We start from the raw sequence: 72,089 nt of genomic DNA, 5'->3' as shown, positions 1-72,089 counted from the left end.
CTGACAAGATTTAACAAAGACACAACTCAATCTGGGGCATATAGCACAGCCCTTATTGGGTTGTTCTACTATAGACTGGCCAACCATCATTTGCCATTCTGGATCAAGATAAACAAAATAAGCAACATGGATTTTAACATCCATGAATGTCCTATCTATTGATTATTGTTTAGCAAGCTGGTAGTATTCTGTAATTGTTTCAGAACTCAGAGTAGAACCTACCAAAGAGACAGCTGAACCCTAAGTAACCTTTATACAGTTTGAAAGCTAGCTATAGGCAACCACCTCTATCACAGACGTGATATCTAACTCTTTATTCCACAGCTTCTCCCAAAACAAAGTCAACTTGTGTACACTCTGTGGCAATTATCATCTTAATCAGACAGGACATCTAATCTCATTTGTCAATGGCAGCCTCCTGCTCAACCACATTATATTTTGTACCATTACAAGAGGTTGACTTACCGTATTCACCAGGCTGACTTTGTTGACTGTGTCACACCCTGTTATTAGACTCTCTTGGTCTTTATTGGCATGTTGATCTATGTACAATAACATGCAGAAGCTGCTGTTCAGAGTCCTCGTTTATTCTACAAGAAACATTTTCTCTGTCATGTAACACATCACAACACCTACTTACTTTTCTTTTCCAGACCTACACTTGTGATTCTAACATTCCAGTAAAATGAATTGGATTTAATGTTACCAATTAAATCACATTTTCTCTACTCCACAGGACTTTCCACTTTGCCCTTTTTACCCTGGCATTTGGTGTCTGAGAGTTTGAACAATTTCTGGTCTTTGACTTTGTTGTCTTTACAGTTTGCTGATCAGGAACAAATTCATAGTGACTTTACATCACTTTTTCAGCCCTCTCTACATATGCTGTCTGTCTTCTAGCCAGCCTCCAGCTAGGACCTTACTGATCGTGTATATGATGCAAGCTGCACAGTTCATACAGGCCTACAATGTGTGCTTTCTTTTCTCAGCTGCAGGGAAAATAAAGAGAAGGCAGGTCACAGCAGCTTTTGTCCCAGTGGCTATTTATATTTTTTAGTTTAGAGGTATCCTTCCATAGAAGACCAAAATATCTTCTATAAATATCTTATGTATCTCTCTTGGTGTTCCCACTCTCTGACATGAAGAAGCCTTTGTGTATTTCTCACAACCAATCTTATCCATTAGCAAACAGTAAATCAGATTTCCCAGATGAATTTTTAACAAGTTTTAAAAAATCAAAATAATAAAAAAGTAATAAGTTCCTTTTATTTGTTCTAAACTGTTAGAGTGCCATGAAATCTCATTTTAAAACTTTTAAAATTTTCCTTTGCAATAGAAATAACTAGAAATCTGTTTTTTAGATAATGAAAACTGAGGCTCTTATTTGAGGAGTTGGAGAAATATTATTGTCATGAAAAAAATAGGCAGAGCAGAGGTGCTGGCAACATTAATTTTGCATGTGTCTCAGGATTTTTGTCAGTCACATACTCACTCACTGTAAAGAAAAGCTTTCTAACTGACCAGAATGTATCTTCAACTCAATATAGCAACTGGGGCTTCAGTCTTTCTGAAAGTAATTCTTCCTATTTATTTCCATGGGAACTACAACAAATAGAAATATAACAATAACACTATTTGATGGAGCAAATTCTCAGCTACAAAACACTGCTTTTCAATATAGTAACCACCATTAGCTATGCACTTCTGCCAGGTTTGCACTTTCACCAGCAATGACAAAGAGCCTGCATGCCATGCTCATTAAAATCTGCATAGCCATCCAGAATTCGGCTTGTCTTTCACATTGCTGCTGCCACTGCTGAAATGCACCACCCACTGTCTCACTGTGCTCACATTCACGTTTTGGTTTCCATAAATATTCAGCAAACATGGATGAATGTCAATGGGTGCAATTTTTTTCCACATAGAGGAATACCGTTCCACACCTTTACTTCATATGCACTTCCATGTCAGATGCCATTTTGTCAGACTGCCCCTCTGCTGCCATCTGTTGAATGGTAACAAAATATAATGGAAAATTGGTGGGAAGATTCAGTTTCTACAGCCATACCACCAACATCTGCCTCTGATGTCAAGCGCTAACAAAATGAAATGAGAGGCATTACTTTCAGAGCAGCACTCATACATTCAGCTAGCGGGGCTTGTATACAATCAGCATGTATTCCAAATGGCCAAATAAACATACAGCATCTGGATATTTTTAAGCTCTGAACTGCAATTGTTAATTTTTGCATCTGAATTTTAGGCATGGTTCGTGTCCATAAACTGGTTTAAGTCATAATCCTAGGTATAAACACTTCTATATCTTTGGGGTAGAGAAAGGCACATTTGAAATGTAAATTTAAGTACTGTAACTCCCCCTTGTGAAAATTTAGTCCCTGTTTCAAAAATCTTCTGTTTCAATTCCGAACACAGGTTTTTTCATGAATTATTAGCAAGTATTCTTAGTGGTATGTAGGTTCAGTGGCAAGACAAGGAGCTGTTCCACTTCTTGTGAGCTCCCATTTTCACAATGGCATAAATTTCTTGTCTATTCCTAGCTCATACCTTGTCTTCTCAGTTTTTGGAAGTTCTTTGATGTGACCGCACAAAATATGTTACTATTACTGAATGACCAATTCTGAATTTAACAAATTAACATGAGATTAGTTGAAGAAATGCAAGAGTTGAAGTACACAAAAGCCCTTAGAAGTACACAAAAGCAATTTTTTTGTTTTTTTCACTGACATTGCAGGAAAAAGAAATAAAACAGACAGAATATAGATCTTTTTATTTTATTTTATTTTATTATGCTAGATACCTGTAGCTATGACTGAGATGGCTGAGGGTGCTCAGCTGTTCTGAAGATGAGCCCCAAAGCTTCTGCCCTCAGCAAGCTTTTATTGCTTTAGCTCTGATTGATGGATTCAGGGACCTGGAGCTTAAAGATAAGTCTTTAATAGATCACTAAATTGTGACTGCCGAGCAAATTGTTGTGTATGGGCTTTACAAATTGTGCTACCTAGAAGACAGCACATTTCAGGAGTTAAATTTTACACTAGAGGGAAAACAAAGCAACACTACTTTCATTAGTGGCTTAATGGCTGATTTTGGTCAGAATACTTATATGCTGCTGTTTCCTTTCTCTGCTCTGTATTCACTTCAGTGTTTCTTTCTTCCATACACATACTGAAGTTGGTACAAGGGACATTTTGTTATTCTTCGTATGTTATTTTGAAAGTATTAGATTTTGTTTCTGACGTTATCAACACTAAAAAGAGTTCAGATGAATTATTCCATAGAAAGGACTGTTCGCATATGTCATATAAGGGAGATGTTATTCTTTTATGGTTATTTTCACCAATTTATTTATGGTACAGGCCAAGGTAGCTTGGACAGTGAAATTCTGGCCTTTTCTTCTGTCATGGTTCTTGTGACAAACATCTGTTGATCAATATTTAATTAATTAGTATTGCTTTCCTACACTGCATCTTTATATACAACATTCATTAGAACAAATACTGCAATATGTTCATCAGTCATTTATCTAGACATGAAACCTAATTTTATGTCAGCATTAGTGTCCAATACTGCCTTTGTAGAATGTTGAGTATGTATTGAATTATCTCTAGTAAGGCCTGCAAGTCATTTAGTCTAACAACTATGTATAATATTATTTCAGGTACTGCTTATCTGTGAATTGTTACTATTGCTATTAATAGCAAGCCGGGGAATAATACACAGAAAAACCTCACAGTCATTAGTTGCTATGTTAGCAGATCTGTTTTAAGGTTCAAAGAAAGATTTGTTATCTTTTGAGCAGGTTATTATTATTTAACTTAGATTCAGATAGATTTTTAAACTTTAAATTTAACATAGATTACTTCTTTTTTGTGCTTTTTTAATGAACTAATTTGAATATAAAAAGTTTATTCAGTTTCGTGTGATTTATTTTTGATGTAAAATTGAAGTAATAAGAAAAGAATACTCCCTCAGAGTTAAGAAACATATATTACTGTCCATTGAATCTGATGGGTAACAGATAACAGTGACAAAGTGACAAAAATACAAACAGAAAATGCACTTGTGGAAAGTTTTGGATGAGAAAAGGCTGATAAAAATAATAAAACATATAGAACAACTTTACCCCAAAAGCATCAGGAAATCAGAAGTCAGCTTTTAGTAAATAAAGCAAAACCTAGAAATTATATAGTCATTTCCATTCTGAGATGAAATAAAAATGGCACTTGCATGTAATGAAGCACATGGCAAATTTTGCTCCACAGGACATCCTACTACAGATTTTGACTTTAAAAATGGACATTAAGCTGACTTTGATTAGCTAGAGAAAGAGGAATGTTTTATTTCTGGACCTGATCATACATTGTTTTTGTGTTGGTATTCATAATGTGGGCTTACATGAATATAAAAAAGTATCTGCATTTAGTGAAACCAACATTGTTGAATAAAATTATGCATTTTCCAAGTGTACTACAATAGAGTTCTGAGTATCTTAGATGCATTTTGGTTTTATTTTGCTTGGGTAAACATTTCGTGATCAGCACGAAGGCCTCAAAGCAATGAAAAACGCAGAGTGAAATGGAAGTCTGAAATGAAAATCATTAGGTTGCCTAGGATTTCTCCAAGGGCACACAGAGATACTGAGGTTTGCAATATGTTATCCTCCAAATTATAATGTGTATAACAGAGGAGTAATAAGTCACTTATAGCCAGGAAAATTAGTCAAACATTACTGAATCAACATTGATGGATAAATATATCTGATAAGTGGTCATTTTAGGACCCTATATTATGTAATTTTTTTTAATTGTTAAATTGGCTGATCATGTTTCATCATTTCTATGTCAAAACCCCACAGTTATAAGTCGCTGTTTCAACTGTGGTAAGAACTTTTAAAAGAAACAGCTTAACTTTGCTGAGAACATGAAACAATACCAAACGTAGAAATCACCAACTCTTTCAAATAGCCTTTTCATATTTGCCATTTTTTTGAGGTAGAATAAAAGCATATTTTTGGTGCCAGGATTTCAGAAGACCATCTCATATTCAATAAAAACTCCTGAAGCATGAATGAAGAAAGAAACCCACCTCTTAGAACATCTTATGGAGATGAATATGTCAGTATTCTCTCACCAGTAGATACTTCAAAGCTAACCTAGTTATTCTAAGTCCTCCCCAGCTTCACATGTACTATACGTAGACAGATGGAAGAATAAAATTATATTAGACTCAACAGTGGAGAGTTTTAATGGGGAGTGCCAGAGAGGGTTTTTTTTTTTTTTAAATTGTTCCCTTTGTTTTTCCTCAAACTTTTTTTTAATGATTGCCATTGCTTTAATGTTGTTTGTATAGTCTCATTCCTGGAAAGGAGAGACAAAGTCTGTAAGCATCTAAAAAACAGGTTGTTTTTATGACTTCTTTATGACACATAAATATGAAACGTAGTATATACTGGGTGCACACCTGTTTTCAGGCAATGGAAAAGAAAGCCAAAAATCCTAATAATGCTTAACTAGGAAATTATACAGTAATACCAAATGCAAATTGCCTAAATCAAAGGCTAGAAGAGGAGATAACTTGAGTTCTCCTTCATATCCTCATCTGGAAGATAAGTAGGTTGCTCTTAAAATAATGCCTCCTATTTATTTCCATGGAGACTGCAACAGACACAAAGAGAACAATAACAATTTGATAGAGTTAATTCTGTTACAAAACATTATTTTTCAACATAGTCAGCACAATTAGCTCTGTATTTTCACCAGTGATGAACAAGAGCCTGATTCTGTGCTTATAAAACCCACTGTCACTCTTGCTATTGCTGAAATGCACCCCCACTGCCTCACTGTGCTTTGGTCTCCATGAGAATTCAGTAAGAATCGTTGACTGTCAGTGGATGCAATTTTTTCCACATAGAGAAATTCAGTGCTACATCTTTACTTCATACACACTTCTATGTCAATGTCAGATGTCGTTTTGCCAGGCTGCCCCTCTGCAGCCATCTGTTGCATGGCAATAAAATGTAATGGAATATGGGCAGGAAAGTTCAGCCTGTATTGTCATATCACCAACATTCACCTCTGATGTTGTGGGCCAACTTAACAAAATAGGAGGGAGTATTTTTGGAGCAGCCTTTGTAGATGGTGAGTTGGTTGACAGTTAATAGAATGAAGTTCCTTAGTAGATGCACATGGCATTTTCTTCCAAATTTTATCCTGACCTGGTCACATCGAAGAGGCAAGTTTTTAACCCAATGACTCCTGAGTTGGTGATTTATTATCACAAGAAAGCAGGAATCAACCAAAAGAAAATGTATGAGACTGGAATCCCTGACATGACTGAGACTTGCAAATATAGATTACAATAACATTTGCAATATTACAGGAATCTTTGAAGCATGTGCAGTAACAAGCCTACAGTTAAAGCCACCAGAATGTGTACTGTGACAAACTTTGCCATGTTAATTAAGACGTCACTGATAAAAGTGATAGCAGAGACATAATGAGACAAAACACATAGATTAAATTCCAGTGTTTAGTAGCACATCAGAACTTATGTGGATCTTTCATAACATTGTATAGCAAATTCAGACCTTCTGTTTCCTCAGAAGTACAAGTTCTTTATGAACTACAAAAAAGAGAATTTGCACCCATCTGGGATAAATCATACAGGCATGCCTTTGAGGATTTTAAAGCATATTGATTGCATCTTCATCAGTGGCATTTTTTTTTACCATTTTCTCATCCCCTGGGGAAGATTCTTGCTGCTTTGAGATGATAGGGAGCTCAGAGCACACTTGTTTCAAGTAGCCTGCAGATACCGATACCAGCCATATCCATTTCAATGATGCACTGATGGTTAATGTAGAGACTTGCAAGAATTTCAGTGAAGTTTGGGAACATTTTATTAAAAACTACCATAACAATATGTTGGGAAATATTAGAAGGCAAAAACTTCCTCGTATATTCAAATTCGTGTCTGGAAATAAGCTAGTAGTAGTAACTGATCCTGGCTTCTGTTCATTTCTACATGCTCCCAGAAGCAGATTTGTAGTGTGTGTGCAATTACAATCTTGTTTTTCACATGAACAGTATTATGGCTGAGTTTATATTCTGCATGAAATTATACTGTCCGTTTCACAGTATCTCCAGGTCTGGGCAAACCTCTGTGCTTTAAAAGGTGCTCAGTGCTGTAGAGCAATCTCCCAGCTACATACTGACACAGGAATGGTAGAATAATTGAGGCAGTGTCAACATGTTTTGGTTTGCATCATTTTGATGGACTGCAATAGAATGCCAGTAGCAAGGGGTCACCCATGTGGGGGCACACTTCTACTGCAGGGCAGTGGCTACCAAGTAGGAAGGGACATATTTATTCAGTATGAGTTTAGCATCAAGCCTGGTTACCTTGCCTCCTGAGTAGATGCTCAATGGCCCTGTCCATCCCTTTGTACTTAAGGGCCCACTTCAGAAAATGAAAATGCCTATATCTTTTTGTAGTATTGATGTAGTATTGATGTGATGCATAGGCTGAGCTGCATACAAATATCAGGCTAGGGAAGTAACTCAGACCATTGTATAGCATAAACTGGGAAAAGGAGAAGGATTGGGAAGGTTCATTGCTATCTGTCTTGAAATAGAAACTCAAATTGCTCTGAAAGTTGTTTCTGCCAAATGTATATGGCTGGCCAGAAATCAATATTTCTGGCCCAGCACTGCCCAGAAATCAATATTTCTTTGCAGCACTGGGCACCAGCTTCTGCCTTAGAAGCAGGCCAGCACTGTGATCTGCAGTAAGAGGAATGGTGTATTCAGGAAGAACGGAGCTGGCATGGAGTATTAAATGAGCAGCTGGATCCATTCAGTTGAGGGAATATTCTGTATCCTAGAAAAGACCTCTTTAATTGACTTCTGAGAGTTTGCATACAGGAGGAAGTGAGCAGTCCAAAATTTTTGTTTTTCCTTGCCTTTTACCAGTCAAGAAATCTGGTATCAAGAGAATCACTTAATAAAATAGAATTAAACAGAACAGGAGCAAACATTGTGTTTGTGTCACCTCTGTGGATAGAGGGATTCTTTAGATTTGAGAACTGAATAACTTTAAATGATGATTGACCATACAGTTTTGAAGATGTTAGCTTTGGCTTCTTCGGTTTGAGCCCCTCCATCCAAATGGCACAGTCTTTTCAGTAATGTAGATACACCCTAACAGGTCATTCGTATATGTGTTTGAGCTGCTTTTGAATTACTTTTGACAAGGTAAAACTGCATTATCTTTCATTCTGACTTTAGAAACATTTAGAATTGGAAGGGTTTATGTAACCGTGCTAAGTGGCCTACTGTTCTTTTTTCAGACAAAATAATTGCATAAATCTGTATGGGAGTGTGCACAAGTGAAAGTGACTGTGAGAACACATGTTGACCCAATATTATAATGGGTTTTGTAAATTTAATTATTTATAGACTGTGTGAATTAATAGTGAAGATAAAAATTGGTGTCATTGGAAAGTATTGAAAAGTATATGGAAATGAACTTGGAACTATATCTAAATACTGAGGTAGCTGACCTGATTTTTGGAGAGGAGGAGTACCTGGAAACATTGAATCCCAAGACCCTCACACGAGTTATAAATGCAGTCTTCTTTTCTGTGAAACTCATACAAAACTTGCTGCATTTAAGACTGGACTGCTATAATCTGTGTATAAAATATCACAAACACTTTTGAAATGCTACCAAAAATCCTTGCATAGTTGGCAATTTCAAATGCTAGATATTTGCTAGTCCACCACATTTTGAAGCTGAGGATCTTTGGATCAGCTCTCTTGTTTAAATGGTGACGATTTCATTTTGGGAGTTTGAAAATAAATGAAAGCTGTCTTTAGATAAGCTGAATAAGTGTTATCTTTGCACTGTTAAGCAGTTAACTGTTAAACCTGTTAAGCAGGTTTTCTGACTTTGCTATGCAATGGGCTTTAATCCCGTACTCTTTTATTAATAATCCATTATATATTTTTTTTAATTAAAAAAAATATTTTTAGCGCAATTAGAGTGGTAGGTCGTTTAGGGAATAAATCAGGTAACACCGATAAAGAAAGAAATCTAAATCTTTTTTTTCCCCCACTTCTTCCCTGTTATTTCATAAGAAAAGGCTGTAGTGCATCCTGGACAAATCTAAGCATGTATTATGGTCTTAGCTTTTGGAAATTCTTCTGTAATATCCAGGTACTGACTTCTAACAGAGGTGCCAGTGGGAACTATCCATATCTGTGCCTCCTAGATGGGCTGCTTGTCCTGGTAAGTCATACATTCATTATCAATAGACAGAAATGTTGAAATATTGTGGTAGAGCCACCATCCTTGGAGTTGTTCAAGAAACGTTTAGATGCTGTACTGAGGGACATAGTTTAGAGGGAAATATTGGTGGTAGGTGGATGGTTGGACTGAATGATCTTAGAGGTCTTTTCCAACCTCGGTGATTCTGTGATTCTATGATTTTATAAATTATCGTACTCTGTGGTAAATCCTCTCTGCTCTTCTTTTTAGGGCAAAATAATGAAACTATGACCTGTGAATGGAGTGAAGCTCACTTTTGTGCAGCTCTGCTTTCATCTGAATGAAATTCAACTGTTGGTTAGCCTTTAGAAAGAAAAGGTTTTCCACTGTCTGGTCTCTTCATTGGTATGCTGCTGATTTGTATAGGGTTTCGGTGGTGCTCAGAAGATCATCTCAATATCAGTGGGAATTTTTCACCAGTGTAACATTTTTTTTTTTGGTAGTGAACTATAAAATCATCAAGCTATGGCTGACTAGCTAGTTCCTGTTCTTTTTATTCTGCTTAAATTTTTTGATTTAAAAAAAGGGACTTTTACCCCTTTTCTCATACAATGATAATCTAACGGTAATTTACAGGTGATGGGTACATTAAAAATGTAAATGATTCTTCCACTATTATGAAACTAATTTTCTTTTGAAAGTGACAGATGTACTGGCTACTTAAAGCCTTCCAAAGACTGCAGATAGGTTCCAAGAATAAGGATCCTAATTAAAAGTCAGTGTAATGATGAAACTAATTCTCTACATTCATCCCATATTTCACAGAGGAAATTTAGCTCTCATTCGCTATCCAAAATTGTCGTATATTGCGGCTACTATTAATGATCTTCTGTTCTTTTGCAATAGAGAGTAGCTCTGTGAGACAGTAACTCTAAAGTGTTCTTTAATTTTATGTTTGAAAATGTAGCAAGACTGTTTATGTGATGAAAGATATGTAAATTCCTAGACATCCCAAATAACATGCATTCGTATATGTATATTTGTATTTCCTTTTGTGAATTTTCGATTTTTTTTCAATGCTCATGATCTAAAGGTGAAATGTGACTATAATGGTATCATGGAAGAGTTGCAAATACTTATAAGATTTATAAAGACTAGTACTGCCTCCCCTTACAGTTAGAAATGCTGTCAGGAGAGGAATTTGAACAGAGTCATTTCAATGCTAAACTTTCCATTTCACTAGTCAATTTCTTTATTTCTTTACTGTATAGTAGAAAATCTTTTCCTCTTTTGAAGTTCTGAGTTTTGAAACAACTAGGAAAAAGCAGAATTTGGTTTGTTCCAGCAAGAGATTAAGTTTACTGTTGTTGGTTTTTTAATTATTATTTTATTTTTAATGAAAAGAAGATTTCACACATCTCCAGTAGAGAAATGTTAGATGCAGAGAAGGGGACAGTATTGTCTTTGATAGGAAATACACTTGGTCTGAAGGCTACAGGGAAGTTTGGGGTATGGTATTTCAATTTATTCACTTGAACACTCTTAGTTTTCTTATTTGGTACTCTCTCTGGTGGTAAGTGAATCAGAATCCTTTATCTGCTCTCATTCAAAAGGTTTTTTTTTTTTGTTTTTTTCCCCACTTTCAGGCTTCTATGGTGAGATTGAATTCAAAATAAGATGGATTACAGAGGGAGTTTAGACCTAAAGATGGACAGGATCTGTCCATTCAGTCTTTTGAAAGGTCTGAATCAGAACAGTGGTTCCTAACAGACTGAAGCTTCAAGGAATGAATTTGGAATCAGACCCATGCCTTGGAAAATGTGGTCACTTCAGAGGGAATAGATAATAATCTTAAAAGTATATTTTTATCCTTTTCATTAATTGTATTTCTACATTCTGGACCAAATCACCAAATGAACCCAATGTTCATTTTGACATAATGTCTTTTCTTTTAGAGGCTTTCATATGCTTGTCTCTAATATTTATTTTTAGAAATGAACATCAATTCTCTGTTTCTCTCTTAAATCTGCTCTCCCAGAGCACCCCAGCGTTGCTCATGGCTCAGGTCTGGCAGCAGTGAGTCTCTTTTGGAGCAGTGGAAGTGGCTTTGATCTGACATGGGGCAATGCTGGGATCTGCTCACAGCGGACACCCCTGCAGTTCCCTACTACTTAAACTTTGGCACGTAAACCCAACACCGCCAGAAAAATTACTTTGCAAATTTTAATACATGCAAAAAAAAAAAGAAAAAGAGTGTATATCACAAATGTGGTAAGTAGAGCTGTGTTTTGTTTCCCATTTACGAATAGCAAATTGGATTTAATGGACTGTGGAAATACAGTGCAAAAAGATAAATCTAGAGCTTTAACTTGGAAATAAAAGGCTTGATTCAATGCTCACTTGACAGTGGTTTCATTCCATATTCTACCATGTGCTATTGTATGTTGTTATAAAATTTTGTTATTTGTAAAGCAGTTTTGCTTTCTTGTAGTATGAGTCCTCACCATAAAGAAATCATGGGCTGTCCATTGTAAATCTTTTGAAGAAATACATTCCTTGTGTTTGGAGAAATTACCAAGGATCTTATTCTCAGAAGTTCCATGTTATGGATCAAAAATCTGTATGCTGCACAGTACTCTGAATCCCCAGAAATTTTCTGCCTCTCATTTTTTTTTGTTGTAGCCCCTTTGAAGTTTTACAATAGTTTTTCTTCACAAAATCACTCTCAAGCACTATTGGCTTGAAATATTTTGTTCACACAAAGAACCATGCCCTCTGAATTCTCATAGCTGTTAGCTATTAAATTAGCTGAATATACTTTAACTACAATTTTCATAGTCAATTATTAATGAGCATTTTAATCCATGTACTGTATTGCTTTGCTAAATGAAACTGCTGTGAAGTTAATTACTTTAGAGTTGTACTTTTTTTAGGTGAAAATGAGAGAAATTGCTTTTGCAGCAAAATTTGCCTATAGAATTTGTTGTGTCATTACAGGATAATTCCAACAACACAATCTGTTGAGCAAGCAAGGCAGTTCACAGATTTTTCCTATTCTTAGGGTGACTGATTAAGCACTTATAGAACTGAATGCTAGTAGGGCAAAAACTTGTATTTTTGTTATTCAGGCTGCATTCGGTTGTACTGCTAGACTCCCATATTCCTTGAAATATCAAGCTTTTATCAGGTTTATGTTTTGACCCACTCAGCGTATTTAAAAATACGTGCTTCTCTCACATCCAGCCACTCTGGTTGAAGTGGCTTTCTACAGGCAATTTCAATGTCTCTTTCATTCTCTGCAGCACTCCAGGGATTACTGATGTTGGCAGCTGTTATTTTTTGGGAACCTTCAATCTGCTCATCATTCTTTCAAATGTCTTTTTGCTGAAAGCAATTCAAGAACAACATAAGACAAATTTCTACCATTACAATTGACATAGGTTTTAATTTCAGACGGAAAGAACACTGATTTATTGTTTGACTTTTGGTGGTGTTTTTATAAAGCTATGTTCTGCCTGCTTTTCTAGAAGAGTGAACACAGGCAAGACTATGGGAAAACATGACTGGTGGCTTTGGGGCTGGTTTAGAAACTACAAGTACCTGCTAGGAACCCCTCTGTCAGGACAGTTCAGCTCTGTATATGCAGGAGATGAGTTCAGCTGTGTCCGGATAGACTCAGAGAGAAGAAAAGTTTTCCCAGTCAATGAATTGCACTTGGTTTTTGGTAGACTACTCTCTTTTTCAATTCACTTAGCCTGAAAAACTCATCAAAATTGGAAGTTTACATACTAGGTGACCTCTCCAGTATCTTCCTAAGATGAAGGGAAGTGTGTTTCTGGCAGTGTGTCTAACCTTTCCTTTCTCCAAATTCATTCACTGTGTCCTTCACCCCTCCTTTCTTTGCAAATAAAAAAAAAGATGTCAATTTCCTGAATATCCTTTAGGTCCATCCCATCTCACCCTCTCACTCCAAGTGCCCCTGCTTCTCCCTGACTTTTAGGCATCATATCCTCTTGTTGTGGTATAGCTTTGTTGCTGCCTTCCCCTGAGAACAGGAAATCAAGCCTGAAGTATTCAAAAGCTGCGCTATATCAAGATATAATGGAAGATTTTGAATGCACTTAGTCAAAGTTCCCCTCAATCAAACAGCATGCATCCCCATTGGTTTGAAGTCATAAAGCATGAAGAATTAAATAAATCATATGCAAGCTCAATCAACTCTTCAGTGTAGACTTTGAATAGCCAACAGTCCATCTTCCAGTGATTTCAGACAATTTCTTGACTCATACTGGGACAGAATCACCGATAAATGTTTCCAATTGTATGCTTCATTACAATTTCTCAATGCATTTTTAAGTTCTGGGAGCTGGAATTTTCTCTGCACACTTGATTGCGGTGCTGGTAGATCCTACTTCTTGGTGGAAGGATTCTCAATATAATTAGAGACTATTCATGTCAGTGAGCAACAAAAATACTTTTCCAAATGTTGGAACTTTCAGAGCATTGCTTGTAATTTTTTAAAGCAATGTGTTGCATCTCACAAAAAACTCAGATGGAGTCTTACTGCTGAACCTATGTCCTGTTTCAGTAATCTTTCACTTATTATAGTAAACTTTTAAAGTTTTCTGACCAAATTCTTAAATGGCAAACAATGAGGAAGGAGAATTGGTGAAAATTCACTTTAAAATATTTGCTGATGACTTTGTACACCTCATTGCTATATTCTAACTGGAAAGTATGTGAGGCAGAAACTGTATTGATGCTTTAGGCAGAAAGGAATAGTATTTTTCAAATATTAATAAAAACTTTGCAAAACTTCCCCATTTAAAATATAGATTATTTTAACAATTAGTCCCTTATCCTGCCAGATATCTATTTTAGTGTTTACAAAAGAAAGATTCCATACCAGAATGAGGCATGAGCAACCTCACCTAAGACCTTTCCATTTATGTGGTAGATAATTGGGATGATAAAAGCAAGATCACCACCCTGAAAATTGACAAAAGGCTGTTTCAGCTTCTGCAGTTTCTCAGGCTGTTTTCAGGCATTTCTACTCTGCTGAAAGCTTCTGAGTGTGTGTCATATCTGTCAATGAAATGGGTCTTGCTGCACGGGAAAATCATTAAGGTAGAGGGTGAACTTAAAGTGACACAGTTATTCTGTGTCTGGATACACGTTGTGTATTTAAGATGTGCAATAGCTGAAGAGATGAATGTATGGTGGGGAGATGGTGCGGGCTCTTTCCAGATAGCAGTGACAGGCTCAACAAATGGAATATTAAAGAAAATATAATTAAGTTAAAAAAAAAAAAGGAAATGTAGATACTGGGAAACCATGCAGTATCAGACAGAACCCAGTTGAATTTTCCATTACATGCTGCACAGATGCAATACAAACAGAAGTTTTCAGCATTTGAACAGACATAAGATTTACCTGTGCCCTACAGTCCTCTTTTTATTCTATCTTCTTAAAGCAGCTATTTAAATATGCAATTTATTGTTTGTCTTTTCTTACTGACATCCAGAAAGAACCGTGTGCTCTGTATCTCTCTCACCTCCACCTCCACCTCCAGCTCCAACCCATCCAGAACAGAACATTGCATTTATTCTGGGAAACAGCAATGTCCCTGTGGTGAAATTTGAGCAGCTACCTGCAGCTTTCCCTTATAGACGTTGAATAACAGTTCTCAGACACCAGAAAATTATAACCCAAATTTCACTGTGCTTTAAACAAAGAAACATACCTGATAGCATAAGCAATAGCTGAGAACATGTATTAAACAGGCATTATTAGAAGCAGTACTTCTCACAAGGATTCTCAGTTCTCCACTGTTGTTGCATGTATGTCAGGACAGAACTGCAACATAATGCTACACACTTTGGTATATTAGCATGTACCCTCTAGTTCACTCTTTAATCTTTCAATAACACTTTTGTTGTGTTTACAGAGCTTTAGTATTATGAGTAGGCATATTGTGTGGAGTTTCTGGAGGCTAGAAAGGGCACCTTAATTTCATTCTGAATATTTTGTTGATGTTGGATACTTGGAAGTATGAGGAGCATCACCACCAGTTATTATCTTCCAGTGTGACAGGACTGTTCCATAGCTGGCTGTGCACCCTGGTACGTGCTGATTGAAGGAACTTCTACCTTACACTGAGGTGATGGGGATCAAGACTGGTGGCTTAGTGACAATATAGCATAAAAGGCTATGGTGAAATGAGAATGAAATCGGAATTAGTTTTATGGTACAATGGAGTCAGGAGAATCCAACCATTAATATTTCCAAAACAATCTGTCCGACAAGTAAGAAAAACAAAACAAAACAAAAAGTCATAGAATCACAGAATGTTTTAGGTTGGATATGATTTCCCATAGGCAGGAACACCTTCCACTAAATCAGGTAGCCCCAGTCCCCATTCAGCTTGGCCTTGAACTCCTCCAGGGATGGGGCATCCACAGCTCCTCTGGGCAGTCTGTGCCAGTGCCCCACTAGGCATTGATAAAGTGCCTCTGAGTAAAGAATCTCTAAGAAATTTCTAAATCTCTCCTCTTTTAGGTTAAAGTCATTACTCCATGTCTGATCACCACACATTCCTTGGTAGCCCCTCTCCAGTGAGGGATATGTACAGATGGAAGGATAATCTCTTGCACTTGCTCATGCCTACAAGTTCTGAGATTTATACATCAAAGCTTGTCTTCAACTATTTGTACCCATCTCCTCAATTAAACAGTTTGACTATGTTTTGTGCTTGCAGTGTAGCAGATCTGATATGTTGCACATTTCAAAGGGTATCCATGTTACCAGGGTTTACTGAAAACATATTGCCCTTGTTTCATTTAAGGTGCCAGGAACATGCTGCTCAAACATACTTCTCATGAAGCTCTGCCAGGACCATTAGTCTTCAACATATATCAGCTCCATTTGCTGCATATTTGGATCCTAGTCAGCAATTTGCTCTGCAAGGTGGCCTGCTGTTGAAGTGTTATCATCTAATCATCCCTATGAAGATACAGAATGGAATCATGAAGGGTTTTATGACAGATATGAGGATATTAATAAGTGTTGGACTTCAGCTTGTCAAGTTGTAGTCGTGCAGACCAATGAAATCCCTTAGTCTAGCTCTTGAGGAAAGTGAACATGGTACTGCATAGCAGATAGAACAGATCTTTTAGAGATGTGTGGAGTGTGCCAAGAACACCATCAGCCTGGCTCCGCTGCCTGCTCAACATGTTGGCTGACCATGGGAGAGAGTCATTCTCCAAATTCATGTATCTCAAGCATATGGACTGCTACAGAGAAGTCTTGACTTAGCAGTCCATGAAAAGCAATTAATTGCACTTTGGCAGGCTGTTCATGTTTACAGTACCACTTCTCTCCTTCTGTGAGATCAACTTGCAGCTTATTGGTAAAACCTCCTCCTTCACTTTGTTTTAGACTGTGTGAACAGTCATTTCAAGAAAGGAAAATTTATAGTAGGTACCAAGCAGTAATGGAGAGGTTCCTGATTTCCTCAAGCAAATACTGCAGAGAGGAGTTTTTGGTGGACATTTCAGATATATAGCACAGCAATGCATGCACACAGTGAATCAGACACAATTCAGAGATTTCAGGAGACTTTTATTTAAAACAGGAAAACAACTGCCTTTGCAGCTTATGTAAAAGTCTTGGGACTTCTCTGGAGGATTTATTTCCCTTCCACTCAGCCAATATGGCCCAGTCTAGCAGAATAAAATTCTAAATATGCTGACACACTTCCTATCAACCTTACATGGGGGCAGGAGATGCTGTGGCTTTGTTCTCTTCAGCTGTGTCCTCTTTGCCTTTCTTAAAATAGGAGTGCTGTCTTGTCAGTCTCTGTAAACCGGTTCAAACGAAATGTGGTACTGTGCATGTATCTTTATTATAGCAGTACATCTTCAGTAAATGAACCGTATCTTCATCAATAAATGACAGACATGATTCCTTCCTTATATTTAACAGAATAGATGGGTTCTTCTGTAGCCATAAGTAGCATGTAGAGAGAGATTGGTATACATGGGAAATAGCTCTTTTTCCAGTGAATGCATGCCACATAGAATAGGAATTTTTGCCTCTTTTTAAGAAAACTTCATTCAAACTTGTGTAAGACTTAGCATTTTAACTACTTATGTAGCTGAACGGATAGAGAGATGTAGAGAGATTGTCACTATAAAAACTGCGACATGAAATTATTTCTTAAAGCAACTGTTGCTGTTCTTGATTTCTTAAAACCCATAAAAAACACAGAAACAACAGGGGAAACCCAAATGCGGAATAAACCGAAGCTATAAATCTGCCTAAGTTACCTAAGTTATTCTGAAGCTAATTACGACTGTATGCAAAGCAAATGAAGTGAGAACAGAATTAATGAAGACTCGCTACCTCCCAGAAACTAATGAGGCATACTTTGTACCAATAACTCTTCAAATTGAAAAATTAAACCATGGTGCAGCAAAAAGAAAGAAAAAAATAAGATATAAAGGAATAAAGAAAGAAGGAAGAAGTTATTTTTAAAGAATAAAATAATTTTGTTAGGAATAGTGTAGAAAATCTGTAGGATACATGCTCCCTAGCTATGTAATTGCTTCCTGACTAGCTTTACTAAGGATCTAGTCTCCTTTCTCTGTTTCTTCTCTGCCTCATTTGGCACTTTTAGTGAAACTGGGCTAAAGAAAATAACAAAATTCAGTTAAACTTGATCTGTATTTTCCATTTGCCTTGGACATGTTCCATGGTGCTTAATTTTAAGGTTATGTGCCCGATACTGTGCAGTAAGAAGGGCAGCTGCATTGGCTGAGGTTAATTCTTTACCTCCAAGTATGACTAGCTAGGGTTATTTTTCAGCTAGTGTTCTGTGGACAACTCCACTGGCTTCCCATTAAGCCTTTATTTCTTCCTTCTTGTAATCTTCTATTTTTATTCTATGTGTCTGTTGTACTCTTTTGCTTTCATAAATCAAAATCCTCATCTTCAGCTTACTTCTTTTCCCTATTGTTGTGCATCTGCAACCGTATTTTTATTGAGTGAAATGGGGCATCTTTGTCTCTCACTAGGAGAAATAATAATAACAAAGTGTTTGGATCAATATCTCATCTATTCAGAAGAAATGTGTAAATCTATGCCTTAAAGGGGCTACATTCCATCTGTTTCATTGCAAAGCACATTTATCTACAAGATTTTATTTACACGGAGATAATTAATTTCAAAAGCAACGTAAGTATAACATAATCTTATTTGATATGCCACAATCTAAATTTGGAACATTTCCCTGAAATACATACTACTGTTAAAAGGCTTGTGAATCTACTGCAGTTACTGTTATTGTGTTGTAGCTTTTGTTAAATAAAACTGAAAACTAAATTGAAATTCCTTCCAAAAAAGGGGAAAAAAAGGAAGGTAACCAAAATTGAAAAGAAATATATGTGTAGAAGCAGCTAGAAGGTGAACAAAATATTCTTGACAAGATACTGTAGTGACCTTATTTTATATAAATGGCAGATTTTAAGAATTGGATTAGCAAAGCTCTTTGCAAGAGAAATCTATTTCACCACTTTCAAATTTTAACAAGTATAAGATGCTGATGAATCATTTCTTTTTATTACTATTCCAAGCAAACTGCTTTGTATCAAGAAAATTTCTGGAATATTTCTGGAATAAGCTTCTTACAGAAAATAGGGTTGTAAGAGAAGCTGCTATTCCCTCTCATGGGTCAGGTGAACCAAGTCTATTTGAACCTTTCCTGGCAGACTTATGTTTTATCTGTTCCTAAAAATACAAAAATAAACAACAAACCTGCCTCCCTCCTCCCAGAACTTCTGATACAGACATGTACCTATAGAAATAGTGTATAGATCCAGTGGTTGATCAGTTTTTCAGAAAGATCTCCTAGGGTTTAAACTACCAGTAGTGTTTTCAGGTAAAATAAAAATTGAACATTTGGTTTCAAATCTTCTTACAAAATAGTGATTAAATCTGAATCAGGTAGGAGGCACATCAGTTCCTTTCAATTTGTGCTATAATCAAAGTTACAAAGCACTTGAAATTCTAGGGGAAAAACTGGCCAGCGTTCCCTTGTTGTGCAGTTCCAAGAAATCAGTCTGTTTTAGACTGAGCATTTGAAATTTGATAGCTAATGTGAAATGAATCAGTCAGTACTTCAGATCCCTCTTGCTTGCAAATAATAACCATTCTTGGCTAGACTTCATTTGCTTGATGGTTGGTGTAAATCTCTACTTGGCAACCTGATAAGATAGAGCTTTCTTCAAGCCAGATCTCCTGAAATCATGTGAATTTAAGAGGATGATATTATTTATTTGTTCTTACTTTCTAATTGCCACATCTTCCAACAAAAGACAAAACAAAAGCAGCTGTAAAGTCTTCACTTGTGGGGTTGGTTTAAGTAAAAGTGTAGTAATTCTCTTCTCTAAGCTTTGCTCATTTTAACTTTACACTTTTAAAAACAATTTATGGTACTATGAAATTAAAGTCTGAGACTTCTGTGTGAAGTTAGAACTGATTGGATAAAATGTGTGAAAATAGCTATATTGTTTCCAGATGTTTATAAGAGCTGTACTGTTGTAATTGAATTATGTCTCTGCATGGTTCTTGATCACATTACTTCTGAATTCATTCATGGTGACATTAATTTCAGTATAATACGCCTGTTTATTTATTCTTTTATCCTTTTTGTCACACTTCTTGCTAGACTATCATGACATCTTAAAAAAGAGGTTAACTCAACTTTTGGTTGGGCTTTTTGAACTGCAGATTTGGTGGTTTTGGCTCCAACATGAGTTTTTCTGCTGAGATGAACAAGAGTGTGTTTCTGTTCTTCCATGTTTAAGCTGGTTCAAACTGTCAGGTTGAACAATTTCTATCTTGCTAACCTTAGCTCAGGGCAAACCTTTGGCCCCATCTATAGTGGTGAGAAAATCAGTTTTCTGCTAAGACAGGGTCACTGCAAGAAAAAAAAGTGTGGCTACGCACAAGTTACCTTAATTAAAGAAAAGCATCATTTTTCCTCCATAGTAGTGATGGTTCTAGTTGTCCCTTTTTTTATGGAACTGAAAACTCGTAGTGTAATTGCATATACCAATTTTCAAAATGAAACTGAAATATATAGCTTTTACAGATGTGTGCCTTCCCTTACATGAGAGCAAAACATTTAGTGTCAAAGCATCAAGGGAACCACTTTTAAATAATATCTAGAGTGCATCTGTTTTGCTTCCATCGTTACTGGCTGCACAGATAGCACAGACGTGTCTGTTTATACATACATGCATAATATGCACCTAAGCACATGCAGGATTATACATTGTTACACTTTCCTGAGCTTTTACTTTAGATAGTTAACAACTAGCATGAAAATATTTAATTGACTTACATACAGAGTCTAATAAAATAATAGATTCAATGAGCTTTTGCTTTTTTTTTCCCCAATTTGTTTTAAAATGCACCTTAAACAAACAAACAAACAAAACAAAACAAAACCAAAAAAACAAACAAACAGGAGATATTGGTATTTACCTGGTGTGTTAACATGGTTTACACTTCTAAAAAATGCTTTCCTTCTGATTTACTGTCTGATTCAGACAGCTGGCCCTTCTGTATTAAGAAGGAAAAAATCCTTTTAGAGGTGTTCATAAATCAGTTAGACCTACATTTATCCAACAAAAGTTATAAGTACAGACAGTGGAATTAACTCTGAAATGCAGCAAGATAGGTGCTTCCCCATTCATTCCAATTAAAGCTGGTAGGAAAAATTATACATTGAAAGCATATATCTCTCTGTACAGAGGGAGCCTAAACTGGTGGTTTAAACATGGTGTCTGATGTTTGGAAGGCTAATATCAGGTAAGATCAATTCAACCCTCGGGAAACATGGCCGGGATCAGCTGCAGTTAGTGTCTGGTTTCTAACTGATCATTATTTATGATGAGCCATAACAGAAGTAGCTCCCAATGATTCCCAAACCTTATAAAAAAACAGTTTACAGCATTTTCTTTAGCTTATTTTTGGACAGTCTTCTGCTTCAGAGAAGTATTGGCTCAGCAATGATTCAATGTACCTCTGGTAAGTAAGGACATTAAACATGGCAAGAGACACATTTCTAAGTTTATAGCTCTGGCAACCTTTTTTTTCCTCCACAGTAGCTATACAGACAAAGTTCACTCCACCATTTAATGAAGAATAGTTGGAAGAGTATCTACAAAAAGACAATGATGTCCCTTTTCCAAGATGTTCAGATAGTCAATTCTTTAAAATGATAGTTTTAGAAATCAGAAATTAATCCTGGATTTCTTCAGCCTGGAAACTTCAGTTAATGTTGTTGGAATGAAAGTGTCCACGCAAATGAAGAAAAAGGACAAAACACAAACATGCTAAAGGGTGCTCATATGTACTGCTGTCATTCCAATTTCAGATAAATCCTCCAATATATTTCTTGTAAAAAGGGTTGTCACACAGATGTCTCACCAAGCTTTATCTTACTTGTCTGTAAACTTGGAAGGAAATAATTTTTTCATGTTTTTGCTGTAGTCTTGTCTTCTCTGAGCTACACTTTTATACTTCGACCACCTTTTCAAAGGCTTCCCTGGAATGGTTTACCTTTCCAACTACATTTGAACAAGAATTTAGGACAGGTGTATAAGCCTTTCAGATATGCTGTACCTGAAATTCTTTCTTTAGGATTTCAAGTTTTTTGAAAGGTGCCTTATTTTGAATAGCTTTGTCTATTGTCTCGTTAAGTATACTGTCTTTCCTCTTTGTAGTATTTCTACGAGAATTTTGGCACATGGTGCATGTTTGTTTTGAATATCTAATAATTTGTCTGCCAGCATTTAGCAGTTCTGGCTTCCTTTTTTGATTTCTCGATAGCACTTATTCTTCATTTGTAATGTAATTCTTTTTGAAATTAAGCACTGCTAAAGTAAGTCTATTTCTTTTCATACTCTGAAAAAATAATTGATATTTATTAAGGTCTTCAAAAGTAAATTTCTAAAACAGGTCTTGCAAAGCTATCATTCTTGTTGCCTCAAAAACTGTCTTGTTTCATGTCCCAAAAGTGATTTTTACTCATTCTGGATAATGGGACATGGAATCTCATCGGCATATTTTTCTACTTCGCTTCTCATCACACCTAGCCTCTCAGTCACTATCACTGTCCTAGCTAAGCAATCTCAATCCTATACTTTTCTTGTCTGGGATTTAAATTTTCTGTCAGTAAAGATTTCATGTCATTTGTTAATCACCCACTCACTGATTTGATTGTGTTTTACAGATAAAAATACCCTGGGCAAAACATTTTGAAAATAAAATGGGCTGTGTAAAAGAAGTTAGTTAGAAGCTCAAAATACCATCATTTTCAGATGAAAGGTACTTCTGGTAAAAGCTAGATGCCTCTCAGAAGGGTGCTCTCAGAGTTTAATTGCTTACAGAAATTGCAGCTATATATACATACCAGTATCATATGTAAATATCTGTTTGTGTAAGATGCAACTCTGTGTAATGTCCTTAAGAAGCTATTTAGTGTAATCATAGCTGGGTTAGGGGTTCCTTCAAATCTTCTCCAGAAGAAAATAACCTAAATATTGCTAATGATATCTCTGTTGTTATGAAATACTAGGCAAAGCAAAGGAAAAAAAAGTATGTAGACTGCAGCAATAGTCAAGAAATGAATTCAATAATGTAAGAGACGTAATAAAGAGATGAGACTGATAAGAAATACCTTCTCTTTGCCTCAAGTCTTGTGAACAAGACTGCATTCTCTTCCTCTACTAACTGGAAGAATTTTCTTTCCCAATTTGTCTAAAAAAAATTCCCAGAAACAAAGAAATTAATATAGCAAATTACAGAAAAAAGGGGAAAGTAGAACTAGCAGAAGGGCAGGGCAATAAAAATTCAGTCAATCTGTGGGATAGTTGGAGAGCTTTACAACCAGAATATGCTTAAAATCTGAGGGAGATAAGAAGAAAACTGAAAGGCTGAAAATACCTTGAGTTTTCTCCAACAGATAACAGTAATATTGCCTGCTGTTCCCAGCAAGTGAAATTGAATTGCTTTCTTGCTTTTAAGTTTAGCAGTATTAGTGTATTACTCTCGATAAATTGAAGTTTGGCTGATAAATCCCAGAGTAAAAGCTACTTTCAATTCCCCATTTATTGGAAAGGAAAAAGCCTTTGTGTAAGACATTTCCATTAGAGTTCTGTGATTTGTCTACAGCTCTTAATGGAGGATATTAAACTCACCTTTAAGGTCTGTTGCTATTCTTGCTTTAACAAAACAGATAGATACAAAGAGAAATAGAGGAAGGGAAGCAGTCTGGAAAACATGCCTTTTTGTTGGCATTCGTGACTTGAAATGACTAATCTTTCAGCAATCCAGACTCAAGCAATTCACTGTCAAGGTGAACCTGTTACACCAAAATTCCTGCAGAAAGTGTCCGTAAGGGAAGCCTGTCAATCTTGGGGAAACCAGACAAGGCATGTATGAATAACATAGAGCAAAGTATTACCCTCTACTACAGGTGGGCTGAAATGGCCATTGCAATGTATCTGCTGTGTTTTTGCTAATTGATATTACAATAAATACTGTAATTCATAAGGAAGTTTTAGTCTTTCCTCTTCCAACATGTGGCCCTAGAAAGGGCATAGCTATGCACTACCTGTTTATAATGACACCAAGCCTTCACTAAAACCATCCATTACCATGAATAAGTTTAACTTATCCCATTGCAGTCAAAAACACCAGTGTTACTGATTCCTTTACTTATAGGGGTGAACAATGATCCCCTGAAGCAAAAAGGAGTTACTGTCTGACATTTCATACCATGACTCAGAGGATAGATAATATGTAACTGTAATTCAGTGCTGCACATTTTCTGTTGCCTATGCATTGTGAGGTGATGAAATTCACTCTTTATCAGTAGAGATATAAATTTTTTTTAAGTTAGAAAAGATGTAAAATCGATAATTTAAGATCTATCTTCTTAATAATGGCTTAATTTTAATGGCATTTAAAGATGAGAACATTTTGATTAAAATTATAAACTCACAAGGCAAACATACTTCCAGCCTGTTCTGTCAGTCAGGATTGCCCACACTCAATTAGCACAAAAAATATATCACTTTCTATAAGTATATTTAATATGTTTATCAGTAGAGATAAAATAAAATTATGCAATAAGCTCGGAGAGATAAACTAAAAATAATTAAACACCCATCTTTCTAAAACAGCATAAGCTGTTAGGAAATATAGAGATAGAGGAATTTATTGACATAATAAAGGTTATTCCTGATATAACATGCTTCTTCTACTCTGTTGTCAATCAAAATTCACCTTTCTCAGTAATCTTTAGAAGCTTCACAACTTTTGTTATTTGGTTTCTGTATCAATCAAAAAATCTCATGTTGGTACTTAGGGAAAAAAAAGACCTAATTTAAACAATCTTTGAGTCTTTTTTTTCCCCCACATTATCAGACTTCTTCTGTTGAGCTTCTTCTTTTCCAAAGCAAAGCTAAGTTACATCATATTTCTTAGAGAGACATCTTAATGGGACAAGTGGCTGTGGAAAGCAATCAAGTGCACTAGATTTTCATGAGTTTTAGAAGTGATGTTGCAGTCACATTTTTAAGTCACTGAAAAGAAGCATGTGAAAATAACAGACTGTTCAGTGTGCCTCTATTTTGCTGTTCCTCAGGTATTACCCAGCAGGAATAGCCATCACTGGGGTGCCTGTTCAAAGGAAATCCAGGCTCCATCTACACAAATTCCATTTAACTTAGACATCTAACATCTAACTGTGCATTATTGCTGGTAAAGGTTTCACCAGAACTCCAAGTGCGTACATGTCCCCCATAGCCTAGGTGGAATAGTCAGGGAGGTATCTGCACTGCACATTTAAATACAGCCACATGGAGAGTGGCAGAAATCTGTGAAACATCAGATCATTTCACAGCAGCACAGACAATCCTGAGCATTCCCTTAGTCTCCCGGAGACTGTCTTGCCATAAGTGCATAGTTTTCATTTTGAGATAACCACAATCTAGAAGTGCAGTAGTGAAATGTTTCTGTGAAATAGATTTTAACTAAATAAAAGTTATGATGACTTTTCTGCGCTTAATTTTTTTTTGTCTGCATACTAATATGCAAGGATATAAGAAATAAAAATTGGGATATTGATAAAATAAATCCAAAATGTTGAATTTATTTAATTGTCAAAAATCTGGCCCCACATTAGTAGTAGGAAAAGTGTTTTACCTTCTGAAAAGTACAGTTTCTAAGGAAAACTAACAGGTTCATAAAGTCTATCAGAATTGAAGAATCTTCAAGTTTTTTCTTAGTTTATTGGAACTTCAAAGGGGAGCATTACAACTGTATCAGTACAGCACAGTGCCTAGCCTAATTAGTCCCAGCATCTGCTTCTATAATATTAAGCTGAGAAGAGTAAAGGAATAATACTGAGCACGTGTACCCAGCTGTGCAGCGTGCAGTTCCTTGTATGGTTTTGGCATGGGGTCAACCAGCATTCTTTCAGATAAACCCTAAAACATATACAAGGTTCTGTATACATGAGTGTATGCAAACTGTTGAGTCACAGCCTGAACCACTGATTGAGCACCTGGGGAAAGGACCAGGTCAGCCCTGGGAGCACAGGTGAAGGCAATTCAGCTGTGTAACCAGAAGTGGTGAAGCCTGGCTGCACCACTCCTAGAACCCCATTTAAGAGCTGACTGCGGATGGGGAAGGTTCTCTCTTGGGAGATCTGTCTTCTGTGGGGTCTTTCCTGCAACCCTAGATCTTTGGATAGAGGTGAGCATTCCTGCTCTGTTTGCTTCTTTTCCCATTTTCTCCATGATGATGTTTCTAACAGTGAGGGAGTATTCTTAACAGGCATTTTGTCGTGTTACTGTGTTCTGATAAATAGGAGAGTCTAGCTGTACTGATGCTGTGTATTATTTAGCCCAAAAGCTAGATAATGGGAAAGAAAACAGTCCAGAACCATCATGGAAATAGATAGTGAGTCTCTGCTATGGCTGTGTTGCCTTTGAGGCCCAAACCAGTATCTCTTTCCCATGCACTGTGGTACTGCTTCTCTATTCCTTCAGGTTTGTTTTCTTTAGTTTATACTGTACTATCTAGCCCCACCGTGAGTTGTCTAAATTCTTTCTGGCTATTCATCTCTCTCTCTCTCTGTTTCAGTTTCTTATGCACAAACTGTGCACTATAGCCACTCTATGCTCCACTCTTACTTTTAACTATCAAGTTATTATCTCAGTTTTTTGAGTGGAACTTATCTGCTAAAAAAACTTAGTTAATTGTGTGCCAATTTGATACCTTTTAGAAGCTAGCAGCACACAGGATGAAATGGGATTCTTTAGTTCCTTAAGGAAAGCACTGAGAAATCACAGACAAGTAATTGTATCATTTTTTTCATAAATTTATCAAGCTGACAATTACTATAAGCTTGTATGTGTCCTCACTGCTCCAAGGGGAAGATTACTCCAGAACTTTACTTTGTGATTATCAAAGCATTCTGATGCAAAGTGAGAATTTCACTTGTCTGTTTGCTCATGTTCTACTAGTATTTGTTATTATGTTAGCTAGTATAGTTCCCTGTTTCCCATTTGGTTATTTACTGACTGCTGTAGTTTTAAAGTCAAACTCTGCAAGGCCTTACACTTTGTTGCTTAAAGACACTGAACTGTACATTTACTCAATCTTTGTGTGAACAAATTCCATTGGTTCTTGACTTATTATTTTCTAATTATATTTATTCACATTCATCATCAGTTTGCTCCACTATAGGCTTGTGCTGGGTTGCTCTTCAGCTTACTTTTCTGCTTCATGAGCTACATCCTTGGGCTGTGTGTAGACATGGAATGGAAGTGTCTGAAGGCTCAAGATGGATAGTGCAGGAGGCTGCATAGTACATAAGGTAAAAGGGATCATAATATTAGCAAAACATGATCTCTTATCATCTGATGTCTGGAACAACAGAAATGAGATTACTGCTGGTTTGAAACTGTAGAAAGGAGGGGATCTGGGATGCAAAAGCAGATATGAGACCTGGGATGCAAGATAAAAATTGCATTGATTATGCTTCAATTATTTTTCCAGTAGCTGTTTACAACTAGTGTAACATTCTTTTAGGTTTTAAGCATTTGTATTGCTTCATCTGATTTTCGTTTCTAAATTGTAGCTTAATTTCCAACAAACAGATTTCTGTTTCTCTACTAAATAATGCATGGCAGAACTAGCTGAACATTTGCCTTCATTCCCCAACAAATCTTAGAATGCCATCTGATCTTAGGGGGGAAAAAAAACCAGAAACTTTGCATTTAGGGTTCATGAAATGTTCCATTATTTTTTCATAAGAAAATTACCAAGACTTCTTATCGTCCTACTTTTGGAAATAGTGTACCATATGCAGAATAAGGCAGAACATTTCCCTTTTTCCTGTTTGTTACTCCACACACAATTCTAGAATATACATTTTTGTAATGTAGTTCTCTTCAGTAATGACACTTCCATATTATCCAGTGAAACCCCAGGATAATCTTTTTTCTTTAATAACAGATTTAATCAAGTTAAAAATATGATAGCAAATATAGAAGTTCCTCACAGTAAATTACCCCTCCACCCCCTGTTTTTAGCAGTTTATTAGAATGGAATAAAATGGAATAAACACAGCAGATCCCTGTAAATAAAGTTACCACAAATAGAAATATCTATAGAGTATAATGCAGTGTTTCACAGACATAAGAAAAAGGTACCAACTCTCTTGCTGTAGTAGTGGGGGTACTATGGTTACCCATATTGAAAATGCATAGCAGTTCATTCCCAGGCAGTTAGGTTAGGTCCTTGGGATGAGAAAAACAAACAAATTAGACAGGAGAGAAGAACCTGCACCAAAATTTATACACTGCATGTAATATGAACATTAGTGCATGTCATGTGCCTGGGAATTAGGCTTTGCTCATGCTGAGTACAAGAGCACAGAACGTACACATTTTATTGCTTTGCACAGACAGAGAAGGCTGCTTTCTGTACCTGATTTGCCATCCCTATATTTTGTCATGCAGTTCTGTCTACAGTCATGGATATCACCTGTGCTCCAAAACTGGAAACTAGGCAGAGTGACACAGTTAACTCCCATGCTGAGTATGACTACGTGTACTGTGCACGGCATCAGGAAATTAGAGAAAGAATAATTCTTTGTTTGGGATAAAAGAGCATAGAAGGAACAACTGAATTATCATGTAGCAGAAAAAAGTGCTAGTAAAATACATTCTGGTTAGTTATCATCTACCCAGCTGGCTGTCTAGTTGGTACTGCTAATAACTAAAAGATAGACCATGACAGATATTTTCCCTGTTGCATGTGTTCTGCCTTCCTAAATGGCTTTTTCATGGTCGGTTAAAAAAAAAAAAAGCATTTAGGGTATGCTAACAAGGATTGAGGTGCACAACTATCACAAGTTTTATTTGTTAGCCAAAACAACAGGGAAATATGCTGCTTTAGTCAAAAGAGATGTAGCTTTAATTAGAAATTGGTGCCACTCTAAGTCAAAGAAAATATAACTACACTTGGTGTTGCATAAGTATGCCTTTCTGCATTTTCTTGTTTGACACGTAGGCTTGTGATACTATGTGGATTCCTCTTTCTCCATCAAGGCTTGGTCTGGGCAGACTGTACTATTACATGACCTAGTATTCGGGAAATAAGTTGTCGGAAGAGAATTCCAGGGATAAAACTGAACTATTGATATTGGTATCAAAATTATCTATTTTAGCATATGGTTACAAAGCATATGGTTACAAAGCAAATAGGGATTTCAGTGATGCAGAAGGAAAAGATTTTTGAATATTTAGCAGATCTGCAACTTGAACATTCTTTGATTTGACAAAGAGGTGAAAATAAGTGACAGTTGGCCATAAATGTGTTAAGAAATATATGGTAATAACTACATGGTAACTTATACTGCTTTTCATCTGTAGATCTCAAAGTTTGCAAAAGAAGGTCATGACAATATCAAAGATAATTGCAGTTTATTCAAATGTCACTGAATGCAAGATTTGTCACCTTTATGTTCTACAAAGTGACTTGTGAAGTACTGTAGGGAATTGCCTTGTGAATGAAACAATTCAAAAGACAAAAAAAACCTCACAAAAATATTGCAAATTATTTAAAGTTGTTACTCACAGACTTTGTGTAGTTTTTTTATATGCCATAGAATTCTTGATTAATATTGTTACTTTCTAAGACATTAAACTCTTGAAATATAAATTAAAATAGTCTTTCCCCATATTGGACACACTTGGATCCAGCTGACTTCAATGACCCCAACTTGGGGCATGGCTGGGCCTTGTAGCCAAGATGGAAGTGCATTTGGGAAAAAATATATTTAAGAAAGGGTAAAAATGCTTCACAGACAGGGAAGAAGGGAAGAAAAAGTGAGATACAGTGCAAACAACAAGGTCACAGAAGAAGAGAGAAAATATTGTTTTAATATTTTTATTTGTTTCTAATACCCTAATCTTGTCAATAAATTTTGTCCAAATTCAGACTATTTTATTCACAATAGTAACTTGTAAACTCTCTTCATGTCTTTTCTTAAACTAGTGAGTTTAATGCTATTTTCTCCCCACTGTTCTGCTGATAATAAGTGGGTGAGCAGCTGGGTGGGCTAAGCTATTGTTAGTGCAGGGTAAGGAAAAGTTAATTTCACCTGAGATTATGTATTACATAATAGATGTAAAGCCTGACTTTACATAGTCTTCCCCTACAGTCAAAAAAAGGAAAGAAAATCAACCCTGCAGCTGCTCTTATTGCTCTGTTGAACAGACCAGATCAGGCTTACATGCACTTAAGAATGGAATGCAGGCAACATTCCACCTCCAGCTTTGTTTTAGTCTGCACAACTTGTCTTGTCCAAGAGGATTTGGCACATGCTCTGGTCTTGAGTCATTCTAGCTGGTGCATCTGCCCCAGATGAAGACTTAAATCCTGACAGATAAATTGTGTTGGAGCTGGAGACCATATGCTTCTAATCTCTGTGCTACAAGGGTGGACTTGGTGAACTGCATTAGGGTCCTGGGTCTGGGGAAATTTTTCCAAAGTCCAGAGCAGACTCTTTTAGAGTCTTAGCTCAGATTTTCTGGGGATTTGCTGAGCTGAGAGTGTTTCTGTCAAAGCAGTTCCAACAGCTTTAGTGAATGACATTCATACAAAAAGGGAGTAAAATGGTTTCACATCCTCTGAAGTATTAAAGTATCTTCCAGACATCCAGGCTGCTTGTCATTTTTTTTCCCTACAGTATGTACCTACAAGTGCCAAAAAAAATCTTTTTCAACAGAAGTCGGAACAGAAATAAAGTGCAGAATTGTAGGGCCTCAATGTAACAAAGTATTTGACAGTAATAAAGACTCAGGAATAAATAGAATTGTTAGCAATGGATTAATTTATTTAGCATGTAACTGAGCTTTCTATTCAGCAACTCTCAGCAATCTTTATCACTTACAAATGTGCTTGACAGTTAACTACTATTTTACTACAGTGAAAACCCAACTGGTTCAAGGACCAAGATATGTACTTTTCAATTATAGCTGTTATGCAAGTTATTTAATCTATCATCAGAGTAAGATAGTAAAAAATAAGATCTGTAAACATTCTGTATCAGAATAGCATACAAAAAATGGGGCATTTTTGTAAGGGACTAAAGATTAATTCAAACCTGCCGACTGAGGGATGCTGCCAGTTAGTATTTAACACAGGGATTTCTGGATTGTTTTCTCTTTTTTTTTTTTAATGCTTGTCAAGTAATTTCTTCCTATGCAAAGCATTCCCACACACACATGCCCTGATTCAGGAGGGCAAAACCAGTTTGTTTTTTGCCCTATGTACCTTTAATTTTTTTTAATACAAGCCTTTTAATACTAATTTTCTAAAAGCCAAACTCACCTTTTTTTTTTTTCCTCCCCTGCCATGCACACTGTAGAATAAAATAGAAAGTCAAAGTTGTCTCAGATGGGGCTGCACTTCACTTCTCTTGGTCAGCTCATGTAAGTCACTTTATTGTGTGAGGCAAGATATTCTCTGATTGAAAACTGACCTCCTTGTTCTGATTCTCTGTGAAATCTCAGTGTGATTTTGTTTGTTAATTTAGTTGGCATTAGCTGTTCTGCTGGGTGCTTCCCAAACATGAAAAAATATTCTGTAGTCTGTTCCATTCTTTGCCATCTCTCACACTAGAGCTGAAATAACTATACTGGGATTTGCAATGGGATATAGTACTCATAAAGACACTGCTTAATTTTGAATGAAGTTCTGTAATCAGTTCTTGCTATGAGGGGTCATGAAGGATACTCCAATCTTTAGTGAATGTATGGAGAACTTCTGAGTTTGCTTTATAGAGATTACATCAAAAGGCAACTGAAATTCAAACTCTATATTAGGGGAAGTGGTATTACCCTTAGTACTTGGTTTCTGAAATCTTCACTTCAGTATCGCAGTCTTTCATATTTACACAGCAGTTTGTCTGCTTTTTTGTATACAGCTGAAGTTGTAGGTCTTCAAACATTGGTGATTATTGCTTTTTTTTTAGGGTTTTTTTTTTACATCCTGTATTAAAAGACAAGGATTGAATTATAATGTATCTCAAACTTAAGGCAGCAAGTCCTAAGTTTGCGAGGTCAGAGGATTTCTGGAAAACAAGTCATGTTATTTTTCTGTATGTTCTTTGTTTCAGAATTCTTAGAATATCATACCTTTGATAGTATTTAGACTGAGATATATTGCATAAATATTTTTTATTATATTCAGTAGCACAAATCAGTCAGTAATGCTGAACTAGTATTGAAGTTATAAGTAAAGAAAATCTTAAGATATTGAACTATTTGATTTATAGTTTAGTAGTACAGAGCATCATACCTGTACAGCAGTTGCCACGGAAAAATATGAATATTGATATAAAAATTGAATTATTCATTAGTTTGTCTACTATATAATAGTGTTAATCGTATGATGGAACTTTTAGATTAAATACTTACTGTGCAAAATAGAGGAAAAACTAAGACCAGAAAAAATAATTTTTCATTGACTTTCTCTGCTGATTCTTAGACATTCATGCAATTTCTAACTTGGCCACTGAAGTGATAGAAACCTTTACATTGGACTCAGTTATTTTTTGGCTCATGGTAAGTCATTAGCCCATTGTGTGTACACAATTGGACAAAATGCAGATTTTTTTTTAATGCCAAACTTTTGCTTAGATTTAAGTGTACACTTCACTGCTTTCCTAACAAAGAAGGTCTTGCTATTAGTGATTTTTCTCTGACAAATCCTATGACCCTTTGGTACTATTTGTCTTTGACAGTTTTAATGTTTAGGAGTTGGTTGATTGGAAATCTCAGTTTTCAGTATTACAGAGAAAACTGCTATAACATCTAACTCTTTACATTCTAAGATGATTTCTATGTGTTCCTTACTAACACTATTCTCCTCTGGTCTGTTTTTCAGATTAATTTGCATTATTTGACTTTATATGTTGCCTGGTACTATTTGTATTTAATATTTACTAGCTTGATATAAATTTGCAGACAGCTGAAATCTGCTTTTGATTGTTTCCCTGTGGAAAATGCCTTCAGGGCTTTTTCCAATGTCTGTTTCATTAGTAGGTATTTCAAACCCTGTGGCACTTGCAAAGTGTGTTTTTCAGAGCTGTCATAATAAGCATTTGGTTCCTGGTACTCAGTTTCTTCCATTAATCTTTTGACTAAAAAGTATCTTTTTTCTAATTTTGCTTATCTCAAATTTCTAAATGTTAAGCCTCTGCTTTATGTTCTTTAATCAGTTTTCCTAGTCAGCTAGAACAGTCAGGCAATGTAAGACCGTTACTGTGTATGTGTCCAGCCCACAAAGCACAACTAGCCCTGACTGTCCCTGTGTACACTAGGGCTTATTACATACTGCTCTTGACCCAGAGCTCATGTCAGCTCTGAGGTCACCAGTAGGGTTGGTGTGCAGCTCCCCACAGCCTTGCCCTACCAAGCCAGGTACACATGCAAGCCCAAGACCTGGCCTGACTTGGCCTGTTCTCATCCCTATTGGAATGTCTGGGGCTGCCCCAGTGCCCCCAGCTGCCTTACTCCTTGTTGGGGCAGTGGGATGAGGCCTGGTGCTGTGACAGCCATGGGGAGACCCCTCTCCACACGTTGAGATCCATGTTGCACCCTGAGGAACTTCTGACTCTCTGCAAAGCAGCCTAAGTCTTTGCTGAGGCAATAACCAAATCTACAACACTGTCTCAGAATCTTACAGAAGGAGAGGTCTACAAGATTTTAAGATCTGAATTTTAAATCTAATTGTTAGCTCCCAACACCTTCAAAGGGTAAAATAAATGATGTGCTTGACCTATTTATAACTGTGTGTCAGTACGTCATCCTTGATCTTTAGTTATCTGTCTGGAACTGGTACCAGAACTCTCCCATTTCTTAGTTCCTTCCCAACTAATAAAAAGCAAACTATCAGCCATCCAGTGATGAGTGCTTTTTGTTGTGTGGCATAAAATATCATTTTGGGTTAAAGGGTTGCTGAACTGAACAGGGAGAACTGACTCAAGCTACAGTGCTGCAGAGGTTAGAAGCTGCTAGATGTCCATACCAACAAGAAGATTCAAAATACTAAGGATGATCAGAGAAAGGAAAAAAAAAACAAAAAACAAAAAACAATTACTAAAAATATTCAGCAGAAGATGTATTTGTCTTGCTCTCTGTTTTCATGCAGTGTTCCTGTAACAAGCAGGACTGAACAGGACAGAAGCCTTCTTGGGAGGTAAGGTTGCTCTTTCTTTTCACAGCTTCTCAAGCACAGAAGGTCACAAGCAATCAAAGAGGCATAGCAGGGAGGTAGGGATTTGCACTTAATACAGACACTGACAAATTACTAGAAAGGGATGGAAATATTTCAAATAGAGGGGATCAGAGAAGATTGTGCAGATTTTGCTGCGCTTTGAGAGATCTTGGAGTTAGTCAGGTGAAGTCAACTCTGCAAGTAGACGTTCGCAAGAAAAGGATGCATAACCAAAAGACAGCATGGTATAAAATTACAAAGTATTCAGAATTTAACTGATACAATTCCTTTGAGTATTTTTTTGACATAATGGTGAAGCATGATAGTTTATATTATTTAAAAAAAAAAATCTCAAAACAAAACTGGAACAACAGCAACAAAAAAAAAATGCTAAGTTGTCTTTTTTGAATATAAAAGCCATTCATGTCTTCCAGAATATCAAGAAGCAGGCCCTGCTGAGCTGCCTCAAACCTACAGGCAGAGAAAGGGACAGCTGAAGTTGCTCAGGGACATCCTGGAGTGTTGAGCTGAGGATAGCGTTCAACCTGACAAAAGCCAAGGCAGCTCTTTCAGGAGGACCCACAGACATTTGGTCTGCATATCAATGGAAGAATGTCAATGATTATCATCCTCTTAAAAGACGGGAAGAGAGCTGTGCAGGCACTGAAGCAAACAGAAGAAAAGTGGGCAATATGGTAACATTAAACTGAATTTTATAACAAGATCAAATGGCTGACTAACATAAGAATCACAGAATCGTAGAATTATAGGGTTGGAAGTGAACTCTAGAGATTGAGTCCAACCCCCTTGTAAAGCAGGTTCCCTACAGAAGGTTGCACAGACAGCATCTGGATCATCTGGATAGGTCTTGAATATCTCTAGTGAAGGAGGCTCCACAACCACTCTAAGAAATCTGTTCCAGTGGTCTGTCACTCTAACAGGAAAGATCTTCTTGCATTAGTATGGAACTTCATATGTTCCAGTTTCTACCTCTTGCTCCTTGTTCTATTGTTGCACAACATCGAAAAGAGTCCACCCCCATCAACTTGATTCCTGCACTTTAGGTGTTTACAAACAGTTACGAGATCCCCTCTTAGCCTTACCTTCTCCAAACTGAGGAATTCTATGTCTCTCAGCTTTTCCTTCTACAGGAGGTAGTCCAGGCTCCTAATCATCTTTGTGGACTCTTTCTAGAAGATTTTTGAACTGAGGAGCCCACAGCTGGACACAATATTCCAGATGTGTCCTCACCCAGGACATGAGTTTGAAAGCCATGTTATTAATTGCAATTACCTCCTTAAAAGTGTCTTGAAAAGATACTATCACAAATTGTTTCCTCTTGCTATTTTCCAGAGAGAACATAGAACCAAGCCATAAAGAGTAGTTGAGAATGCCTGTATTAAGCATTCACCAAACTGATTTTATAGTACATATTATTGATATAATCCATAAGTCTTCCTTCTTCGTAGTTAAGTGGACAAAGAGCACTTATCTTTTTGAAATGTTAGAAATGTTAAATTACATGTAATATGGTTTAAGAATAGCTAATCCCTGTTGAAATATTAACTGTTAAAATCTCATGTGGAATGATTCTTACTTTATGAATTCAGACTGAGTGATGTATAACTTATCTAGAGGAATGCAAATGAATACTGTCTATTAAACTGGAGAATCATAATATATAAACTGCAATAAAATGAATTAATGTAAAAATCATTCTATTGAGTAGCGCAAACATATTTATTCCTCATCTTAGAAAGAGATTGAAGTATCTAATGTGACAATTCTGCCCAGAAACTTCAGTTCCTTGCAGAATTACACTATCCCTGTGGTTGAAAGAGATCACTAGAGAATGTGTAGTCCAACACTCCCTGCTCAGATTTGGGTACAATAGAGTATATTCCAGTGGATCAGATCTAGCCAACATGAGTTCATGAAGGGCAGGTCCAAACTTGACCAACCAATATAAAATAATAACAAATAAAATTAAAACAAAGATAAAAAGAAAGACAATAGCACAACATCAAATTATCTTTTTTTGAATATAAAACCATTCTGGTCTTCTATGATATCACTGCAATAAACAGAACCTCTGTATTCTAGAAATATTTTTGAAGTGAAAAGAATTAGCATAATTGAGCAATCATGGAATCACAAGGTTGAAAAGGACCTACAAGATCATCTAGTCCAACCATCCTCCCATCACTGTTGTTACCACCAGCCACTACACCATATCTCGTAGCTCCTCATCCAGACACCTCTTGAACACTGCCATTGACAGTGACTCCACGACCTCTCTGGGCAGACCATTCCAGTGCCTGACCACTCTCTGAGAGAAAAAGTTTTTCCTTATGTCCAACCTAAACCTCCTCTGGTACAACTTGCGACCGTTTCCTCAGGTCCTGTTTGTTGCCTGGGAGAAGAGGCCAAACCCCTCCTTATCACCACCTCCCTTCAGGAAGTTGTAGAGTAATTTAATAATATTAATAATTAATTTATCTTTGGTATTATTTTGTCTGCAGAGGAAACATCTTGTTTATATTGGAAAAAATTGTTGCATTTTATATGCTAGATTATTTCAGTTTGCAGTATAAACTGAACTGCAGTGAACTGAGTATGTCTTTGTAGGCTATTGCAACTTAAAATTAGTTCTTAAAGACCTAATAACACTTATTGCTTTAATTAAACCTAATGAAATTAGGATATTTCAGTGAAATTTTATTTTAAGTATATTAGTTGTTTATCCACAGCTGACAAGGATAAATGAGTTCTGCTCACAGCGCTGTTTAACTGCATTGATCCACACTAAAAAGACTAATATAAGTTATACCAGTATATGCTGTGGGCTGAAATGTGGAAGTAAATATAAGATTAGAAGGTTAGCTAAGAACTTTAACAATTTCTATAGAGTTTTCTTTTGAAGTTGTGAGCAATGCAAATAAGTACTAAAATGATTCTTTGCTTACATCATAACAAAGATTATATTTTTCTCCAGTAAATGTGATTCTGTAACACACATCTTGAAATGTCAGTAGCCAGTTGAGATGGAGAGGTAACAAGCAAAAAGTATATATTAATTTTGCTTCCTTACGTCTGGCAGGAGCAAGGAGAAACATTAGGAATAATTGATAGTGATGGGATGAGAGAGATAAAAAGAGATGGACTGGGAAATATTTAATGACTCTTTGTGGTATTACATCTGTCACACTTTTTGTGCTACATTAAAGTTTCATTATTTTCATATTTCTTGTGTTCATATTTTCCCATCCCCTTCTTTCTGCTAAATTTACCAAGTAATGCAATGTAGATAATAAGAGCTATTGCTGCAAATGTCATTGAATCTGTTACTGGAACTGAACAAAGTACCTCAGCCGTGCATTCCTTTTCATAATACATTTTCAATTAGTGGCTCTAGAATTCTATACAATATAGAATTTTTTTTCCTTAATAATGATGTACAATGCAGTGCACTCTTAAAAGAAATGGGAAGCCTTTCACTATGCAACTATTAATAGCCTGAATCAATTTCATTTGTCCAAAGAAAATGATTGCATAAGTCTGTTTGCTGTAGTTTATTTCTCTAAGGGCTTGTCTTCTACAGACTTTTAAAACAAATGGATTAACATTGCTCAATTGAGAGATAACAGATTTATGTAACTGGTGGGATTTATTTTTCCCTTGTTTCAGGCTTCTATCTTATACTTCTGTTCTTTTACTATTTACAGCCTACACATGCAGCACAATGTTTTAATCTTTCCAAAGAACATAACCTCTCTTTTAAGACTCTTTAAAACTTACGTGTTCCTGGATTTGCAAGATACTCTTCTCCTCTGATTCTTCAGTCATTCCAGATAGTTCAGCACCAGTGCCAAAAGCCCATTTGTATCTCCACGTGCCTAAAATTGTGGAGAATTTTGGGCCTCTCACAAGAGACACGTTCCCACCAGTCAACATTATGAGTAATTCGCCTATGCACCATGGCTAGCTGGATCTTGCCCCAAACCACTCCAGTGACAGCAGTAGGCATCTCTTCTGTATGGTTTGAGGATACAGGTGTATTCAGGATATTGTAATCGGTGAGGCCTATGTGCTTGATGGGATAAGTTGTGTTAAGTTTCCTTTAAACACCTTTATCCATTTTACCGATGTCATTTACCTGGACTTGAGCAAGGCCTTTGACATGGTCCCCCACCACATCCTTATCTCCAAATTGGAGGGATGTGGATTTGATGGGTGGACCACTTGATGGATAAAAAACTGGTTGAAAGACTGCAGACAGAGGGTGGTCATCAATGGCTCTATGTCCAGGTGGAGGCTGGCAACGAGCGGCGTCCCCCAGGGGTCTGTCTTGGGGCCGGTGCTCTTTAACATCTTTATCAATGAAATCGATGATGGAATCGAGTGCACCCTCAGCAAGTTTGCTGACAACACCAAGCTGAGTGGTGCGGTTGACACAGTGGGAGGAAGGGATGCCATTCAGAGGGACCTCAACAGGCAAGAAAGGTGGGCCCAGGTGAATCTGATGAGGTTCAGCATGGTAAAGTGCAAAGTTTTGCACTTGGGCCGGAGGAATCCCAGACGTCCATACAGTCTGGAAGAAGCGGTCCTTGAGAGTACCCCTGCAGAGGAGGACCTGGAGGTCTTGATAGATGAAAAACTTAACATGAGCCAGCAGTGTGCGCTTGCCGCTCGGAAGGCAAATGGTATCCTGGGCTCCATCAGATGAGGGGTGGCCAGCAGGGACAGGGAGGTGATTGTCCCCCTCTACTCTGCTCTTGTGAGGCCCCATCTGGAGTACTGCGTCCAGGTCTGGAGCCCCCAGTACAAGAAAGACGGAGTTGTTGGAGAGGGTCCAGAGGAGGACCATGAAGATGATCAGGGGACTGGAACATCTCCCCTTCAAAGACAGGCTGAGGGAGCTGGGCTTGTTCAGCCTGGAGAAAAGAAGGCTGCAGGGTGACCTCATTGCATCCTTTCAGTACCTACAAGGAACCTACAAACAGGAGGGGAACCAACTCTTTGAAAGGGTAGATAACAGCAGGACAAGGGGAAATGGTTTTAAGTTGAGGGAGGGGAGATTTAGGTTGGATGTCAGGGGGAAATTCTTTACAGAGAGAGTGATGAGGTGCTGGAACAGGCTGCCCAGAGAGGTTGTGGATGCCCCGTCCCTGGAGGTGTTCTAAGACCAGACTGGATGGAGCCCTGGCAGCTTGGTCTAGTATTAAATGTGGATGTTGGTGGCCCTGCAAGTGACAGGGGGGTTGGAGTTTCATGATCCTTGAGGTCCCTTCTGACCCTGGCCATTCTGTGATTCTGTGATTCTGTGATCCTCTGCCTGGCCAAAGGAAGGACAGAGCATCCTCATTGTAAGGAGATGATTTTACAAAACTGACTAAGCTGTTGTTTATAAGGTGATCTTGAAGTGTGGAGTGGCTTAGAGCTTTCTTTGGTGATTTCTTCTTCCTTCAGTTGCTCCTTGATCTGTCATCTCTCTCCTTGGCTTGTGCTACTGGCTTGACAGTTGGACTTTCATGCCACTTTTCCATTTCTTCTATAGGATCTTGGAGTAATCTTCAAAATTTCCCTCACCCTTTGCGGTGAGTTTTCAACTCTTTTGAACTTGAACTTCAAGTGCTCCAGTGTTTCTGAAAACTGCAATCTCAAATGCAGTTTTTGCTCTTCCCATCAATGCATAACATGCATTTTCATAAATTCTCGGATGGGATTTTGTTGACCAGTGCAATTTCAAGTTTGGATGCTGGATGCATCATTCTTTTTCTAGTCCTGTAAAAATTATGGCTACCCACAGTCCTTATACTGATCTTCAAAAACCTCTGGCTTTTAAAACAGTATAACTGCTTTAGTAGAGTTGGATCTTATTTTTAATTCCGCAGCTTGAAACAAGACTGTGGTTATTGACCTTCAAGGATTACTAAAACTTATTCAGATTTTTGCCAGAAGATGTCATTGTGAAGAATTTATAGAACTTGGTCTGTGGGATACATTTGTACTCATTAGCATTTCTCAGTATGTTACGTTTCATTGTTATCTATGCTATCCACGTGCTTTCAGTTTTAATGATAGGCAGACGTTCATAAAACTCACATTAAAAAAATTATGCTTCATTTGAGACAGCACATGCCAAGATTTGTGGCATTTTGGTTCTGCTGGTAGCTTTCTCTTTCGAGATTATGCTTGTTTTCCTAAGATTTTAAAATTTCTGATGAAAACGTCTACAATTTCTAATAATATTTCTGTTAAATCTTCTAACCATGGCAGGATTTTTGAGACCCTAATGGGCTTCTATTTATTACTGGAGTTATTGGTTAGATTTTATCCTGTGAAAGGAAAATTGATTTATTGCATAAATAATACTGTATATATATTATATATTCATCAGGACTTGTAGTGAAACTGAAATGCATATTAAAGAAGTGCAATTAATAAATGGAACAGTGCACTTCACTGCCAACAGGATCTAAAATAACTCAGAATTCTTCTCTCAGCTTAGATAAGTAGAAGGCTGAATGAGATAATGGCATTGGAGGCAGAAATCCAGACTGGTACTCCCAGATAATGCTTTTTCCTCCTCTTCTTCTTCCCCCCTCCCCCCAGACAAAGCAAAAAGAAAAAAGGCTCTTTTCTTGTTGATAATTATGAAGTGTGACTCCTTCAGTGATCAGCTGCAGACAGCTTGCTATTATCTCAAATATTTAATCTGGAGATGCTCTGAAATGTGAAAATACATCCTACGTGTAAGTGCCTTTTTAACAGAGAAGAGAAAGCAGCACCCAGAACTCATGAAAACTGTACTAGTCATGTTCAGCCATAGAAGCCGTACAGTTACTGACACATATTCAGGTCATAGCTTTTTTTTACAATTGGAATAGCTCAGTTGGTAGGGACTTATAAAGATCATCAAGTCAACTGCCTGACCAATTTAGGACTAACCAAAAGTTAGTGTAATACTGAGAGCATTATCCAAAAGCCTATTGAATCAGAACAAAAAGGGGGAAAAACATTCTCTTATGCATAATAGCTAACATTTTAGATTTCAATATAAGTGAAGCACATTCAATTTTTAAAAATGTCCAAATTTGGACAATAATGTTTTGTAGTTTTCATAGCTAAAGAAGTGTTTCTGCATTGTTATTCACAGACATGTCTGTTGACATGTGCTTATTTTCTTTGGGAATTATGATTTTTAAATGGTGGGTTTTTTGAAAATAAGAGAACAAATCAGGTGTTGCCTTGTAATTTACAGTAGGCCTGGCTATAGAAACTCTTCTGTTCATAAGAGAGATGTGTAACAAACCTGTCTTTAGAAATCCATCTTTTCTCTCAGCATTTGATTATTCTACTATTTTGTTTTTCTGTTGACGCTTTCCATATGTGTTTACCTGTTCTGCGAGATAAACACTGAGGATAGTGGATGCAGAGAAAGACTTTTGTAGCAAAGGTGATTCTACAGACTGTATATAGAACTTTGTGCCTGCACAGCAGATGGAAGCACTGATTCCTTACAGTCACAAACTGGTATAATGTATAAAAGTTTTTCATATTAATTTTTATTTTTTACCCCTGAAGATTAACCTGCTTTATTTTTCTTATACTTGTCTCCATGGTTCATCTCAGGTCAGACTGAAAATTCAAAACGTCTACACAAACCGAAGAGCTCCCCCAATTTTCAGAGACTGTAATTTCATTTCTGTCAGAAATCATTTTTAGTTAGCCTATTTTTAACTACTACAGATGGAAATAAAATGGATGTGAAGAAGAGACATTCATTAGCAAGTAAGTATTCAAGGATTAGAATAGTCTGTCTGATTCACAAAGCAGAAATGGCACTTAGTATCGAAGTTTCCTTCCAGACGAAATCACCAAAGGCTGCAGTGAAGTCTAAGCCTGCTGGTTGCAAAATTGGAAATTGGTTTCCTGGGGCTCTCTGTAAACTCTTCATTACTTTACTCAATCATGGTTCATTAGCAAGTTAACAGACAGAAGACCAGCACACATTGAGATATGTTCAGAGCCAGCTCTTCCATCTCCTTGAACATCACTTAAAACTTGAATGTCACAGCAAATTAGATATTGTGTCAAACTGCATCTTCTAGTCAGCTGTGGTACGGACAGCACACAGATCATAGCCACTTAACCTCTTGATATTGTCAGGTGCTTTTTATCATGCATTTCAAGGAGTACCACATGGGTTTTGATTCAAAGTGACTCTGATGGAACAAACAAAAGATTTCAAAAGGCACATGTGAAAGAAAGAAGTTAAAAACCAAGTTAATGTTTTCATGTAAAATGGATTTAATGTCTCTTATTAACTGAAACCTAATTTGCTAGAAGAAAACATGTATGGATGACATAATTGCGGTTAAATGGAAAGCTAAAAAAAGTTGTTAGGTTTCTGGAAACGTTCACATTTTAACTACAATATAATTTTGAATTACAGCTGAGTGCCAATTAACTAGAACCCTACCTGAGTGCCTGAGTCTGTTTCCTATTAACTACAGTTGTGTTTTTCTGTTGTGTTTCTCTATAGTTTAACCTGAATTTCTAGAAAAATATTTACTTTAATTAGTTGATGTCACTGAAATTAACTCTATAAAAACTATTGGGGAATTAAAATGCTTCTGTGCGGCTGTTACTTGAATAATCTTTTCATGTTATAATTTTTATGAGCTGTCATGAAATTGGGAAAAGAAATGCAAAATGGGTACAAATTGAAGCAAACTGCTGGAAATTACCTACTGAGTTTATAGTTTCTTTAATACAATCATTTATAGTTTGCAGGGTTAGTGGGAACAGCTAGCAACACTTGATTTTGTCCCATTGCAGCAGGTGCAGATAATTTCAATAGCCTGCATTCAAGCTTTCTAATGATGATGCCCTGACTCATGATTCGAATCATTTGCTAACTAGAGGTGCCAGATCCTAATTCCCTATAGTAAAGAGAAGGCAGTCCTTGCAATGCCCCAAATAGGAAGAACAGTAGCTATAAGCATCTTATGGGAGTGCTGTGACTACTTGACGTTGACTCAACAGGAAGACTTAACAGCATGGTTACTCATTGCTCTTCTGAATGTCAGTGTTTTTGCATCTCATTTGCTGCATTAGGTCATGTCAATACGGTTACGAAGGTGATTGAGTTGATTTTTTATTTGTTTCTTAGCTAGGAGTTATGACAAATGCTTAACACACTCCAGACAAGGACCAATTACTTCTTGTGTCTCTTTGTGAGTGAGTTCAGCTTTCCTTTTCTGGACCTACCCAATGGAGCATTGTTTTTGCTTTCAGGTAGTACAGTTCAGTGGACCACTGGGCTTGTGTTTGGGAGTTCTGTTGGCTCTGTCTGTTTAATAATAGATGGTCTACTTCTAGGAGAATGAGCTTCAGGTTAGAGTCTGAATGGGTGCTATGATACACTGTAAAATTGTGATCTTTCAGTTATTTGTATAGAGCCCTGGCCAGGACATGCTATAGTTCCTTTTGAAACTTGGAGCTCGGATCCTCCTTTTCCAAGAATTAGAGCAGGGAACAGTTGTGTGTTTCCGTATTTCCATTTCTCTCTGGGGTGCATGAAGGGATGCTTGAAAGTTGTTTTGTTCAGCTGATCCTTGACTCCTTGTAGTGAGCTGGGGATTGGCCTCTTGTCTCGTGTAACTAGTGATAGAACTGGAGAGAATGGCTTCAAGCTGCTCCAGGGGAGATTTAGGCTAGACGTTAGGAAATAGTACTTTTCTGAAAGAGTGGTCAGCCACTGGAATGGGCTGCCTGGGGAGGTGGTGGAGTCACTGACCCTGGAGGTGTTCAAGGAACGTGTGGATTTTGTGTTGAGGGACATGGTTTAGTGAGTACTATTGGTGATGTGTGGATGGTTGGACTGGATGATCTTGAAGGTCTTTTCCAACCTTGGTGATTCTGTGATTCTTTCTTGCCTTTTCTTTGGCAGATCCTATTACTATCACACTTAGTGAACATATCATGGTTCTATTGCCAATGGCAATATGCCACTATTTTATATGCCACTTCCAGATGACTATTACTTATCATCACAGATTTGTTAAAATATGGCAAACTGCAGTTCAGAAAATATGTTACATACCTGTTGCCTAAGGGAAAAACAAAACGTTCTCATGCCATCATCTGTGTGATTTTCACATAGTGAATTTGTTGGTGTACACACATGCTCGTCTCTTTATGGGGTTCTGACATCTGTTTGAAGGATTATTATCAATTTACTCTGAAGACAATTGACAAGCTGAGGGTTGGTTATAAATATTAAGAATTTTGTTTTAAATATTATGAAAACAATCACTCTCTAATGTATTGTCAAGGTTTCAATTCCTCACAAATCTGACACAACGAAGTTTCAAATATTGTAATACATGTAAGTTAAAGATAAGTTAAAATAAAGCATGTGAGAGAGAATCATTAATACAGCATTGCATGGGAATCAGGTGCACTTGAATATCCATCCTCTCCCATTGCCAGGTCTGATAGCTATTAATATACTTTCATGAATATACACCTTAACAACACATGTTATCAGATAACCCATATAAACTCAGAATGAGAGATAAGTGGGTGAGGGCCATATCAGATAATGGAGAGTCAGGTTGTAGGGAGGTTCCTGGCAAAGATGCAGTAGCCAAGAAAGATGTTATAGGGACAAATGGTAGAGAGGGATGGAATACGCATCTTAGGGCTGAATTTAAAAGTTTATTTACACTATATAATCTATAATATATAATGTATGTGCTATGTGCTGGGAAATCTCCTCTTACATAAGTTCATTGATTAATTTTCAGTTCAGGTCTGTATTTTGATTAGTACTTTATTACCTAATGTAATTTCTGAGCAATATTTTGGAAAGTGCTTGATTTAAGATTTATGAATATGCATGAATAAAAAAGAATTTACATATGGAGTTCTGAAAATCATAGCTTTGTTCCTTCTCCACTGAAATTTGATTTTCTGACTATTGCATTGCTTTTGCTAGTCTTGTGTTACAGTAGAATGAAAGAGGTATTTTTTCTTTACTGTAAGGAATTAACCTTAATTAGATGAAAACTCATATGGCAAGATATCTACACTGAGTTCATTTTAGTATTGGATTAAGCTTAGAAATCCCATATAGGTCTCTCCTAAATTACTGTGTAAGCATTTATTAGGTTTCTGACAAAAAATTAATTTCAAACTATATATATAGATATTAGACAGGAATCCAACAACTTCTCAGTTCTCAGGAGTATGGACTACAGTAACCTGAGAAGACTATGTGTCTCATCGTTAAGATGATGCTACATCAGTCTTATTAAGAGGTTTTATCTTGGATTGGATTTATTCTAGCAGCCTTGACTGGATGTCCTTATCATGAATGTGGTTTTTAATTGCCCAAAGCAAGAATAGCAGCTTGGACTATTATGTTTTCCACCTTCAGGAGGCAATTAAGTACATTTGTTGTGCACCTAGAGCACAGGCTTCCAAAGCAAATGTTATCTGTGAGCATCAAGTGAACCTATTAATGCATTAAGTGTGGGTAGTGAGTGGTAAGTGAATGCTTCAATTCAGATCCTACTATTGCTTACAGCCTTTACAGTACAGTAAGCTCTGATTGACATGGATTGCTCTCTTATTTTCTGTATCATTTTCAATGTTTTGAAAAATTCTGTCATAAAAACTAGCCAGAAATTTTCCTGAATCTGCGGTTTTCTACCTGAGCATCTCCTAGGATTAACAGTACTAGGAGATTGTAGAATCATTGCTTGTGGAAAACAAGATAATAACTAGAAGTTTCAGCCAGCATGTCCATTATTAGTGTGAAACCAAGGAAAAATTACAGTTGACATAAATTCTTGGATAAGCATTAAGCTGAGGATAAATTTGCATAAGATGTTAGAGATCCTGTAGCTCTTAAAATAATATCCCTTATGCTCTGACCCCTTGCCCTTGTGGCCAATGTTCTCCAATTTAGCTAACACAAACACAAATTAATCCATGTTACTAAAAGTGTTGTTGGATGTAGAGGAGATATCAGCTGATGAGTGATTACTGTCACTGCACTTTGGGTATGTGGTGTAATTTATTCCTCTGGGAAGCACTCCTGCAATAAAACATAAAAAATATGAAAGCCTGCTTGAATAGGTGTTGTCCTGGCACAGAGCAATGATTCTCCAGACTGGTTGCTTTCCCCATTGTAGCAGTAGCCTCAGCTTGATAACAGCCAAATTGTTTACTGAATCTGAAAGTAACTTTATTTTATGAAATCTTAGATCACAAGACCAGGTTTTAGAATTCAGTATTAGCACAAATGGCCAATAATTTCTGAGGTTTTTATTTCACAATTCACTAGCTTATGTCTTGAACAAATGAACAATTAAACTCCTAATGGAAAATTCCATTTCCATCTCTGTATTACTTAAAGCAATCAGTTACCCTGCAGCTCGTTGCTTTTGCAAATTAAGGTGCTAAGCATGAAAACAGGTGACAAAATAAATCTTTTGCTGTATTAGGTGAATTCGTAGCTGAACTTGATATATGGAATGTGAAAAGAAGAGTAGCCCAATTCAGGAGGAATGCTTGCATAGTGCTGCTCACAAAGTTATATTCTTTGTTATGTAATTCAATTTCTGTTAGAGACCAATCCAGAAGGACATCAAAAGTGCACGCAACTATGGAAAAGAAAAAAAAAAAAAGTCTCCTTAAACATACTTTGTATCTTAGCAGAAATTATCTTAATTTACAAACCAAGATTGAATGTTACAATGATAGCTCCTCTCTTGACAACTGCTTAATGTTTACATTTACAGAAATAATTACAGCCATAATTATCACCAAAGCAACATAATGGAGATCCCTTGTTTCTTAGACAACACAGTTTTTATAAGTTCACTTCTGAGTAGGTCCTTGATGGCTATTATAACAGGATTAATCAAGTACTGTGGTTCATCATATCTCAGAGTGAGGCTACTCAGAAGGCTGCTGAGTTTTTTGGTTGCATTATATATGCACATGGTCAGATGATTTCCACTGCTGTGCCAGATCAGCAAGAGCATGGCTCTGGGTGATGAAGGGGAATGGCAAGGGTGACAGCTTTTTTTGTAGTGGGAAATCTCACCTTAGTGAATGGCATTTACTTTGGCCCGAAGTTCAGTCCTTCAACTTACTTTTGAAAATAAATAGTCCTTCAGTATCATCTACTGTAGCTGAAACATTAAACAGAAAACAGTAGTTGATATGTATGTTACTATATGAAAGCTCACATCTTAGACAAAACAGTATAGTTTTCATCTTATAATAATCAATTTGTCCTTTTGAGAATAATTTAAATATCAATTTACTGAAAATGCCGTTATAGCAGGGAGACAGTTTCTACTCAGTTTTTAAGAGTTGACTCTTCAACTGCTGTCTACTTTTTGTTAATTTGAGGAGCAAATTTTGAAGGGATTATAGAAAAATTCTGTATTCATGCTGAAGACGCTTTGTTATTAGATGAAAGGAAATGTGGCATAAATACAAACTAAAAAAAAAGAGAAGGCTAGAAATCCCTTTGCTTGAAAAAGAGCATTTGTATGTGAAAAAAGTATGCAGCCAAGCTTTGAAGTGTATTATGTAATTGGAACTTATGTCTTATGTAACATTAATTCATAAAGTTGAACACATAGCTGCCGCAGTGAAAGTTTCTTGTGTATTACTCCTCTTGATGTTCTGTTTCCTGAGAGAATCTGCCAGGCAAATCTGTTCTAAAGAGATCTTAAACCAGCAGCTCTGTTTACATAAGCGTCTGCTGGGTCTGTTCATGCTGCAGACTGCTTCCAGGATGTCTTGTTGTTGTGTGTTGAAAACACACCATATTCCCTGATACTTGACAGATAGGAATAAATCATGGTCTCTCTTGAGTTGTATGTTCTGTACAAAGAGACTTGGAATTCGTATTTGATGCATAATAACACTGTGTGAAATACTCATAAGAAAATCTAAAATAGCTTATAAATTAGCAGATTCAGCTATCAAGACAAGTCTGCTCACTCAGCTGAAAGGTCTGGCAAATTTAGTCCTTTCCTGAATTCAGGCAAAACGTGACATATGTTAATAGGGCTCAAGCAGGTTTGATCACAAGTCTCAAAGCAAATCATATGAGATGCTGTCCCTTGTAAAATAAAATGATTCCTTACTTTTAGTGTACACTTGTACATCTTGATTTTTCTGAATGTGTGTGTTCAGATTTTAAGTAGTAAAAGTTCACAGACACAGTCAGGTCATTGAATAATTTAATTTCTAAGGGAAGGGAAAAAATGTTGTTCTTATGGAGGAAACGCAAATGTATTTGTATAAAGCATTTTTTAAAAAAATTATTTAGGATCTTAGAGTAAGTGTCTTTGGCATTGCTATATACAGACCGCCATATGAAAATAATGTATGTAAGCTTTACAGCTGGAAGATAATACCATACGAAAATTTACTGGATTCTTTGGTTTTGTGGTTGATCTTCTATAAGGTGTAATGCAGTGGTACACTGAGAGAAGTCACAACCAATGCTGCATAATAAAAAGGTGTGGAAACAGGAATGCTAATGAACTAAATATCTGAGACAGGAATCTGAAGTCTTCTGAAGGAATCTGAAGAAAGAATTACGGTCATTGTAGATATCTGTGGCTAGCAATTTTGCAGCTCAGTTCTTCAGCATGCTTTACGTGAGAACAACAGATGAAAACTGATGATGTGTAGCTTGTATCCTGAGAACTTCTTTCTGTATCACTGCTGGTTCAAATGTTATCTCTATGGAATTGCATCACAGACTGATGTGAACTATTGAGCATATGCTCGTGAAAGTGTGTAAGCACTGGATTCAATAGGATACTATTTTTAATTGCTAGCCATGGGTTGATATTCCTGTGAAAGGACCCCAATGTGTCTGTGGAAGACATAGACGTTTATTCTGTTGTCTTACCTTAGGACAAAGCTCTTGCTAAAGTTGGGAATGTAGTGCTGTATTTATGAAATCTTTGCCATTGCTCTTGTTATTTGCAATCTGCCTTTGCCCAAAGTAATAGCAAAAGTTAAGAGAGAACAGTAAATAAAATTGGACTGGTTATATTTGTATCCCAAGCCGGTGAGTAATGAAAGTTGAAATAATACCCCCTGGGGCTTTTCTCCATTTATCATAGGACAAAATGTATGACAAATCTCAAGCTGTTGCTTTTGAAACTACCCATAGCAGCCTTTAAGTTCTGTTACTTTGTAGATCTCAGACGTAGTATAACTTCCTGATTGGTAGTCTCTATAGTGATATTTAGTAAAATAGTGTATGGGAACTGCTGAGTCATGGCCTGAAGCACTGGTTGAGCACCTGAACGACGAGACCCAGTCAGCCCTGGGAGCACAGGTGAAGGCAATTCACCTGCATGAGTGAAAGGGGTGGTATCTTGAGCTTCATTTCAGGGCTGAAGCCAGTGGGGAGGGGATTTCTTGCTGGAGATCTCTCCTCTGTGGGGTTTTTCTGTGAGCCTAGGTCTTCAGAGACAGGTGAGCATTCTTTTTTTTGTAGTGTTTTCTTATTGTGCTGGTCCTGCTGCTGTTACAAGTATCTTCTGAAATCTGTAAGTTTTCTGTTGAACAAGATATAGAAGACCTTACTATGCTTTCAACTAGGAAGTGTCAATGCTACTTTTTTTTTCCTAATATTTTATGGGATATAAGTTTTTTGGTCTATAGAATGCTAAAGAGAATGTTTGTAAAATAATACCTAAGAAATACTAGAGATTAAGTATAGTATTTGTATGAATTTAAGTTGAAGTTAAAAAAACTATTTGCTACTAACTATTTTCAAAATGAAACTGTGTTTTGTGTCTGAAAACATAAAATGTGATTGAAATATTTTGACATGAATATCCATTTACTTCCTTTGGACTACTCCCATTATGCACATTAATGCAGTTTGTATTAATGGCATTGTTTGTTCACAGAGAGTAAAACAAAAGATGCATTTGAATGTACAGAGAAGTCACCTTCTTCACATCACAGACAATACTAATTGTAGTAAATATTTCACTTATTTATCTACTGCTAATTAGTGTGTCTTGATATAAATAAAGCATAGGATTGTTTAAGAGTCTGAAGTCTCGTTAAATAGAATGCATGTCATATTCGGATTTGTGGTAATTGAGAGGAAGTTGGACTTCAGCAGGAGTGACAACCATTCATAAAAAATAATTATGGAATAAATCCAGCATGATTTTATAGCTATGAGTGGAAATATTCAGACTTACCGCAAAGAAAGCGTAGGTGCTTGCTAAAAATCATTATGCTGAATGACTATGTGTGAGACTGACAAGAAAATGCTCTTTTTCCTCTGTGGTGGATTTACAAAAGATTCTAATCTGGTAGCACTTTGAGTCAAAACTCATTGAAGTAACAAAGGATTGTAGACTCAATTACTACTCTTTGAGAAGCCTCTTCCCAAGTTTAAAATACCTCCCCTCGTGGTCATCACGGACAGTTGTTCTTTATACCAATCATAATCAAAGTTTGGTCTACCCCCAACTCTTTGCTATGTGTAGTCTGAGTAAAATTATCTTTAATGAGAGATAAAATTAAAATCCAACCGAAAGAATGAAGGTAGTACAATCTTCCTCTAAATGCAGTCCTGTGCTCTACAGTTGAAAAGTGGAAAAGTAGTGGTCAATTCCTACTTTTCATATTGTTATCAGTGGAGGGGAGAGAGTAGAGTAAAACCACCAGCTGATCAAGTTTTAGCAGATAATAATTGTTTTATCATAATTAGTGCCTGCAAAAGAATGGCTTGATAATCAAAGAAAGCTAAACTGGAGTTGAAGCCACTTTAAATGTCATTTTTTTCTACAACTAAGTGGTATGAGCAAACATTCTCTAACTAGATATAGAATCAAGTCTCAAGTTCTGGATAGAGATAGGAACATAGTGAAGTCCTACGCCATGCACAAAGACTGAAGTTACAGATGGATGAGGTACTGTTGCCAGTGGAATAAGAAGTGACTCTTCACCAGGCAAATTCAACAATAAATCTATTATACTTTATTATACTTGTATATATTTACATAAAATTATACTTGACATGTCTCAGAGAGAAAGGGGACTTTCTGTTTTTGACAGAGGAAAGTATAGACCAGTCAGTAATTCAAACTCATTCTTCAGTCACGGCAAGCCAAAAAATGCCAGTGTGGATGGCTTGAAACCAGAGCAAGCAGGTGGGCACAAAGAACTAGGAGAAACAATATGATTATCAATTTTCTATACCTGATCCTATTAGTCATGTAGGGGTATTTATATTTAAGATATGGTTTCTTGTTTAGTATTATTTAAATTGGAGGGGGGGGTTTCCTGCAGTTTTGTGGGACTGTCTCTTTCTCAGTAAGAATGCTTTAAGAGTGCTTTCACTACTGGGTCAGTATTGTTCAGATGAGATTTGATTAGAACTTTTGCCTTGGAAGGACCAGGAAATTAGTTGCTTTTGTCTTAACCAAAATTACAGGACAGACTGGGCTCTGTGGAAGCTGTCTGATGTCCAGAAATGAGGAAGTAGCCAAAGAGATGGAAAAAGGATGAGAATCGTTCTTCTTTACTTCAGCCCAAGAATTGATGATTCTTAGGGGATGAATTTATGATAAGGGAGATAAAAATGTTGGTTTTCTTTTCTTTTCTTTTTTTTTAAAAAAAAAAAAACCTTACAGGTAGGCTTTCATTATGGTAGATTAATTTATGTTAATTCACACCAACTAGGCAGTAACCAGAATCGGTGCAGCACGGAGAAAAATCACGTAGAAGAAACACAAGGGGGTCTTTATGGGAGAGGGTTAGAAGAAAAGTGGATTGAGGAGGAGAGCTGCAAGAAAAAAACTCCAAACAATGTGGCCAAAGTGAAAATGGGGTAAAAGGGTAACTTTTTAGGCAAAGCGAACAGGATAGATCTGAGGAGAAAAGAAGAACACAAGGTGGATGAGAGTGGTGAAGGGGGGGAAAAAAAGATGAGCAAAGTTAAATGGCCATTTTGTGAGCAAGTTTCTGAGGGATCTGCCTATAAAAGAAGCAGAGCTGAGGGTTCAGGAATGGCAAGGAAATTAATTTGAGGGAAAGTGAAGAATTAATTAATGGCTTGGGTATAAAGGTGAAACAATACATTATTATAGGTGAGTTAAACAGGCTGGATGCTGTTTGATTTGTAACAGATACCTCCAAGATAGAGTTTGTAAGATATATGGTATCTAGAAATAAGAAAAATGAAAAGAATAGAGGTATGTTTGTGTAGACAGATTTGGCTTTATGCATGGCCTTGGTGATATCTCAGGAATTGTTGCTCAACACAATACTTAAAACAGCAATGTGTTTTTATAACCCAGAGTATCTTTTCAGTTCAGAGTCTCTTTTAAGTGCAGTTCCACAAATAAATGTCAAGGTTACTTGTTTAAAAAAAAAAAAAGTAAGGTCAGAATCCAAAGCACATCTGTGTTTTCTTTTTGAACAAAAAAGAAAACTAGGAATGTTCACAAAACGTGGCATTAAGTTGAAACATTTGTTTGGTTCTTTTTAATACCGGTCAACACTTCCTCTAAAAGGACTAAAGTGCATACATATTTTTTCTGCATTTTGGCTAAAAGCTAGGTATTATTTAAGTATCTGAGCTATTCCCTAGAATATGGTAGAAAATGTGCTGCTTTAAAGGATAGATGGACTTGACAATCTACTAGGATTTTCTCCTTGCCAGCTAAAATAATCCACCAAAAAATATTTCTGCAAATATTTTTATGGCAATTTCAGTTAATGAATGACAATGATTTTAGATTTAATGTTAGAGAGTCACAAACTGATATGAAATTTCTACTAGGTTTCTTGTGGCGGTGTTCTTTTTTAATTTCTGTGGAGCTGCATCAGATACACATTTTTCTGCTGCTTTCAAAATTGCCGAGTGCTGATCTGATGTTTTATTTTGAGTATCTGCTTGCAGGATTCTGCCCACTCTAATGTAAATGTAAGAATTATTTATAGATATTTTAAACATTAATAGCTTTCTGAAGTTATGATTTCAATTTGAGAGCATGTTCTGCATTTCTTGGAATCCACTTTTATGTGAGCTGTTTTATCTCTGTAGGAATTTGCCTGTAAAATAGTTGAAAGAAATATAAAAGTATGAATAAGTTTTATTTTCATTAACAAAAGATGAAACAGCATCTTCAGGGGAACCGGATGCCCCCAGGGTTTGCTAAATGATACAATGCCTGAATTAAGCTGTTAGAGATGAGAAGCTGTTACTGCTTAGCAATCTGAAGCGATGATGTTGATGTGCTACTTCAAGATGTGATGTATCTGTCTGGCAGAGAGTAGGGCTAATGTAATCTGGAGTAGGATGAGCTGGGTGTCAGACATCAAGAAATTTACAAGAGACTCTCTGCAGTTTGGCAGTAGACAGCTGAAGCAGTACAGAGGTTGCTCCACCACAGATCCATAGCTGTGGGGCTGCTGTGGCTCCTGTGCCCTGGCTCAGCCAGTAGCAAGGCTGAGTGCATTTTCCTGATAGTTGTGCACACGTGCCCACATACAGACATCCACACAGCTCAGCACAGAGAGCAAATAGTGCTTCATCAGCACGCATGTAGACAGAGCTCCTGCACAAAAATAATGTTGTGGATTGCCTGGTCCTGTCCTCCTCCTTCATCTGGCAGGACTGAACTCTGCTAGTGGAATATATACTCATGTGTACATTTACATATAAACACCTTTCCAGTTTATCTTAGCCACTTGATCTACTTGGTAGCTTCAGATCTCTGGTTGCCCAGTGACTGTCCCCTAGACAGATGAATGCCCCCTAATTAGAAAGTAGGAAAGACTGCAGTGAATGGGTGCAGAATTTGAGCAGGCAAGCACACTGACTAGTAACCTGTTTATATTCAACTAGCTCTTTTAATTCCCTTCTCCTTCTCAGTTGACTTAGATCCTTCCCTTTCTCCTTTTTTTGGCCCCTTTTCTTAGGCATCTCACAGTTAGTTTTATACAATCTGCAAAGTTTTCTCTATCCTAGATTCCCCTTCATCCCACCGGAAGTCATGTATCCCATTAGGAAACAATCCCATGGTGTTCCTAGGAGAAAGATTCTTCTGGGAGAAGATCCCACCAGACTTCTCTCAGTGAGTTTCCAACCCAGGATTAATCCCTCTCTGACAGCCTCAGGTACAGCTGACCCAGTGTGCCTCACTTTGCACTGCTCAAGTCACTAGCTTTCCCTACTTGTTCTTTTGCCAGGTCATTGCATTTTGGTGGATATCCTTTAATAACATAACCTACCAGTGACCAGAAGTTTTGTGCTCATCAGCTCTCCAGTTCACCTCTCTTCTGTTCATACACAACTGCTGTAGCAGTGATTTCATTTAACAGGGGAAACACCAAAATAAAAGCTGCACTAAAGTAATTACCACAAAGCAGTAATACCGTGACTGCAATATGAAGCCTGTATGAGCTCACTTTTCAGGCTCATTCAAGCTCAGAACAGAGATATCGGTTCCAGTTTAGACTCTGTCTATACAGAAAGTTCAAAAGCATGAATTTTACCAGGAGCGTTTCCATTTAGATATGGTCATATGAATATTTTTTTGGATAATACAAGTACAGCCAGACAAACATGAGAAAGAGTTGAAAACTCTCAAACATTCACTGCAGATAATTTCCTTGCACTGTGAAGTATACCAGAATCTACATTTCCCCTCTTTCCCAGAACTGTAATCCTGGTAATCTGCTGAAAAACTCTCTTCAAACACAGAACAGAACCTTGCTAAAGTGTTGGAAGCAATATATTCCAGAAAGCTGAAATAGGGGAAAAAAAAAAGATTATAAACACAAGCCTATTGTTTAGAATAGAGTAGAAAAGTAGAATAATATCTCATATTCAGCACAATGCCCTGAAGGTCTCATTTCACAACCAACATAACTGAATTATGTTTAAAATATTAGAAATCCCTATTCTTCCAATGCCATTTCTACTCATAATCCTTGCTACTGGTGAATTTGCTCACATTGCAAAATATACTTGGCTTGTTTCTTGTTTGGGTATTCTAGATTTTAATTCTCACAAGCACAGTAAATAAACTCATTTTGGATTTACATAGTGTTTCACAAAAATGTAAGGTGAATATTAGTAAGTAATAAACTTGAACTAACAGCTTGATCTGAGCAATATGTTGTGTATTATATGCTATCAGCGTATCAACCTATATGTTCTTTGTTTCACTGTAAAATGGATGTCACCCCAGTAAATTGGATTATGGTAGCATATGATTGATAAGAAAGGAATAAGCTGGTTACTTGTCTTCTTACATCATTTTAGACAAAAAATACTGAAATAGTGTTTACTAACCAGGCCCAATTTGTTATTCTTCAGCAAACAATTTACCAGATAATTTCTTTTCACATAAAACAATTTTAGTGCATCTATAAAGGCTAAGATCAACAAAGAGAAAAATGACAAAAGAAAGGCCTTTAAATGAAAATCATGTTGCTACACTTACTTCATACTGAAGTATCAAAATTTCTTCTGTTTGGTTTGGAGGCATTAATGCTCCCGTGTTTATGTGAATTTTACTTCAACTATCTGATTTAATAAAAATAGTGTAAATTATAGGAACAAAATCAAGTGTTTCTCCTGTTGACTTACAGATACAATAATAACATTTTCATATTATATTTCAGCTGGGTGTTAGGGCATATGATATATGCCTACTGACATGGATTTGCAAAATCTCACTTGTTTTGCAGACATGCTTAATCAAATAAATGCATTTGTTTTCATTTTTTCCAGAGTACAAGCTGAATTTATTTAGCTTTCACAAGAATGAGACACTAATGCTATCAAACTGTGGGCTATTTTAGTTTACTATTCCTCAAAGAGTTATATTGGATTTTGCCCATTAAATTTGCAAGAGTGAGATTGAATTATGAGTGAATATGATTGCTACACATAAAGGATATCATAGAGCTCTTTATGGCTTTTAAATCAATTGGATTAATTGGAGTAAGTGAAGTAATTGCATCTTCTTTCTCATCTTGTTCTTGCTCCTATTTGTTTTCCATTTCCTTACCTGCTTTCTCCATCTCTGTTTTGCTGATCATTGCTTTCTAGTCCCCACTCCCTTTTATTTACCTCCTTTTACTTTTTTTTTATTCCAGAATTCTTTCTCATTCTCATTATTCTGTTGTTGCATGTTGGCTTTTTCTCCCTTTTTATTTCTCCGCTTGAATTGGTTGTGTTGATTATGATTACTGACGGTGTAGTGTTTTTGTTTTGGTTTCTTTGTTTAAGAAAGATGGCAGTCAAAGTGGAAAGAGATTCTCTAGGGACCCTGATATAGGTCTAATGCAGTGATTACAGAAGCATGCACAGTTCCATTGATTTATCTCATCCATTTTAGATAGCTTTTCTGTCTTCCCAGATTAGTAGACACTTTGTTTTCTGAGCATGAGAAGAACTCCATCTATCTCTCAATATCTAGGTAACAACCTGGGCGCGGTATTGGAGCACACAGACACTCTATGCTGCCAGTCTTGCTATGAGAACAAACATTTAAGCTAGCAGTGCTGTCAGTTATTTACTGTACTATGAATTCAGTGAAAAAGTATGTTTGGTGCACCAGAGTATAATTAAGTGAAGACTTCTGTAAAGTAACTTGAGAGTACCTAATGTTGTTACTGAAGAAGGTGCCATTATCTGTTCATAATACTTACCTACATGTTTTACTCGTTCAGATAAAAGAGCATAATCCCTCTTAGTTGTACTGAAGACATGTCTGTGGAGACTCTCCCAGATGGAAAAAGCTGGGAAGGATATAGATGACCACGCATGTGTTTGAAGGTTCACTACAGGCATTCATATGCAATTGTCGCTCATCTGGGACAGTTAGCCAATCTGAGCCAGAGAAATATGTTGGTCTGTACTCAAACTATTAATTTAACTTCCTTTCCTTTGCTAGAGACCTGAGCCATCTTGAATAGGCTCATTTTTTCCTTGATTGAAACTTGTCACACCTTGAGATGTGTTTGGAAGATCTATTCTTTCAATTCAAGGAATGTGACCAGATTAGGATTTATTTATTATTTAAGGATTTAAGGTACCTTTTACAACTTTTCATTTTCCAATTGCTTTTTAAAGCCTATGGGTTGTGTTTAAGGCTGAAAGTTACCTGGGCGTTTATATTCAGTTTGTGCATGAGATAGGTCTGCATGAAAAAGGATAATGTTTACCATCCCCATGATTGCTTAGTAGTAAAGTTTGTGTGATTCTGTATTGCACTGCAGGAAAGAATGAAAAAATAGAGACTGATTGTTTTGTGTATGTGGGTGTCTACGCATTTTGTGTGACAGAAATCAATGCCTCTGACTATTTCTATTACAAAATCTTGCTTTCATTTCTTTTCTTTCCTGAATTTTAGCTATTTAGCCTGAATTTTGCCATGTATGGACATCACAATTCAAAATTTTGCTCTTCTAGAAAAACTGACTACATCATTTAAATCAACATTTAATTTTGCATTGAGGAAGACTAGGTTCACACACTTTGGAAACAAACAGACGAACTGGGGAGATATGGTGTTTAAGTTCTGGTAGAACGAATATGTAGTCTTGGTTTATGGAATAGGTTCCTTACCTTCATTCCTTACAAAGGGCTCCTGAAGTGGGTAAATGGAAAAGCTGCTTCTGAAATAATCAGTGAACAGAATTCTCTCTCCTGGAAATACTGAAGATAATAGGTGAAATTTGTGTTGATCCTTTCTTCTATTTACTTGTTCTTGTCATCAATACAAAGCTTGCTGTGCAGGCAGTTCCAAGAACATTTGTCACAGATGAAATCTCAAAAGATGTTTTAGAAGATGCCACTTTCAGCAGTAGTAGAGACTTTCATTACAAGTCAAAATTGAGTTGCTCTAGATAAGTCGATTTTTGCTATAGCAGGGTAGATTTCCCACTACTACAGAAAATAACATAATTAAAAAAGGATTTTTTTAAAGGTTAGTTAAGATAAACCACTGTAAGTCTCCTAAAGGCCATTGAAATTATTATTATTTTTTTAACTTCAACCTAAGGAAGAAATTATTTGATAAGAATCAAGTAAAAAGATGCTTAGGCTCACTAGATGATAAACATAAAGAAGTCCTAAAAGTGAACAGGATTACTGCAGGTTTGGTAAATATAAGCCTTTGACAAATGAAACATATCTACAAAGTAGCTGTCTTGGTATTGTGTATTATGGAATAAATTGATCTAAGAAATGAAGTTCAGCAGGGAGATTGGACAAGATAACCTCCAGAGGTCCCTTCCAACCACAGCTATTCTCTGATTCTGTGATAAAGAAGCAGATTGAATTAGCAGTGCTACTGTATGGACTGAGAAATTAAGAATAAAGGAGTGTTTTTTCATCCATGTATTGATGTGGGATAAACTGCAAGAAGAAAAGTGATTTCTAAACTTCTGAATCTGTGCAGTGGAAAGTTGTTTTCCATTTTAAGTCTTTTCTATGCTAATTCCAGGTTGGAAAACTGAAATTACAGAAGATAACCTCTGTTGAGACTGTTGGTTGTCAGACCAATAAGCCAAGGACTACTTTTTTCATGCGAAAGATTTCTAGAGGGAAACTAAACCACTGATTTTTTTGTTTGTTTGTTTATGATTTCCAGCCTTTAATTAAAACAATTTTTTATATGAGTTGCTGATATTTCCCTCACATCTATTTTTGAGACTTTTTTGTGTATTTAAGCTGTTTCACTGGAGTTTGTTCAGCATCCTTATCCTTACCAAGGAAGAAACTGCCGGTATAATCTTAATAATGTTTGTTTCAGTCTTACATTATTGTGACATCTCTATACATGAGCCTTTTAAAGAATGCAGAGAAGTTGAAAATAGCTTTCAGTGAGCTACGTTGCTTTGATAAGCAAGTAGCAAGCAAACTCATTAAAAAGAAGCTATCCATACAAGCAGAGAACTCTAATTGCCTCTGCAGAATAAACACTGCAGTCTAGTATAGCATTTACATTGCTTGCAATACCTGAGCTATCTCATTTAAAATGAGGTCAAGTTGTTCCAACATTATGTTGCAACCTAGAGTGAAAACATATGTCTTTATCTATATCAAAATGTAACACACATTTTGCTGTCTGGGCAACTTTTTCACAATGAATATCTCTCTGGGCTTTCTGAGATTTTAGCTGCTGAATAGCTTTTTCTGCAACCCCTGCAGTTTCAACTCTTTCACAATAGTATTGTTGATCACCAGTAAATTTTCTAGGCAGGTTCCAACTACTTGTTGCATCATGCCATCAAGTTTTGGTGGGATGTCTTATGCTATTTTTTAAATGACCATACTGTATAGCATGACATTCCTCTAAAGTCTTACTTAAATAATATGTATACAAATTGATAACATTAGTCATGTCAGAGCCCATGAATTAATTTATAGGTTGTGACACCTCCCTCACCCTAATCACTAATTCTTATATCTCCATCCTCTTTTAATTCTCTTTATAATTCAAACACTGAATCAACAACAGTTTGTCAACCCTGTATCTCCAGTCTCTAGAGATCCTAGGCTGATATATTCTCCACAGTACAGTAAATTTAATATATCTTTTTCTCTGCTGCTTTCTCTGTGATGTCTACAGCATCATCACACAATTCCTTAGAATTTACCCAAGAGTTTTATGATGTCTGCTCCTTTGTAGTTGCTGTAGAAGTTATGAGGCTGTTCCTGGGTCATTATGTATTTATTTAATATTTCCAGTTAAACAAAATCCCATGTAGCCCTAGTTTGTCCAATCCTCACAACTTTCAGTGGATAGAATGACCTTCTTGCAGTATAGAAAGCAATCAGTCTGCTAAGCCTTTGTCTTTCAGACAGGAAAAAAGATCCAAGCCATAATGCAACTGATATTTTTCATTATAATGAGAAGATATTCTGCTGGGTAGTAGGTTTTTCATAACATTTATGGCAGCACAATTTATTTTTATTTGGCAAGCTGGACTCTGGGGGATTGTCATAGGACTTACATGGTTCTGCTAAGAAATAAGTGATTCAAAAAGCTTCCATTTTTAAAGTAATGAAGGTGCAAGACTAAAACAAGCAAATTAGTTTTAGAACTATAGAGCCTGCAGCACAAGGACAAAGGTGGTAGTGGGCAGGTGTATAGAAAAGACGTGTAAAGAACTGCTGCAGACTAGGAGTTCCCTATACTTCAGAGGACTTTGGGGTGGGAAGACTGGCAGAGCACATAGGTATATTCTCATCTTTCTTGTGCGTAATTTAAAGTCCTAGTATTTTGTAGGGGAAAAGAATGGCCAGCTACTAATGTTTGATGGCTACTGCTTGGACCAAACACAGTCAGTCTGGGGTCTGAGCATGCACTGCTGGAGGATGTCCCTGGCAATGCAGGTGTGATGGATAATTGGGGAAGCATGTTCTTCACAGCAGAGGAGCAAACTTCCCTGTACTGTGAAGTATACCCCCCAGAGAAGTGGTTGTCTTGGGAAGTCACTGGGATCAGATCACTGTGGTTGATTATCCAGATGTCATTATCATTTGTTGTGACTTGGGAAAATGCCAAAATGTACCAGAAAGCAAGGCTGCAGGAAAAAGCTCATCCTGCAGAAGTCCAGTAAGCAGAAGGGAAATTCTCTTTTGATTTGTCTCACCCAGAAGATTGATGTTTTTCCTTTCTGAGAGTAGCCTTGTTTTAATTTGCCATATGATGTTTAACACAACCTAGCTTTAAAACAGGAAGTTGAGGGACAGGCCTGTAATAAGGGCTGTGAAATGCTGAAAAAGAAGACTGTATGTAATATGAAATATATCAGTGCATGATCTGAATATATTTATTATTTTTACCATTTTGCTAATGGGATGTAGAAATATGGAAAGCTCAAGGACACACATTGTGTTAGTGACAAACAAAAGAAACCAAATTCAAATTTTCTATGTATTATTGTCTTTTTTTCAAGGATGTGTGATACTGCTATTTTAAGCAGGTGGTTTTACTTTCATGGCTTAAATAAACAAAATATTATTGGAGGCTAATGATCAGTGTGGAGGGAAGAAATTTTGAATAAGCTAACTACTGAAGTAAATTACAGTAAAACGAAAATGTAATACAAATCTAAAACAGAGAAGGATAATTGGTGGCCTAGATCTTGGCATGCTCGGACTTTGCATGCAAGGGATATCTATCTGTCCGAAATAGTCAAGAGGACAAGCAGAACATCCACCTACACAGATGTGTGTAGGCATAGAAAAAGAAAGATGAGGACACTTCAATGTTGTAGAGCCAGACCAAGTCCTTTACAGTTTATTGAGCTGGATGCAGTGTCCTCTGTGGCCGTTTGAACACTTGGCATCCATTTAGGAATGGATGTTACTTCACAACCTGAAGAAGATGGACGTATCTGTTTGCAAAAATAGATTAAGACCCTGTAAATGCTGCTAATTTTGACTAGCTATTAATATATGATTTATTTAATATTTAGATATGAGTTGCAGAAGTTCAAGGTTTTAATACTAACTACTTTCCATGATTGAATCGTGTTTTTTGTCCAAGTTTTGAAACGTTTATTGAAATCAACTGATTAAAAACGTATAATATTTGTATCTAGAGAAAAATACATCACCTAAGACAGTTAAATGTTCATCACTGATCCATTTTTTCATTAGAAAAATAAAACAATGAGAAGCCATTTCATACATAAAGTTTTTTTTTTTTTAAATTACAAAACTAATCTTCTGCTACTGCTTTCTCTAGACTGTTAAACTGAAATTCCAGCTATGAATGAAATGAACTTGTACTTGAGAAAGTTTTCTGTTTAAAAAATGAATAATGACCATATGAGCTTTGGCCTACACTGAAACTTGTCAGCAAAGATGAGCTAGGCTTTAGCCCATTTTGCTTTTAAAGAATGTTAGTTATTCCATACGTTGAATTCAGTTACTGAACGTATCCATTTTCATAGTGATAAATGGATGTCATTTCATAATTCCTTTATGGGGAAAAAAAAAACAAAACTGGTTTGGAAGGCAGTGATCTACTTATGCTGTCTCTACATCAGAAAATATGAACATGAGAGCAGTTTCCATGCATTCTCATACTCACATTTTCATTGGCCATCTGTTGTCTGGTATGAATTGATTCTGTCCAGTGAAGAATTCAAAATATGGCATAACTACAGCAAATTTTCAAGTCTGCAACCCTAGTAATTTTGATTCATATTTTAGAGAAATTCTCAAGGCAAATAATCATAGGAGCAAAAATAGAATTAGAATTCAGATAAAACATGAATGAAATTATATTCTGTATTTAAAGTCTTTTATTGTTTTTACATTTGTTTCTACATTTGAAAATGAACTTGATCTTGTGCACAAATTTCTCATTCATAGAGCAGGAAGGACTTTTCCAGTGATGTTAACTGTGGGCCATGTGCCAAAGATCCTTGATGAGGTGAGCCAAAAGGACGTTCTCTATGGCTGCCTCTTGGAAGCAATGTAAATGCAGGCTGACTAAGGGGCTGTTGTTTTTCAGAAATGCATATCCTGCTTGTAGCCTGCTTGCAGGTGCCTGAGGTACCACTTTACCACTCTCAATTAAGGAACCACATTCAAGAATCCAGGTCTACCAGTAGTGTTTCTACTACTATCTGCATGATCCCTCTGAAAGTATCTGCTTGTATATACTCAAGCAGACAGATAGATGACAACTTATCTTCAGGTCAGATACTGTGTATTTGTATCAGTTTGAACCTCATCTGTGAGACGGATATATGAATTCTCTTAATTCTGCTATACTTTCAGGTCACTCTATAGGATAGAATTTTCTTTCCCCCTATTGAGTTTTGTTTTTCTTTGTACCTGGAATTCAGATTTGAACTCAGCTTTCTTAAACATCTTCAGCCCCAGTTACAGATATGCTGAAGTAAGTTAATGGAAGGACACTATTAACTGCACAGAACTGTGGACTGGAAAAGTCTAGTTAGACTGCGTCTTTTGTGGAACATGAGTAGAAGGCATAATTTTGAGTCTTTTTGAACCTGGACCCTATGAAATCAACGCTTTGCCTTTTATCACTCACTTTAAAGAAAATGAGGCTGCTGATTTCATGTGTTCTCTTCCTCTCAGTGCAGTAATTACATCCCAAAGTAACTGGGATTATTAGAAGCTTTGTAATATTAAATATTATCATTGCTTTGATTAATGGTTATTTTTGCCAGGGAGGAGGCCTATTCACTAAGTTAATTTCTATGCATAGTTTCGTTTTTAGCTTGTTACACAAATAATTACTATCAACTAACCTCTTTATTCTTTCTGGGGAATGTTCTGAAGCCTGTAGTCTCCGCTACTTTGTGTTAAAGCATCTATTATCTGCAAGGATTTTAAATCTGATATCTGACTACTTTAATTGTTACTGTAATTGATTTTACCTTTGACTTGGCATTGTGATTACTTTGTAATTTTTTTGATGATTAATGACTGTCCTCTGGTTATCCTACCTGGCTAGACCAAGCATAAGCTTGGGTGACTGGTTTGCTTTGACTCTGACTTGTCCTAAAATATATCAAAAAATATTTAGTTCAAATTTATCACATGTTAAAAAAAAAAATAAAAAAATCAGACTCAGCATGTTGATCCTCAGCAGCTGGATGACTTTGCATTCTACTTACTTAAACTTTTATTTTTTAAGAAAGTTGTCTGGAAATTAACTTAATGTGCTTCTAGGGTGTCCCATGTCATTAATTTTGCCATAGCTCTTAGTAATATTGAAACAAAAATTTTATTGACAAGCCACAGGCAAAATTTATACTCTTTTTAAACTTATACTGAATGCTTCTTGTTTTTTCCAGACGTCAAAGTTGATGGTGTAAGACCTGAAGCAAATCTTAAGACTGAATTGAGATCTAGCTGAGAATGAGAATTATTTTGTTGTCTTTTAGATCACTACTGCAAGTAGAGAGGTGGACTTGTACAGGAGTACTAAGGTTGCATGTGATGAATGTGCTCCTGGGTGTTTCAGGAGACTTGCTAGCAGACGCTGATATTCTGGGTTTTGTACTGGTGTTTTTGAGCCATGAGTATAACATTTATGATGTTGAAAAGTGGGTGTTGCTGTTTTTTGTTTTCCAAATCATTGCACTATTAGAAGAATTAAAATTTCCTCTGTGTTTGGAAGAAGCTCGTGTTTGTCACCAGCTGCCCTGATTTCCATATTTTCTTTTCCTCCACTCCTCATTTCAGTTTGGAAAAAATGGTCCGTGTCCTACTTCACACCTTCAATTGTAAGCTTAGATCATGTTAATAAATTTCAGTAATAAATTTCTCTAATGACAGCTATTAAAAAAAAAAAAGCTGATTCCCCTCAGACACGGATCATCACTGTAGTGTACAATTCTGGAATAGTTACTAGAAGCTATACTCAAGTCAGCTGAGATCTTTGTCTGTTTATTAAGGAGGGCAAGATATGCCAGTGTCCCTGTGAGGGGATTCCAGGGTTTCACCACACTGAGATGCAGTTGGATTTAAGATTTTGCAACTTGGTTTGCCAAGATCTTTCTCTTCTCCCTTCCTTCCTTCCTTCCTTCTGAATTCACTGCTAATGAAGGCAAGTACGGTGCAGGTGCACGTGGATTTACCTGGAAAGAATCCCAGTTGTTTTGTTAACCTGGCAGCAAAATACACAGTAAAGCCTTACAAATAGAATCCATCAGAGAGCCTTGCAGAAACAAGAAACCACAGTTAAAAAATAGTGTCTATTTAAAACGCCTGCTTGATTTATACCAGTAACGACCCAAAGGCAATATCTAAAACACTGACTACTTACTAATTAGAACATTGATGGATTTTTATTTCTAAATTATTTTGAAAAATTAATTCCACTGCAGAAATATTTGCATTTTTCCTCAACAAATATTCTGAGCTCAGTTATGAGAACTGTAATAAGCAAAACAATCAAGGTCACTGAAACCTTCAGCTGATTCTTAAATGTCCAATATAAGCCTGGTGTAAAGTCTTCCCATAGCAGCCTGTTACTCAACTACAGGCGCAGCTTCTGAGCGCAGGCATGGAAACCAGACATAAAAATATCCCTTTGCAGTTTCTTCACAGGTTGACATGAAACTGTTTTCATACAAAACAGTCGCAGCAGAGATGAAGTTCTGTGGGGTTGCCTTTTGGGCTGAGGAGCACCAAGGAGCACCTTCATCTGCCTCCACTGCAAAAAATAACTTATGCTTTTCATTGCAATTGGAAGATCTTCTGTCTGTAACTGGGACAGGGAAAAAAGGATGCAACCTTACAGACATTCGCAATCATATATAGGCAACTGGACCTAGTTTTGTGTTTGGTTACTCCAAATTACACAAGAGTAATTCCAAAAAAGCAATTGAAATATGTTAATATAAAATCTCTGCAAATGGTGAATCGTTCTATGGCTTGCATTTAGAATGTAAGTATACCAAATTCCTCATAAAATAAGGAATCAACACCTCTCTTAAAATCTGGAAATTTTTCTTAACCCATGTTCTAACAGTGTTGAATTTTGTAATGCTAAATGTGATATCTGCAAAAGTGGTAAATTTCAAACTGTAAGAGAAAGTGAGGGGACATTTACTTTTGAAATGATGTAGTACATGACCTTCAAGACTTCATAATTTCAGAAAAATGCAAAGCTAACTAATTAGACTTAAAAATGACAGATAAGGGTTAATTATAATTCCTTTTGAATAGACAAAATGAAGTTTTAAAAATAAATGCTTTAGAGTGGTCAAAAATCTTTGGTACTGCTAGAAGCAGGATTGACAATTTCTGATTTAAAAAAGTATTTTTCTCCTGTGCCTACCCACCCAGAAATTATCCTCTATACCTTCAAAAAAAGTTGGTGCAGTTTAAGTCCTAGACTATGCTCTAACAAACACTGTAATGAGAAAAATTAATCTTCCTAACTTTTCATTTCTCAGTTAAACTTATAGGAATATGTGTTTCTATGTTGTTGTTATTAAACCTAAGTTAATATAGTCAGATTCCAAGTATGAGATGCCTACTTTTCGCAGAACGTTATTTTCAAAAGATAATTCCTTAAAAACTATTAAGTTAATCTACACCTCTGAGAATAGCTGAACAATCATTTTCTAAGCCTATTCTCTGTGATAAAGGAGTCTCTTGACTTTATCACCTAGAAGGATCTTGTGTCCCAAAATGTACTTGTTAAATTTAGATAACTGCACTTTTAGTTTGAGTCAAGCAAATATGCAAGCTCTAAAAAAAGGTGATCCCAAAAGAAAGAAAACGTTAAAAGCTCTTATGTTTATGGAGGCATATGAAACACACAGAAAAGCAGTAAAAGAAATTATATGGTCCTTTAATTTTACCATTTTGTAAAATATTCTGAGGCAAGCAATTATTCTCAGAATGTTAGACTTCTTTGTCAAGTCAGCAAATTGTTTTTCTCCTTTCTTGGCTTTCCACCATGAAATCCTGTGATGAGAATCCTTGTCTAAGCTTTTCATTAACAAAATAGAGGTTTGTTAAATAGCAGACCAGCAAATTTAGCTGAGTGTGGTATGCTGTTTGTTTTTAACTTGTGTTAATAAGTATTCATTTTCTGAAAAATGTATCAACAGTTAATATCAACAATATACAACATTCGGATACATCTCTACTTATGAAATAGAGTAGGAGTGAGGACCTAACTAGCAGGCTAACTTGAGTCTTAACTGGAAATGATAGATTGAAGGATATATTCTTCAGAAGACTGCACATCTTCTTCCATATTCTAAAAGATGAATAGGAAAAACTGCTTGATAGTGATAAACAGAGATACCATCTCTGTTTGAAAAAGCACAGCTGAGTTGACGGGATGTGGTTGCAGAAACTGCAGCTATAGTCTCTGGGGGAAAAAAAAAGTGCTGTCACCTACTAGACTGGCAACCTGATAGGAATCTCTTATTTGGCTTGTTCAGGTATATAGGACTAAAACTGTAAAGAAATATAAGCCTATATTCCCCCTCCAGTGTGCCTTGAGAAAGAGCATAAGGAGGGAAAAACTCGATGAGGAAGTACAGTACAACTCAACTGTGCACCTAGATTACAATTTTTTTAAAAATTCTGTTGCAACCCACGAACTCATAACCTGTTATTGTCGTTTCTGATGAAGTTTTCTGTTACATACAAACTAATTTCAAAGAGATCACCTTAGATTTCTGTACTTTTTTGCAGAATTCTCCTTGTTCCTATTAAACTCTCCTGCTTGGCCCATGCAGTAAAGTATTTCCCTTTATGTTCACATTTCTTGCCTTCCTTCTTTCTCTTGTCCAAATCTGTGTATGTGACTCACTATTTCCAATTTCTAATTTATTCCTATAACATCAAGTTTTTGTGTGGAAAAGCCCTCTGTGGAAGCCCCTGAGGCTGATACTTGTAGCATACAGAGCTCACTAGCTATGCCTACACTGTCAAACAGTTTACTTAACCATTCACCTTTTCTTTAGCCATTCTGTGGTTCTGTCACGTTTTCCAGCATAGAGCTCTTCTCTGATCAGAAGTCCCCAGGGCATGAACCACACACACTCAGTTGTACACTGTAGGAACTCCATTTTGGTGACCTGCAAAATTTACATTAAAAGGCTTTAAATTCTTTCAAGTTTAAAAAGATACACAAAAAGCGATTATTAAAAACTTGGGAAAGGAGACATAACTGATGTGCTTCCTGAAGAGAGTCTGTACAAGTTAGCCTGTGGTGGGGATCGTTTGTTGAGGAAGTGCCTTTATCTGTGTACAATCAGCATGAATTATTGGAGCCGTGAGGTAGAAAGAATAATTTACGTGGACTAATAACAATTCACACACAGAGATCAGTTTTTATTTGCTTTGTTTTTTTTTTTTTAAAGTTTTCTTCATATCATTATCATCCTATTTTCATGCTATGCTTGTTACTCACTAGTTACTATGTTCTCCATACTTTGCCATATAACTTTGTCTATAGTATCTACATTTATGCTATAATGAACTACAGTACCTAGTTAGAATTAACTAAATTCCTCTACATACATAAAATTTTGGAAAAAAGTGAATGTTAAATCGGAAGTTTTAATCAAACATCTTTTGGACTAATTTGGTTTTCTTTTTCAATTAAATATAATTCATTTTGCCATCACTTTGAAAGAAGTAAAGGGAAAATGAGAACCAAACAAAAACAAAGCACAACCACCACACCAACTCCTAAAAACATTAAAAGATAAAATAATATGCAAAAATTTATTTATATTTACCTGTGAATGCAAAATGTTTTGTATCTTAGGGATATTTCTACAATAAATTCGAGAATGTTTTATGGATAGAAGCTCATTTGAGATATACAAAAAATACGTAATGCTGATGATTTTCACTAAGAGTGAAAGGAAAGCTCCTAATTTTTCATACAGAATAAATATTCTAGTGTTTTCATACAGGGAATTGCAAGAGTTTTATGCTGCAAGTCACGCAAAAAAAAGTCAAAAAGGAAGAAGTTTAAGATGAGTGAGCAAAATGAGATCCCCATGACAGAACAAATAACAGAGCAATTCTTCTGAAAATTGCAGGAAATGGACAGAAAGGAACGCAATACTGGGAGAGTGATGAGCTAGATATGAGTGGAATGGAAAGAACCCATGAGCCATCTTAACTACCAGCAGATAAACCTTAAATGAGAACTGCAGTTGGATGGGACCTGCAAAATGCAGCAAATTGTACAGAGGCATGGAAAAGACTTATACCTGGTCTAAATTTGAGTTATTATGTAAAATTATGCTATCTAACCTGCATGTCTAAATATAGAAAGCATGTCAGGTTCAAAAAATCCCTCCCCTGAGACAGCACTCAGGGGAGTAATGTATGTTCTGTGTTCACACTTTTCCACCCAGATACCCCAACAGCCAGTGCTGGAGAAGGGCTTCTGGGATAGACGAGGCGTTAGACAGCAATATGCTCCTTGTTATGCATTAAGTGTTGTAATTTTATGGAAATGCAGATTCTGAAGTTAGCTTATGCTGGAACAGGTACTTACCTCTCCATGGGGACAAGGGTATGCAGCTATAAAGCCCTTCTACACCAGGGGTAACTGCATTCAGACTGAGGACACGGCAATAGTGTTTTTAGAATACGACTGGAAGTTTATTCTGTTTGCAGTCTAGTTTTAGATCTGCACGCTAAATCGTTACTGAAAACAATAAATTAAACAGGAAATGTAACTTGTGATGTGTCATGAATAACCACTTTCACAGGTCACTACACCCACCCACCTCAATTCCTCCTCTTGCATGTCAATTAAATCACCTGTACTTTCCCCACAGGCACTATTTATCGCCTCTGATGGGCATCTACAATCACTAGAGAAGCAGTAGAGAGCACTTAACAACAGAAATGATAATGAGTGCCTTTTTGAGTCTAACAAAAGCCAGGACCGTGCAATTTACTCCAGTCTTGTACTTTTCTTGGCTTTTGATGTCTGTAAGCCGCAGTATACCTACCTTTAATCTCTACACATGTAGCTTTAGCAGCACTTAGAGGAACATAAATTGAAAGGGGAGAAGTGCAGTACAGGGGAAAAAAAAAAAAAAAATTAGATCTGTGGTTTACAGGCTCTCAGAAGCCCAGGAGTGCTAAACAGTTGTTTTACATGGAGAAGCAGTACATGGAGCAGTGAGTCCATTATGGGGAAATTCAAGATAAGAGTTACAATGTGGGTGGTAGCTTGTTTTTCCAGTGTGGTGAAGTGGTACTGCCAAGCATTGAGCAGTGAGCAACATCACTTTCACTTAGTGCCTGTGTCAGCTTAGCATACAACATTACTGTAACAGTGAGCAGGCAGGCCACAAGTACACTGAGTGTTCAATCACAGCTTCAACATAAATGCTGTCTTCAGCAGCAGGTTGGTGTTAGCCCTCTTCTTGTGTTGCAGATAATTTTTTAAAAGCACTGATGCAACTTCTGCAGTAAGAGCCAACGTGTCTCAAGTGCTACATCAAAGTGGACAGCAAAGGGCTGATAAAACTGAGGATAGACTAGAATTCTTGTCCTTTAAAACTGCTAGTGTTCCACAATTTGCCATGCACTGATTTGTTAAGACCCTACACTAGGCAATACATAGAATGGTTTGGTTTGGAAGGGACCCTTAAGATCATCTAGTTCCAACCCCCCTGCAGGAATGGCTCCCTCTAGACCAGGTTGCTCAAAGCCCAGACTGGCCTTGAATGCTTCCAGGGAGGAGGCATACACAGCTTCAGGGGCAATCTGTTCCAGTGCCTCACCACCCTCATGATAAAGAATTTCTTCCTAAGATCTAGCCTAAATCTACTCTCTTCCAGTTTAAAGCCATTTCCTCTTGTCCTGTTACTGCCTGCCATTATAAGAAGTTCCTCCTCAGTTTTCCTGAGGCCCTCTTCAAGTACCAGGAGGCCACTATAAGCTCCCCTGGTTTAGTTTTGCCAGGTACATCTGTCCTTCCTACTTAGAGGTAGTTTTGTTCTGAGTAGTGCTGAAGAATAGTATGCATGATAGTGTGCCTGTACAGGTTTCAGCAACATCCTCAGTAAGAAAATTACGTGCAGTGGCACAGCATGTGTGTTTTTATCTCAGATAGCACCTATCCGATTGCCCTAAACTTTATTAATGGAAGCAATCCTTTGTAGAAATAGTAAAACCATTTGTAATGCCAGCAGCTTCTGATTTTCCCCAAGCATCTTTCCACCAGAGCTGGGATGATGAAACTTAGTTACTGGAGAAGTAATTTGCCATTTGTCTAAACTCTGACTACTTGCAACCATGTGTCTAATGCAGATAGGAAAGTGACAAGCTCTTCCTGATGTCATAATTTCTGGGGAATTCTGGTTCTATGATTTTGTGACCATTTCCAGCCACTGAAGTGGCTATTCTGAAATAGTTGGAAAACCATAGCAAAATCTTTTTTAAAAAATTTGTTAACGTTTGCTGTGTTTCAGTGTTGTCTTCTGCTCTTTGTTCTGTTCAGTGGTGAAGAATCATTCTGCATTCTCAAGCTGAAATTTATTGAAAGAATATTCAGTGCAATGGCTGTTACAGGGTTTTATTGCAAAGTAGTTGATTTTCAAATAACTATTTTTTGTTTAATTCTATTTTATATTTTAGGAGGGTGACATTGACAAAATTAGGAAATTATTGGAGGGAATCTTCAAAGCATATTTATGAGTAGTTTGTCCTTCATAAACAACCTTATGGAGCGTGTGTTAGTTTGCAATGATACAAAGGCTTCAGGGAATTACTTCTCTGTAGAATAGTTTTGATTGCATTATTATGCTGTCAACAATATAAGCTTGAATGCCAAATTTGCTATTTTTATGTTTTTGAGTGGGTGCTAGAATCAATGTATATATCTTATTGCAACTGAACTGTCAGTCACTGGTCCTCTGCTAAAAAGCTTTCCTTTAATGGATGGCTCTGATAATAACTTAGGGGATAAGAAACATTTGTTTGCTTCTCCAGCTCCTCTCCAAAGCTTAGAAAGATTTAGTGATGTTAATGTTTCTTGTTGGGCAAGAACAAGTAGGGAATATCACTTAAAGGATACAAATTACGTTCGTTACAATATGGAAGCGATAATACAGTCTCAAAGAGCTTCAAGTGACTCCTTTTCTTCAAACAGTATGTATTTGATTGCTTAATAACTAAGTTACAAGACATGTCCAATAGCTGAGCTATTAGTAAGGCTCTAACATGGTCAACAATCTTTAGCATGAGGTCTTAAACTTTCAAATTAGTTTAAAAAAGCCTCTTTGCAACTCTGCCTTGAATTACTTAAGCCAAATCCCCCAAGGTACTAACATCTTGTCAGGTGTATCTTGTAGAATTCCACTGAGGCACAAGTCTCGGTAGC

The 72,089-nt window shown here is 36.6% G+C and overlaps 2 long non-coding RNA genes across 3 annotated transcripts; both read left to right on the top strand.

Moving 5' to 3' along the window:
• The first annotated feature begins 26,042 nt into the window (after window positions 1-26,042).
• LOC104909950 lies at window positions 26,043-35,922 on the top strand. Of its 2 annotated transcripts, XR_002112475.1 has the most exons (5): window positions 26,043-26,118; window positions 27,100-27,244; window positions 32,428-32,504; window positions 34,093-34,140; window positions 34,593-35,922. It is a non-coding gene; the product is annotated as an uncharacterized LOC104909950 (long non-coding RNA). The 2 variants fall into 2 exon arrangements; XR_792701.2 differs by lacking the exon at window positions 32,428-32,504 and having other exon boundaries at window positions 34,593-35,920.
• A 13,656-nt stretch (window positions 35,923-49,578) lies between these two features.
• Window positions 49,579-69,174, top strand: LOC109366479. Its single transcript, XR_002112805.1, has 2 exons — window positions 49,579-49,692; window positions 68,782-69,174. It is a non-coding gene; the product is annotated as an uncharacterized LOC109366479 (long non-coding RNA).
• The last annotated feature ends 2,915 nt before the right edge of the window (window positions 69,175-72,089 follow it).

Source organism: Meleagris gallopavo, chromosome 2 (genome assembly GCF_000146605.3).
Source record: "Meleagris gallopavo isolate NT-WF06-2002-E0010 breed Aviagen turkey brand Nicholas breeding stock chromosome 2, Turkey_5.1, whole genome shotgun sequence".
Classification (NCBI taxonomy): domain Eukaryota; kingdom Metazoa; phylum Chordata; class Aves; order Galliformes; family Phasianidae; genus Meleagris; species Meleagris gallopavo.
This window is presented reverse-complemented; position numbering and strand designations above follow the sequence as displayed.